The sequence below is a fragment of the Malurus melanocephalus genome, unplaced genomic scaffold (genome assembly GCF_030028575.1).
Source record: "Malurus melanocephalus ecotype Western Australia unplaced genomic scaffold, MMel_1.1 scaffold_62, whole genome shotgun sequence".
In the NCBI taxonomy this organism is placed as follows: domain Eukaryota; kingdom Metazoa; phylum Chordata; class Aves; order Passeriformes; family Maluridae; genus Malurus; species Malurus melanocephalus.
In genome coordinates, this window is record NW_026623294.1 from 2,125,201 (window position 1) to 2,195,374 (window position 70,174).

At 39.6% G+C, this 70,174-nt stretch overlaps 1 protein-coding gene and 1 long non-coding RNA gene across 4 annotated transcripts in view; one reads left to right on the plus strand and one right to left on the minus strand.

The window, feature by feature from the left end:
• Positions 1 to 4,982, plus strand: part of LOC130573683 (uncharacterized) — a 12,403-nt gene extending 7,421 nt beyond the window's left edge. The window contains exon 3 of the long non-coding RNA XR_008965341.1: positions 3,984 to 4,982. This is a non-coding gene — a long non-coding RNA (uncharacterized LOC130573683). The remainder of the gene's footprint in view (positions 1 to 3,983) is intronic.
• Positions 4,983 to 24,067: 19,085 nt separating this feature from the next.
• ANKRD46 (ankyrin repeat domain 46) lies at positions 24,068 to 44,835 on the minus strand. Of its 3 annotated transcripts, XM_057366279.1 has the most exons (5): positions 44,771 to 44,793; positions 40,222 to 40,501; positions 31,723 to 32,065; positions 30,285 to 30,443; positions 24,068 to 26,265 (listed from the first exon to the last, which is right to left on the minus strand). In XM_057366279.1, exons 2-5 carry the CDS (start codon positions 40,235 to 40,237, stop codon positions 26,049 to 26,051), a joined length of 735 nt encoding a protein of 244 aa, XP_057222262.1. In that variant the 5' UTR covers positions 40,238 to 40,501; positions 44,771 to 44,793; the 3' UTR covers positions 24,068 to 26,048. The 3 variants fall into 3 exon arrangements, with proteins under 3 accessions (XP_057222262.1, XP_057222264.1, XP_057222265.1); XM_057366281.1 differs by lacking the exon at positions 40,222 to 40,501 and having other exon boundaries at positions 44,771 to 44,835; XM_057366282.1 differs by lacking the exons at positions 40,222 to 40,501; positions 44,771 to 44,793 and adding an exon at positions 44,495 to 44,662.
• Positions 44,836 to 70,174: the final 25,339 nt, after the last annotated feature.

Here is a 70,174-nt window from a genome sequence, read left to right on the forward strand (position 1 = left end):
TTTTTTTTTTTTTTTTAATCTCACTTGGATTAACCTCTCTCGAAAATGAATATCCATATACTGAATATGTTTGGGTTGTTCTCTCCTGCAACACTGCCCTGACTGAACTGTGATTACTGACACAGAATTGCTCACCCAGTAATATCTGAAGTAAGTTCTGTGTGCCACCCAACACCAACTCCAATRTAACATCTTTTTGTGGGTTCTMTGGKTAGGTTTGGTTTTGGTTTTTTTAAACAATCTTTTATCTGCGTCTCTGCATCTCATGTTAATAAAAATACAAACGTGGATCATCCTATAACCTGCCTTAAACATATGTCTTTAATATCACTTAACATTTCACAGAATCAGAGAATAGTTGAGGCTCATCARAGGAGGATCAGGCATAGCAGGTTGCTCTGGACTGTGTTCAGCTGCCTTTTGGGTATCTCCAAGGATGAAGGCTTCACAGCCTCTTCAGCAAACTGTTCCAGTGTTAGACCACATGCACAGTGAGACATTTTTTTCTTATATTTWAATGGAATTTCCTGTATTTYAGTTTGTGTCCCTTATCTCTCATCCTTTCTTTAAATATCTTKGAGTAACCCCCTTTAAGTAATTGCAGTGACAGAGTTCTGAGAGAGCTCAGCACATCCTGGCCAGGGTTTTAATTCATGACACTCTTTTGACTTGTAAAGATCCTCTTTTTAGTACTCACAAGACTTCATTTGGACTACTGAGTCCAGTTTGGGGCTCCTAGTAAAACATGGCCAAACTGCAGAGAATCCTGTAGAGGGACCCCAAAATGGTTGTGGTGATGCAGCACTCGCTGTGGGAGCAGGGCCTGAGTAAACTGGATTTGTTTAATGTGGAGAAGAGAAGGTTGAGGGAAGGTCTTCATGCTGCACACAACTTCCTTATAGGGAGTTCTAGGAAAGACTGAGTTACAGGCATCAGGGATGTGCACAGCAAAGGGAGAGAAATTCCAGCTGCACACATGGAAAAAAAAWTCACCAGAGTATTTAACCACRGGAACAGGTTGCTCAGARAAGTGGTGGGATCTGCACACTTAGAGACACTCAACGCCTGGCTGAACTGGGCCCTGAGAAACATGAAGTAACTTAGTAATTAGTTATGCTTTGAGCAGTAATTCTTCCTCCAYCCTTGCTTTTGGCATACCTTTTCCTGAAAGCTCACCTATAACTTATGGCAAGATAATTGCCTTCTCTGGGCATAAGCATTTGTGAATGCCAAGCTTAATTCCCAGTCAGAGCAGAGAGCACATTTAATGACRCAGCTCTCTGGTAACAGAACACGTTTGGCATCTCCCATGGCCTCACAGTGCCTGGAAGCAAAAAGCTCAGTGCCCTCCAGGGCAGTGAGAGCAAGTCCAAGATGAGTAACTCTTCCACAACAGGCAAGATGGAAAAGACTCACAACAGTCATGAAAACATTGCTCCTTTGCAGGCAGACTTATCCCTTCTTTTCCATGCTTTCATGTAATCCACCCACCACAGAAAGTTGCTAACGAGGACTTGGAAAGTRAAATGTGCATTAAATGAATGGGTTTGGCAGAGGGAACATCTGTTTATGAGTAACTTCTTGTTCTCTACATATGATAATGGTTATGGATTAGTGTGCAGAATACTGAACTTGTTTACAGCTCCTAGGAATTGTATGTTTTGAATCATTAATAAGGAGTGTTTTCAAATGCAGAATTTCTCATCAACACAAGTGTTGCTGCTTTTCCCCTCCCTCAGTAGGTGCAGTTCAATTTGCAAATTAAATATCAGTGAGATTCACTTAATGTCACTCTTTCAGCAGCCACAGAGATCAACACTTTTATTGTCACAATCTGTTCTATTTAGTATACTGATATTCATGACAGTTACCCAGCAAAAAATAGAACCATTTTCACATGATCTCAAAAAGATATTCCAGTTTTAATCTGACATGACACCAAGGAAAGTATAGGAAATATTTACTGGGATGGAGTGGGTCTTGTTCAAAATTAACCTGGGAAACAAAGAATCTAATATGAAATTATATCGAGTTCAGAATATATCYATTGTCACTTCTTTCTCCTTACAGAAGGGTAGTCACTTCTAAGGGAGATGGGTTAACCACAAGTTTAATGAGGAGGACTTTGCCTCTAATGCTCTTCCTTAAAGAGTTTTCCATGACCTGATTCTCACCTTTTKAGCTCAGATGCTTTCATCTCCTCTTGCTTTTCACTCTACTCTTTAGGCAGCTCTTTCTCTTGTGGAGATGATACCGCCTTTAAAAGCAATAAAATAACTTTTTAGTACAAGTATGTGTGTGTAAATCCCAGCTAGGTGTTACACTGACTTAAGCTCCAGCCAGTGTTAAACGSAGGTTTACAGAGCTGTGGATTTGCCGAACTCCCTACAGACAGCACATGGCTTTTGCTTGCTTCTCCCTGTCATTTTCATGTGGTATTGCCTCTGCCTCGATGCTTATTTTCTCTAGATTGCAACGTGAGCCTCGCGAATGCCACCACTAGAGTGTGACTGGGAGGTCTGCATTCCAGTTCCCCATCTGAGCCSGGGGCAGAGAATAGTCCATGACATATTCCAGTAGGAATGCCTTTTTTAAAAGAGCTTTTTGGCAGCACTCCAAACACAGCAAGTGCGGGATCAGGATCTGATTTCACCTCTAATGCAAGAAATGTTAATGTGAAAACTTCTCTTCCACAGAAGAGATTGCAACAACAGTTAAAACTTGTAATTAGTTTCCCTGCGTTATCTGATTTTGATGAACTTGCACCACACCCTCCCTAACCACTCTCATGCTCTCGCATAGCTAAACTAATTTGAAGGGAATTGGCTGTGTGGTTTTTCCTGCATTGGAAAAGATACTCAAAATTACTTGGGGATGGCTGGACAAGTTTATCAGATGAGATGACAAGAAAAAAATATTAAATCATAAGAAAATGCACGACTCTATTTTCAACTCCTTATTACTGCTTTGCCCAGTGCAGAATCTGAGGGAGKAAGTCTCTAGCTGTGATGTGCAGTGGCCTCTGAGCAAGCAAGCCCAGGAYCAATGCCCAGACAATCTTTAAATCAGCTACTCATGATGGAACATTTTCATAAAACAATTAGCCCATTCTCCACTCAACAGTCTTCAAGAAAGACCTGCTAAAAATAAGCCTAGGGAATAGTATTCACCTCTACCAGCTACYAAAAATCAGCAGATCAGCAGAGACATTTGCTTCATGTCACGCTGCAATGTTTCACACACCCTTCACCTGATGTTTCACAGTCCTCAGTGCTTCCTACCTTGCTGTGTACCACCTCTCCCCTTACCACACCCTCTGTGGTCCATGGGTGTTTTACCTCAGTCTGTTAAAATTATTGCTTGAAAAATAAACTGATCTCAAAGTGATTGTTCCTAACCAGTACCATGAAAATTGCAGCTTGTCTCACACCTATAGTATAAGCTTGGCTGCTCAAAGACTTATGTACAGTTTTTGAGTGCATAGACTAGTTGGTCTCATGAAAATTAGACCTACAGTCCTGTCCTTGCTTGTGTTCTTAGACYTTCAGAGCTATTATCATGATATGTAGTGTCAGGGACTGGACATAGACACTTCCCATTATTACAGGAAGGCTTAGGCTCCCTTCTGGAACCAAATCACTCAAACAACAAAGATTTTGACTCACAACAAAGGCAGAGTGGCTCCTTTGCTATCTCTGGTGGTTTGTGTGAATGTTAAAGAAATGCAGACACAGCAGAGAAAAAAAAGTCAGTGACTATATGCAGACAAACATAGACGTCTTCATAGCTGAAGAAATGGGAAAAATCCCCCACCCTTGTACAGACTTTTGGCTGAAAGATAATGCTTTTGTTCCCAGCTCCAAGATGCTGTCACTCCTATTTGATTTCTTCTGCTCTAAAAGAAACAGACTTCCGCTCATGCTTTGTAAATGAAAGGGATTGCATTGAACAAATGTTTATTGTTATCTTTTTCTTCTTAACAGAAAGTGCCTGTGGGGTCCCTCCTTTCAGTCAATGGCTTGTCAGAAAGCATCAATAGTAAGACTGAAGGAGTTTGATGTTTTACCTTCATTCTTATGAGCCATTATTGAACCAGAGGAGGGAAAAGCAAGTTACACTGGATGGATGCTGGAGTCCCTGAGCACAGACTGTCTATATTGGAACTGAGCAGATATTTGAGCTTTGATAACTTTGTTCATAAATGTTCCAACACACTGTTAAAGAGAGGATACAGCCTGCAGCAGATATGAGCCTGACAGTTCCTCTTGAAAAGATTAAATCTACCATATCTTCTATGGAGATTTGCACAGTCAGGAAAATTACAAACTTAAAAACATTCCAACTCATCTTCCAAAAACAAGACCACATATCATGATGTTAGAATCTACTSATTTCTATATTTAAAACCAAAGTGTTTCTAAAAGCTCATGATTATTTCTCTCTGAAAGCTTGAGAAGAATAAACCATCCGTCTGGGTCTTCAATCRTTCTATAGTATATCTACTTACAGGTACAAAATGTGTAAGAATATAAAAGGGTATTTTGCAAGTCTGAAACTTCAAAAGTTAAAYACCTTTAATAAACCATCTTCTCCAATGCTCAACCCTGGATAATCTAAAAATACCCAGATATCTTGAGTTCAGAAACCCAGATATYTTGAACTCTGCCTTACTCCTCATTGTATCACATTGACTGTTTTCTCTTGTGAAGACCCAAGGATAACAGAGATGTGGAAAAAGGCAATGGGGAACAACTGTGTGGGACATCAGCTCCTGATGACAATTACCACAGTGGCAGAGATGACTGGAAATGTAAGGTGCTGTGGCAGCTGGGTGCCTGACCCTGTCCCCTGGCTCTGAGCTGTAAAAAACTCCTTAACTCTGGGGATCAGACTTCTTAGGTCTGCTGTCAAAGCTATCAGAAGTACTGGTCTTATTACCATGACATAAAACTATTTATTAAAGCTAATAGTTTAAAAACACACCCCCTGCTAAATTGTGCACAGTCTCTCACACACAATGTCTTTCTAAACCTGAAGAAATTTATTAAAAAAACCCCTGAAAATATCAGAGTGATGGAAAAAAGTGAAACCCCTTTAACCCTCAGAATGCATCAGGCAGCACATTTTCTATCACCAGCCATAGCAGGCAGRTCTGGGCAGGCTTCCTTTGTGACCATGTACCGTACTGAGAGTATAAACACCAGATAAGACCCTCTCCAAACCCAGAGGGCTGCAGTACTGCCTGCTGCAGCATCTTTCACTTCCAGCAAGCAGCAGAGAGCAGAGGGGTAAAGGATGGGAACTGCTGGGAAGCGGGACAGTGCRGCTGGGACAGGGGCCTGTGTTGAACTCTTGAAGACAAAAGGCTTTCCTGTACATGAAGAGCATTTTAAAAGCTTCCTCTCGTGGCCTGAGAGTTCACAGGCTTGGTAGACAGACTCTAATAAAGCTTTTAGAARACTTTTTTTGCCTGATTTGAACATAGTGGCCCTGCAGAGGAAAGTGTTTCTCTGGAGATACATCCTGGCTTGGATGTGGTAGAGCATTTTTTGAGAAAAACTTTGTTAGCAGTCTGGAAGAGACATCCCTTTCACATCTGMAAAAAAGGGGAGTGGGAGTGGCACTGGGCTTGTGCAAATGGCTGGGGCATGAAATTAAGAGCCAGGAAGGGGAGGGGGATAGAGGGATCAAACTAAGGATCCAGGATTTGTGCAGAACCAGAATCAAGACAGCAAATACGTTGAAGCAAAAGACTCTCTGGGATTCCCAGGGTGTCTGTGGGAAGCCATGTACTCTTAGGTTCCCAGGGAACTCCCCAAGGTGCCTGTGGTGGCTAGAGGCATCTCTAAGTGTCCTTAAGCCTCACCGGAGTACAAACCARTTACAAGTCAGGATGGTGAATTTTTGGCCATCAAATCCATGAAGCATAACCTTGCCTGTATTCACTAAGCAATTTGGGAACTGGATAAAGTGCCTWGTAACATTCAAGGCAACCTAGCATAACAGTGATAGCAAACACACAGATGGCAGCATCACTTTTGCTGCTTCACATGCTCTCCCCAAATGTCCTGTAGCTACCAACGGCATAACAATAACTTCCTCCTAGTTCTCATTTTGCTATCACTGTTATCCACAGTACAAGTGTGCCCACATCTGGATGGCTGGGGACAASTATCACTCTATTGCAGTAGTGAGCAGGGGCCAGGAACTTGCTGTGGTAGGCACTGGTTACCCAGGCAGAGAAGAACTGCAAGACTGCAATGGARGATGAAAATGGAAATATGAAATATTGAATGTTCATATGAATGGAGCCTGGCTGAAAGGAAATGATCAGGGCCAGTTTTTCCCCATGCTCACCTCTTCAGACATGGCTGACAGGATGATGTCTAGGACACTGTCTGGCACATGAGAGCATTTTCCATCCGTAATTAMCCATCTGTGTCCAAAGAAGTAATGAAGAAACAGGCAACAAAGATTTTATGTGATACTTAGGATGCATTTACATCTCTTTGTACTGTCTGGATGATGCAAAGAAGAYAAAGGCCCTATCTTTATCACTGAAAGCATTTTAATCTCGTAGTTGATCATGAAGTCTGTTCCAAAACTGGTTACCACCGCCCATCTTGACACATACAAAAGCACCACAGTCACAACACACTGGCAACCACATGAGCTCAAAGTCTGAAGTCTCATTCTTGCTTTTTTTTTCCTGTGGGAAGTCCCTGTTTACATCAAATACATCATTGCTGTGGGAGACAAAAGCAGAGCTCTATCATTTATGATTATAATCTGTCTTGGGACATACTTTGCATTTCAGAAGTGTTAATCTCAAAATACTGGCCAACTTCTTTGTCCTCACAATTTCCTTCTATTTCAGAAATTACAATAGTTGCAGTGTGAGGAAGTTTCTTTTTGTTTTAAAGTTGCTGTGTGGTCCTGCACTGAGTACCATGTAGACCTGGTCAGAAATTTCAAACKGAATTATTTTCCCTGTAAAAATGCCTCACTTACCCCTTTCAGAGTTACTTTTTTCAGATAGAGTATATGCTGTKCCAGCAGAAGAGGGAGGCTAACGCTTTCTGACCTGAAGGTCAGGGTACCCTTTCTGGATGAAAGAGCTCAAAGGCTTAGTTACTATTTGATTACCAGAAAACATCTAATCTTTTCTCATGTCCTTCTAGAGAAACAAAAAAATGAAACAAAACTTTAAAAAGCCTTGGTGTTGACCTACTGAAATAATTTGAAAATTCTAAAGTCCAAATTGTTTTCATGGGATGCCATGAGCTTTTCATTTCACATCCCCCTCAACCAGTAAGTTTTATAATGGAAGTGACAGCTTTTAGTGGGACTGAACTTCCCCTTAGAACTGGGGTCATTTACATTGGAAGAGACCTTAGAAGTCACTTTGTCCTTCCTCCCKTTAAATATTGCTCCAGCAAGATCAGATGGCTCAATACCTTATAAGTCAAGTTTTGAATGTCCGGAAATGACACAGCTTCTCTGGGCAGCCTGTTCTGGAAGGAGCCCCCTTCATGGTGAAAACGATCCTCCTAACATCTGAATGAATTTCCCATGCTGCAGCTGGCACCCATTGCCTTTCATCCTATCAGTGTGCACCACACAGAAGAGTCTGACTCACGTTACTGAGCTGGGGAGAGCAAAACCATCTCCCTTGGCCTTCTCTTCATGGGACTGGACAAAACCAGCTCTGGCTCTCTCCAAACACCACRTGCTCCTGTCCCCTCACTGTCCTGGTGACTCTCTGCTGGTCTTGCTCCAATTTGTCAGTGAACTTCTTCAACAGGGAAAGAACTCCAGAGCAGACACAGTACCCCAGCTGTGGAATTCACAAGTRTGGAATACCAGAGAGGAAATGACTACTCTCGACCTGCTGGCTATATTCCTGCTAACACAGCCCAACATAYGTTGCTCTTTGCCAACATATTACAGATCACAGAATATCCTGAGTTGGAAGGGAACAGAAGGATCATCAAGTCCAACTCTTAAATGAATAGCTCATAAGGGATTGAACCCACAACCTTAGTGCTGTTGGCACCATGCTCTGACCAGCTGAGATAATCTCACATCCAGCTTGAGGCACACCAGGACATCCAGGCCCCTTTCTATAAAGCTGCTCCCTAGACAATTGGCCAAGCTGAGATGTTGCACAAAGTTWTTCCGAACCATATACAGSACTTGKCATTTGCMWTTTCTGATTGTCATGAGGCTCCTGKCAGTCCATTCCTCCCMCTGTCAGGGTCCCTGTAAATAGCATCCTTGGCCTCCAGAATATTGACCACATCCCTGCAATTTGGCATTATCCACACATTAAAAAGAGYTGGCCACAGTTCCAGTCCCAGGGGGACATCATCAGTTGTAACCTGTAATCCACCAGATGGATTTTGTACTGCTGATCYCAACCTTTTGAGTCAGGCAGTCCACTCAATTTTCTATCCACCTTAGAGGATTTTCTATCCACCTTGAGTCGCTTATACAGTCCATATCTGACCTTCTTCCAGAGACATAGTGAAGATGTCTGTAAGATGTTTTGAGAGCTGCAGYCCTTGTGTGAAAAGAAAACCACAATAAATTCTGATTTTCGTGTATTTGGTACATTTTCTGAGTGCTTGACTTTGCAAATTAACTGAGTTTTTGTTTATACAATTTTATTTATATTTATACCAAATGGGAAGTGTYAATATGGGGCTCAAACCCTTTTGAATATTGGGGAATGTGCACGTGGGTATGTTAGTGTGTTGCTTTTTGTTTTGCATTTGTTTTTTGTGGTTTTTTCCTGGTAGATGCTCTGAAATCCTGTGGGTGAAAGATGCTGTAGGAACAAGTGTGAGTGATTCTTCTTGATGAATCTCACTCACTGCAACTATAGTGACCAATACTAGAAATGCTCTACTTTTCCACAAATCTCCCGCCTACAGTAATGCATGATGTGGGTGTTCAGGTTTCTCTGTTTGCTGGTTGTCCCTCTGTGAACCTGTGRTTCATGAAGACAGTCCACCCCACTGCAGCAGTCACTGCCTTCCCATAACACTGGCAATAGCAAAAGTACATCTGACTTCAGGACCACMCCAGTCTTTCCCTCTGCCCCTTCCCTTCTCACATTAGACCAGGCCATCCTTGCAACAGCAAAAAATTAGTTTAACTTACAGTGCTGAGAAAATTTGAACTCTGTCTAAACAGATAGCAAATTTACTTCCTGATCAATGCTGAATGTGACTGCAGCAGGGGGAAGTAAAGATATTATTTGAGAATGGAAGGTTTTTTGCAAAGAAACAGAAGAAAACTTATTGAGAAAGCTCAGGACTCTTTACTGTACCAAAAGGCAGACAGGACKTTTGGCAACAATGTTAGTTAGCTGTCTTCCATAGATGAAACATCCACTTCTGAAGAAGAGGTTTTTGTGCTAGAGGACTGGCTGCAGGCACTTTTGGCAGGTTTGGATGGTGGAAAGCCCTGCATGTCACAACAGACACACATTAAAAAGTTCACCTGCWGAATGGGTCACACAGTGGAGTGGGTGCAGCTTGAGCACTGTCCCTGCCCTCCAGGACCGAGTCTCACCGTCAGAGAAGCCATCCCCAAAATGTGTGCTTATGGAAGACACTGGCTGTGAGATGGTCATGCATACTGAAATTTCTGGTTTGCCTCTGCTTAGAYAACAAGAAGAGCTTAGTGACAGCTTTCCAACAACCAAAATTAGGGAACTATTCAAGGTCTTAGAAAGCAGACTACCTTCTTATTTAAGAAAATAAAATAATGCACAAGTTCACAAAAAAGCTGTTTTGAGAAAAAACGTCTTTGTTTGCCCACAGCAACTGCAACTGCTGAAACTATCCAATACCCTGTTAAGTTGCTTTGGGTATCTGGATGAAGATTGGTGTTACCTGAGGGAGGGAAGCTTGACCGAAAATATGAAGCAGACCCTAGAGAAACTGATGCTTTCTTGTTGAAAAGTTCAGTTGGAAAGCATGAACACAAGGCAACAGTGAGAGAACAAACCCCACTGGACACACGCTGGGCACAGTGCTTAAGGCAGGACTGGAACGCACTCAGAGATGATGGGGATGTGGCTAGTCATAAGAGCCGGTATAGAATGAAAGCTTTGTAAAATTTGGCTTTGCTGTAAGTTCAGATGGGTGTATCTCAGGGTGGGAAATTGKTTCTTGCTTTTGTCATTGAGTTTTCAGCATTCATTGGGACACAGATCCAGGAGAGCAATGGCGTACCATGTTCTTACTGTGTGAGAATATCCTCACAGCAAGCCATTTACCTGATGGCTGGACAGTATCAGAGATGGTTATTATCTAATGCTAATGCACATATTTTGGTGATATTTTAAATATATAAATTAAAAAGTAATGGTATGCTTTAGAAGAAATCCCAGAGTTGATTGTAGATTAATGCTGTAGACATTAAAYARAATGAAGCTTTGGGGGAGGAAAATKACAATTGTMCATGTAATGTAATGATGTATGCTCAAACYTGTCACAGAATGAGAAATACTAAGGTCAGCTCAAATGTCTATGTTTTTCATTGTTTAGCATGAAAAGTGACAACTCTGCTCAGGAACATTGCTGTCTACAGAAAATGCCTTGCTGACTTCTGCCAACTATGGCTCAAACTCTTGTAATACCAGCTGGTATTTCCCCAGAAGTAATTTATTTCTTGMTGTGCCCTTGAAGATAGAAAAACCCCATTATTATTAACAAGCTTTTCCATCAGCAGTCTCAGCTTAAGGGTACTGTGGTGATTAATACTTGGGGAATGTCTGAACAGGGTTTGCATGCTGTGGAGGAACAGAATGCTTGTGCCATGCCTAGCACAAACTGGTCTGGCTTTTAGTGGCAGAACACAAGGTTAGACACGATAAAGAACATGGGTACTCTTGGAAAATGGTGAATCATGTTGTACTTACAGAAAGAGGTTGTTTCAGGGCAAGAACTAGAAGACTGCAGAGATGCACAAAGTCAGTGCTTAAGGGCAGATACAGCTTACAGGTAAACAGGTATTTATCTGAGTAACTCCATCAAGTCAGAATTGACTTACATCATATTTGCCTAATTAGTTTGGTAAATTGGTCCCTGATTTTCCATACTGTACTTTCTTTTTCTTTTTTTCACTGCTTTCTTTTTTGCTTCCTTTCTCAGCACCAACTACCAGRCTTGCACTGGTTTAGTCTATTCCATTCACACCCATGTTTACACTCTTTCTCTACTTGCCCTGTTTTACTTGTACATAACACAGTTATGAACATTATAAAGCTTCATGTACACCTGTGACATCCCAAAGTAACTATGATGGCCAAAAAAAAAAAAAAAGAGAGTGGTGTCATTTCAAACAAAGGACACAAAGAACCGGTGTGGTTTCTGACACCACTCATAGACAGTGGGGAATTTATTGCCCTTCAAGTCATCAATAGACTTTCTGATAAATGCCAGTTCCTCTCAAGGATGCAGTACCTGCAAAGTCTATGGAAATATTTCATCTGGTAATCTTATGMACATCAGCCTTTTTAGAACTACACTGCCTATGACTTACAAAGGCTGTGCTGTGCTGGACTCTGTCCTTCCTCTTTGGCACGAGGAAAAAAAATACTGCGTACACAATTTTTAAAAAAACAATAGACATTTTTAATACCCATGAAGCAATCATGGCAAKATAATATTGCTTTCTCACAAGAAGGCTTTCATTGTAATATAAATTATGAGGAAACATGGAAAGTAAAGACAAAGCCACTGAAAACTCACAAGRCAGGGTGCCATTTCAATGCAGTGAGCAAACGACAGATTTGAATCCTAATTTTATTTTAAAAAGAATTACACCTCATCATTYCCAGGGAGAGAATAGTTTCCTTGCCTGAATCGCATACCCTTTTATTTGGTGTAAGTCACTCTCTACATAGAAAGACAATTCTAGTCTCATTCATTTAGTCTTTCTGTTTTCTACTTGGCTGAGATGTCCAACCAACTCTCCCTTTCCTACGGAGAGCCACCCTTACCTTTCTTTGCTTTCCAATATGTTATTCAGAGTAATTTTCCTGCTTTCAGGACTCGGTCTTCATTATTAAAACTCCAAGTTATATATTTTTATTATTATTATTTTTCCCAATRCAAAGAAAATGCATTCAAGATTTAAAGCTAAAGATCATGCAAGCAGAACCTAAGCATCATAATCAATATTTAATTTAGCTAGATTTGCTACTTAATACTGAGTAGCCAAGTTCCATGCATTAATAATTGCACCTCTTGATTTTACAAGTCTTTACCAATACAAGCATCTGCAAGGATTGAGAGAACAAGCTAGAGACTCACACTTTGCAATTATTATAGCTATTTATCTTAATATTGCTTAGGAAAGGATTAAGATAACTTAGCTGTAAAACTTCCACTTCCAAGCCTTTAGCTTATTTTGGTGTCACAGAGAGCTGGATGGACCTAATCTGAGAGAGCTTTCAGAAAGCCTCAGCTTTTTGCACTGTTCAACCRAAGGACTGACTCTCATCTACACTCACAAAAGCAGGCACACACCTCATCTTAGAGTTCATTTAAAAAAYGCAATGAAGCAACAACCCAGCTTTGGCAGAATGAAAGGAGTGTGTCCTCACCTGGCAAGTACAGCAGGGTGATGGGGCGATGCTCAGACTAAAATCTGCCCAACCTAGTGATTTGTAATAGCTAAGGTATTTGTTTGTTTACAAATTGTAACAACTCCTTGAAGATTATTTGGCAATAGAAAACATTTTATCTGGTCTTTACAAGTTAATCTTGTCTTTAGAAGAGGAATCTGCACTTTGCACAGGGTTTTAACGATGCTTAGACTCTGCCAGTTGCAGCATTCAAGCAATGTCACTTGGCTTACCCATCTCTTCCCCCATTCCCAGGGTAACTGCCAATCAATATTCCCACCCTTTTGTGTTTCTATCATAAATTATTAAYACACATTTAAATATCAGTGAACTGATATGACAAAGTCCACTACTTGTCCTAAGTAAGATGCCCAGTTTAGGCATACCCATATCTCTGGTGAATGGATGAACTGCCCATATCCAAAAACATTTTTCTGGGCTTTGAATGGTTGGRAATTTGCCTGCAATTCACACAGCTGGAAAGAGACATTATGTTTTTTTACTTTGTCACTCTCTACTGGATATCTCTATGTACAATGAGCTTCAAGACAATAAGATGAGCAATTCCACAGTGGAAAGCTGAAAAAATACCATTGCTTCAGTGGAGTTACTCTGGATTTGCATTGTGGAATCTGGACAACTAATAATGGGTCAGTAGATCTTTTTCCCATCTTTTTTCCCCTCCTCAAGAAAGGCAACAAAGCTACTGAAACTGGACCAAAAATAAAGTGAAGTGTCTGTTGCACCGAGTTAATGCTGCACCCAGTGTTCTCATWAAGAACAGGGAGTTTCCACTTGGGAAATTCCCTTAAACACTGTGTTTATCCTCATGGGAGATGAGCAAGCAGCCAAGTAAGACAATGCAAAGGATTCAACTGCTCCAAAGGAAGATGGACCTTAGATTGCAGAGGGAGAATCAGAACTGCTATTTTAAATTTAACAATCACTGCAAGCACGGATCTCTTATTGGTCAGTGTGGCCAGTACAGGCTTCAACATGAACATCTAATGAGAGATGTTTACACTTGATCTTGCCTCAGCCTAGTGCAATAAAATATGTGGTAAAGGACACTTTTTCAAGTACAACACAACAGAAAATAGAAACAACGCAGCTTACACAAGAGGGTCTAAGACTGCTTAACTCATACATCTTGCAGAACTAAGAATATTTTTTATTCTGGCTGTTTTCATACCAGACAAGTGTCTCTTATGTTAGCTATGTTGCACCAAGAGCCTCACCAAAATTAGGGTGACACTTCAATGCAGCAAGGGTGACTTTTCACAATGCAGCATCCTGAACACTGGAGTTTTGTTCCCACAGTCCAGCACTGTGCACAGTAGTGGTGAAAGCAATGAGTCAAAATAAAGCCTCACRAGCCTGCTATTAGTACCTTGAGCTCCATTTACTCTTCCTCCCTTGCCTCAATGGATTCTTGATTGCATTTACTTTTCTCTTTTCCTTTGAAATTTCCCAGARGTATCGGGATACCAGAAGGCAAGTTGGACCCCAGCTCTGAGAACAGACTGCTTGCTTCCTCTAATGCTGTGAGGAATTTTGGCCCTGACCTCTACTGCACAGGCCCAGGTGCTGGCAAGGACTGTACAAGAACAGAGAAACACTTTTAAGATATGATCATGTGTGCCTGGACTGCAAACCCAGTGAGCAGAACGGATGAGATTTGGAAATACTGTGGGTTATAAAGCAGCTCCTTTTTAACAAACTCATCTTCACCCTGTGGGACTGGAGCAGTCTGAGCAAAGTAGCTCCACAGCTAGTCCAAGACACAGCTGGAGAGCACTCCTCAGCTTCCTGCATTCACACACGCAGTGTCTGGCCTGACTTCTGAGACTGGATGCTAGATTTAGGACCTGGCCATCAAGTGCTGTCATTAAATGATGTGCTAAGAATGGAGAAATGTCACTGAAGATCTTCCAAAGCTCGGATTCCATAGCTCATGCATCCTTTTGCTGCCAAACTTGTTTCCAGRATGAAAACTGATCCCTGCTCAACAGGGAAATGTGAGACCCCCTACATCCACCAGAATGAAAAAAGGGAAATGTCTTGTTCACAATCCTTCCTACYCTGCTTACACTGAACCTCAGCAAGAGGCAGTGACACAGGGAATGAATTTCTTAGAAACTGTAGGAAATGGCAAACACCTGTCTCAGCTTCTCTGTTTTAGTCTTCTTTCATTTCCATTACGTCTAACTGAAAATAGGCAGGTCTTCCGTGCTTGGCCATGATTCTGGATCTAAATCTTCTCTGGACACCAATTACTTTTGCCCACAGCCACTGAAATCAATGGAACTTGACACACTAGAGCAGAAGTCTCAGCTGGAGAGKGATGATATAAGATCAGAGCTTTTGTCTGCAATTCATGCATGCCTAAGAGTGCTAAAGRAATAACAGTTAACAACGAGACTATTAATTGACATATCAAGGAATTTATATTCCTTTGTCATGAATGTATTGGGTAAAGTAAATATAATTACATTGAGTAAAAAAAACCCTACAGGCTATCAGTACCAGTAGTTAATTTTGAAGACTTTTAATGCATATTAATGACAATATCATTCAAAGATTGTAAGTTATGCTGATTTCACTGGCAGGGAAGCAGAGGTTAAGTAAGTTTTTAAAGGCCACACAGCAAGTAAGTCCTTGGATTTATAACTCCCAATTCTTCCTTCTGCTCAGTCCAGCAGGTCATGCTGACTAACTGTGGAATGCAGATTTCCAACGAACTCTTAAGGGACAAGAGGAATCAGAAGGAACAAAAGGTACAGATAAAGTAAGCATTAATTCTAAAAAATAAAATGTTTTCCACKATTCAAAAAACACAAGTCAACTTTTGTTTAAGTTGTCATACCTCACCAGAGTGTTAGCCAGGAACAGGAGCACTAGAAGAGCATGAGGGAAATCGTCCTGATGGCGTTTTTAACAAAACTGCAAGGAGACACAACAGCTTTATGAGATTTCCAATACAAAGGAAATCTAATASGTGTCTGAGATTTCAAAAGAAGTTTATGGAGGTTTATCCCAATGTAGTTGTAAAGTTCAGAGAAGCCAGAATGGTTCCCTTCCATGCAGATCTTGGCAGGCATGAGACTGTAAGAAACAAGCAGTGATACTGTTATTTTAGCTTCTTGAAGAATCTATGCTACTGCTCTTCTATGCTACTGCTCTATATTATATAAGTTTGCTCCTCAGAGTTGGACCTATCTGTACGTACCGGAATACTTATAAAAACCAAACCTGTTTTARGCAAATTAGGAATTTAAATACTAATTTACTCATCTTAAAAAATGAAATATTGTCAGAAAAACTAAGAAAATTAAATGGAACTGACCTTGCAATTTCAAAGACCTTTTGTCAGACATTAACCAAGACAAGTGTGAAAGGAAGTGCTGATTGCTTGACAATACTATAACCAGACCATCTGGAATCTAACTCTGGAGCAGGAATAAAGAATTCATTTCCATTCCATCAAGAGCTTTCTTCCATAAAAAGTTAATTTCATTTCATAGGTAAACAAAAGGGAGTTTCTCAACCTGACACMGCTCCCTGGATAATCTGAGAGTACTTGCAGAGGCCTTAATGCAGTTCTGCAGCTGCAAACTGCCTTCTCTGTGTACCCTCTTCTGACTGCACCTCACTTATGCTTGCACACCTTATGACATAAGAAAAATGCCAACCTTTTGCTGGCAGATTAAAATAAAATACCTGCAACAATCTTTCTCATGTACTGAAAGACAGGTAGGTACTGAGAGTCAAGTGACAAAGTATCAACAAAAAAATCCGCAGAGATTACAAAACTGAATGGCCCTGTTTGAACTTGGCTTTGATTAAAGTCAAGCAGCTGGAAATACCTCTCATCCCATACTCACATTTAAAAAATAGATGGAGAAATTATGTATTCTGATACTTCATTTAGAACTTGACATTCTAAACTTACTGTGCAGGTGGTTAAATCAGAACCAGATATTACTCCTACTATGCATTACTGTTTCAGAAACAGACTTCTGAGACCTTGCATAATGGAAACATCTCAAATAATGTTATAAATAAAAATTTCACATTAAGAATCTTATTAGCTTTACTCAAGAGGAGAAACTCCAATTCTACTAATATTTCTTGTTACAAAACTAGGAATATTTTGCTCACCTTGAGAGCTCTGGTAAAATTACATGTAGATTTCTGTAACTAGAAGAATGAAAATATTTCCCTCAAACTCTTCTTCTTTTTTTTTTTGCCAGGAGCATGCCTGCGTCTGCCCAGTTTTCCTCGGAAACATCTGCAGTTTCTAAGGAAGTTGCTATCTCTCTCTGAATCTTTCTACTTACTCTTTTTGATCCATTACTTTTAACATTCCTCCTCCATGTGCCAAAAAGTCACACTGAAATTCAGATCCTWATACTTGCCTATCCAGGGGAAGTTACTGAAATGAAACATTTTTATGAAGAAACTATGACCTGTCCTTTGCACCAGCGGCTCTCACACATGGTTTGCGGCCTCCAAGCTGGCCATGCAGAGAGACAGACTTCGCAGCACCGACTCCACCTGCTCTCCTTCCTCTCCGCGTGCCACTGGGTGCACATCCTTGTCTCATATGTGAAGTGACAGGGCACAGCCAAAAATGCCATGGTATGTTCATAAAGCATGCTAGGTGTGCAGCTGGTTCAGAGAGCTCATGGACACTGGGTGGGTGGGTGACTGGCAACCACAGCGGTCTCAGCTCTTAACATCTGGTTTGGCCTCAACAGACTGTGTCCTATGCCACTTGCAGCAGAAGGGGAGTATCTGCAGCGTTGTGTCCACTCCAGAGGCTGTTTCAGCATCCTCCATATTGTCTGTTACCAAGCAATAGCCAAAAAGTRGTAAACCTGGGCCATCCCTGTATGCTGATCTGTGCTCCTGCTGCACACTGCAAATGTCCAGAGTCTACAAGATCCTGTTCCATAGAGCAGAGAGTGGTCTCCATCCAGTCCCAATATCCAGTCTTAGAAACAGTGCAAAGACTCCTTATATCYACTCTGACCTAAACCAAGTTCAGCTTGTTCCCAGGTCACATTTTGGACATTTTCTGATGACAGCTGAAGTAATCCACACACTCAGCCTGATTTAATAAAAGTAACGAAAGAATTAACTACAGCATTAAAGACAGGAAGTAAAACTGAAAACAAGGCTCACACAACAAGGTTAGCTTCTTGTATCACTATTACAGGAAAGTCTAAATTAAAAAGATGATTACTACTGACAGCAGTGAACTAGTGAACTGGAGCCAACTGATAACCCTCTCTTCAAATATATTCTCTTCCATCCCATAAAGGTCTTTCAGTCTAGATGAAGCTAGGCAAATAAAAATACCTTGGAAAGGACAATGGCTCAAGTAAAATGGGGGATAGTGTGCTGTAAACAGCAAAGATGAAAAAATGGAATTACAGGGAAGCTTTATGAGCAGAATCCTCAGTGCCTATGAAATGGTGTAAATCTCAAGCCTACATGAAGCATAACAGAGGCATGGAGCCTCTGAAGGGCAGAAGATGAACAAAGAGGGGCAGAGTTAGGAAGAATGCAGTGGGAGTGAGAGTAAATTTCTGTTAGGACTACCTGACTCAGCTTCCCAGCTCAGATGAAGCCAGATGCATGCAAGCACTAGTGCCAGGGCAARGGCAAGGAAGCAAACTGGGAATAAAGTAGCCAAGTGCCTGGGTGCCAGCAGGAGGGGAAGTCTGTAGCCTTGTACCCTTATGTTAGTAAAGATTTAAAAACTGGCTTACAGTTTAGATTGTTTTCTTGGCTTAAAAATATGCATAAAGTATTCCTAATCGTTCTACTGGAACATAGCTTGTTTCTTGGAGGAAGACACAAGTTTTCAAACTACACCTTTGCATTTCAGAACATACATAATGGCGTAAAGTTTCTACAGAACAACTGTAGTTTGGGTAGAGTGACTCTGAATGCCCACCATTAAATCCCCAGGGTCCTGGAAAGCCTGAAAATGCCATGAATAGACAACTTTCCAGCTTTATTGCTAGACTATCTTTTAATTCTCCCAAGCTGTTTGCTCCATCTCCAGAAGCTTTCTGGAGGACCAAGTTAAGCCAAGGACAGTAGTTCCTCTAATCAGTGTTGAATTTCACATGAAAAATGGGACAAAATGATCAAGTTTTTAACTAAACAAACTGTACTATGCTAGCAAATGAGTTTCTACTTTGTGAAACAGACAGCATAACTCTAAAAACCAAAGAGAACTGATATTTTAAACTGAAGAATTCACCTACTATCAAAGTAATGATAGTGGGGAGCTTGGTGGGGGAAGCACACCTCTGAGAGGTAAGTAATGGGATCTACCCTTCYATCACCAGGACCAAGAAAACGTGTCACTAAGTGCAACAAATAAAAACAGAGCTGGTGGTATATTAAATACCAATCTGAGAACAAATGACAAACACCAGGATTCCTTAAATCAAACTTATTTCAAACTGATCTCAATGGAGGCCCTGTTTGCTATTCCTAAACCTCTTTTTGGCATAGGAGTGCACMGAGTAAGGACACCCACATGCTCATTATGTGTGCACATTTGCAGGCTGTAGTTCTAGTAAACATTAGATTAAAGAAAAAAGTTCGTTGAACTTTGAAATAAAGAAACAACGCTTTGAATTCTATTATAATCACAAACTTTGAGAATGGCCTTCCGTTCAAGCCCTCTGTTCACCACTGGTGTTCACTGACTGACATAAAGGTTCAAACCAGTACCATAAATGGGAAAATGACCAGTTCTGTACRGAACACATCTGGCAGGACTGTGCAGTCCACATACAAGCTGTCATGACTTTCAGTGGGATACTCCATTATTCTTCATGTCATCTMCAGAAACTGGCCTTGCCAGCTTAAACCTATCAATATCTACACACTTCATTTTTGTCAGAAAATATCTGTAGCCCAAACAAACCAAGCCAGATGTTCAGCCTGCAATGAGACAATCATATGAGGATGAACATATGGCATTTCAATTCTTACATCCTAGCAAAAATCCATTTGCTTACCTAGTTTTGTTTCAGTATGCACACTTCATTAAGCCAGACAGCCTTTAAGCGTTACTACCTTCACAACACTGCAAGGCTATGCCAGCTTTTCTTTTAGAAAACTTAACTGCCAGAGGTTTTTTTCTTTGACAAATCCCTTGTACTATGGAATTTGGCTCATTAGGGAATTCATATTCTGCAGATYAAAACAAATTTACTGTGATTTTCTTGTTGCTTTGCACTGAGAATGTTATCTGTTCTTTTTTCTTTGGCAAAAGAAAATGAGATATTATTGTATATACTTGATCCTTCATCTGGATTCCTGCCTTCTGATGTTTAGATAAACACAACTTAATTCRTCAGAAATATTTAATGTTTTACAAAGAGCTTCTGTTCACATTTGGTARAACTTCTTTTGCTAACCTATCTGCAGAGGGATCCTTGTATAAGAGGAATCAGTTCAGCTTCCACATGAGCAGCTGTTAATGTAGGCACACATTCAAACATGCAGTTGTCTGAAATAGCAGCRCTCTAGACGTTGAAAGTCAAGAAGGGGCAGCTCAGGTTGCAGGGCTGCATGGCCACCCCTGTGAGATGGTGTAATCACAAGMCAGTGAAATCCTTCTCCTGCTAGGAAGGTATTACTGGTCACTCCTCACACTGCTTACAAGCACGGGGACTGGCCTTTAAGCAGTGATTCATGAAGGTATCACACTGCTCTGCCTGCTGTGCTGCTATATTAGCTCACTGCAGTCACTTCCCTCTTGGTTTCTGCAACCCATACATAGCACACAACAAATTATGTTCCAAATGTCTCTCCCCCCATTTTTTCCTTTATCCAGAAGGTAGTTTAAAATCATAAATGAAAGCATGTGTCACTTGAAGCCATGGTTGTGAGTTGTTCACTCTTTGACTTCGTAAGATATTCCAATTTGTTGCTTCTTAGTTAGGCAATTTCCAATAGATTCCCGGTTCCCTTGGCATTAATGAAGAACAACAGTTTTGTCTCATCACAGTTATTAGGAAATACTGGTTGCTCAATGCTTAGTTATAGCACTGAATTACAAACTATAAATGCCTACAGCAAAGACACATTTTTCAGGGTTCTGCACACGCAGACTGCTCAGCTGAAACACCAGAGCACTMGTCCTGCTTTGCGTAAGAGCACAGACACAGCAGATCACTGTCAGTCGGGGATTTCTAGTGCTCATCTCAGATTTCTCTGGCAGCATGACCCTGGGAACACTTCCCTTCCCAGCAATAAATAGCAAAGAACTACCAATTAGTTGCATGTTTCCTAATACTGTATGTTTTTAAAGCGTTCTCCCCTTGAATTTGTTAGAGCAGTACAAAAAATGCCAGACGACATAAAATTCAGTGAASTACTTAGATATGATTAAGATAACAAGCACATCATACTACTCTGTGAGTGCGTGTCCAGAATTACCTCTATTGTCACCAGAAATTAATTTAATAGTATTAATACAGATTCAAGATTCATGATTCAACAGTATTTCAGCACTTAGAGAATTYACCGAGAACTGCAGGTTATGAAACTGTGCAATGACAATTCTTCTTGAAACCTCCAACACCACTGATGCAATGTTCATGAACAATTGGCAACATTTTTTGTAACACTTTGGATGACTRAGGAAATTTTACCAAGTGTATCACAAGTAACCCTGCAATGATTAATGCTGAAATGTAAAAAAAAAGAACAAGTAATGAAGGAAAAGCATTCTGACYTAATTTTCACCTAATTTTTGAAGATTATTTTTACCCACCAATTCCAATACGACTTTAACAAAGAGCGGATTTCAGAAACAGGAACAACTTCAGAAACAAGTTAGTTTGTGTCTTGGGGATGTCTTTTTATCCCATCCCATTTTGTTCCCTTTTATTTTTTGTTTTGTTTTTGTGTCCAGGATGGTCACTGYCCCCACAACCCAGYTTGGGGGATATTGCGATAGTTGACAGCCAGCCCGACATTTCCTGCAAGAGTTGAGGGGTGGGAAGCGAGGTTGTCTCTCTGTTCTGGTGGAGGATTGGATTCCGGGAGGCACCCAGTGCGATCACTCTCACAAGAGATACAGTTGCCGCTTGGGTTTTGCCTGTTTTTTCCTCCTTTTTCCCTTCAGCACCATGACTGGARTTTACTAGCTCCTTTCCCTGCTTTTTGGGAGCCCGGAGCCAGTGCCTGCCACACTGAGACCCGGGAACACCCAGTTCCCCGCTGGGGGAGCCACCCTATCTGCACAGCCCAGACCCAGGATCACCGGTGAGCTACSCAGGGAGCAATCTCTTGCCACAGCTGCGGTGTTTCTGCCACCTCTTGCTCRCTACCMCAGGTGAGCCAGCCCCTGCCTCCCCAGCCAGTCCGAGGTTCCTGCTGCAGGCCGTTCCACTGTCCGGCCCGCCCGCCATCACCGCGTGAGGGAGAGAAGTGACTGAACCCGCGCCACAGCGCCCCCAGCAGGCGCGGAGGAATCATCGCCCCCACCCTGCCAGGAGCCACCAGCGCCCCTGCCGGCTGTGACCGGAACTGCGCCACAGGGGAGGGCAAGACAGCCCAGAGAAGGTTGTCTCTGGGTTTCTGGTTTTGTTTGTCGTTGCTATTGTTGTTGTTGTTTGTTTGCCTTATTATGGATAAAAAACTGTTATTCCTTTTCCCATATTTTTGCCTGAAAGCCCTTTGATTTCAAAGTTATAACAATTTGGAGGGAAGGAGGTCACATTCTCTACTCCAAGGGAGCTCCCTGCCTTCCTTGGCATACACCTGTCCTTCAAGACAATTTTTTTGTCAGCTGAGAAAGCTATCTGTTCTCTTAAACATCAGTTTTAGGTAACATTTAAATATATACTAGACTTGAAAATCCTGAATATAACAATAGAAAATATTAGCCTTTTTTTCATTTTCTGATAAGTTATCACTTGCAATTCTGAATAAATTACTAAATTCATATTTCTGTAAGGAATTATAACCAAACATATTTTGACTAGAAAAAGAGCTACCTAGCTAACTAGCCATAGTTGATAATTTTTACTTATTTATTAAAAACAGTCTTAGAGATTAGCTGACTCATGGTAAAATCAAACTTGCAATCAGCTGCAGACCCAGGAACTACCTAGATCTTTTGTTTCAACATTTCAAAGTGAAACCATATTCTTCTCTCATAGGAGCTTTTCATGATGAAAAGTCTCACAATGCCAGATCATGTCTGGTAATTAAAAACCTGTTGTATTATGGCAGCCAGAAACAGTATCTACTCATGTCAGTCACCCAACAGAACATCCCCGGGTACAAAGCAAATTACCAATATGAGTGAAAACAGAGCCCTAGAAGATAAAGAGAKATGGTACATTAACAAGCTACTGTGAGGTAAGATAGGTGTAATCTTGCCACRGGATAAATATGAGCACCAGGACAGCCCACCGCAGAGGAGCCTATGTCTCTTCTTTTTACWCTCCACCTTGCAATATCTTGTCCACCAAGTTGTTTCATGTCACTGGAAAAAGAATCACTTCATACCTCCATGTTTGTTTTCCCTCTCACCTCCTTATTCCATTTTGGCTCATAAGTCTAAGAACAGCTTGAGACAACAATCTGTCTTGGATTTGAAGAGTGACTAATCTTGAATCTGTATTAACATGAAATTAATTTCTGGTGACAGCAGGGATAATTCTGTACCTACACTAGAAGGATAGTATGATGCACCTATTATCTTAATCATATTTAAGCACTTCAGCTGAATTTTGTTGCCAGGCACAAAAGTGAGTAGCTGGATCAAGGTACCAAGACATCACTGCAATAATAAATGAAAGAAMTCTTATTTACCTACAGATAATCCAGGATCTATAAAAGTCTTTATACTGAAATAGCAAAACCCCCTATGACAAGTAAGCTAAAGTTAGGAGGTAAATTCATTCTTTGGAAGCAACCTTTGAAAAGGAAGACATTAGCGTTTGTAGATACACTGAAAGGCACRGCAGTACTTTTTCAATAACAGAAGTATATACAGGACAAACTTCACTTTTATCAGACATTTATCAYGTCCTTATTCCAAGGTGCAGCAGTCATTGCACAGGGAAGTTCAAACAGTGCTTTGGATTTCTTTCAGGCTTAAAACTGAAATGTCTTAATTTGAAACACACAATTTTTCCAACCTTTTCAATGTGCAGCTCCTGCATGTGTGCTTATGTATGCAGTGATATAGGAAAGGCTACTTAAGGCTCAAGATTGGTTTTCTTGGTTATGTTTTGTACCCCCTCGTAGGTAATCTTAAATTGTGAGGGGCCTCCAGATCACATGTTCAATACCTGAAGGCTCAAGGAAGAGAGACAACCAGACAGCAATTTTAATTCAGCAACAATACTGAAAATAAACCAGGCAAATTTAATGAAACTGTGCTCTAAAACCTCATTTATAGCAACTGCATGGTTGCCATTTCTCGTGTAGGGAACCTCCCCATTTCTGAAATACTCAGGATCAATGCACAACAAACTCAGTAAAATGGGGTAGCATTGTTACTGCTGCACTAATGTAATAATAAACCAAAACATATTTACTACATGTATTTATTTGCGGCATTCATCCATTCTGAGAACACAACTACAAATTATGCAGATAATACATACTGAAAGACAACGTCATCAGTCATAATGCATTGTATTAACAGAAATTTACATTTAGTTGTCTAAATAAGTACTTCAGGTATATAATGAGTTTACATTTATCTGTTCATGAACAATGGTACCATAATTGAAATATTCAGAAGAGGACTATGCTCTCATTTGGGTTTTTTTTTTTTTGATGTTTTCTTTTCTGCAGCATTGTGCAGCTAAAAAAGTACTTTGTCATTTAACTTAGGAACTGAGACCAAGATTTATTCAGATGCAATTTAAAATGGTGCAGAGCTCCAGCGAAAACCCATGTCRCACATCAAAACAAAGACAACAATCCCCTTCATTCAAACTAATAAACAAAAAGGAAAAATATATACAATACCAGAACAGAACAATGTAGATTACTTCTAGCAGTACTTATTACATGTAAAGTAAATGTTTTATGTTATTTAGCAACAACTTAGAAATGGCTAATTAAAAAAAAATAAAAATTGATTCCTTAGTCTCACAGAATGCATTTTGTTKGGGATTTTCAAGGCAATGGCAACAAAGAGACTTAGATGTCTAATCAGCATGGGGAGAGAGAATCCACTTTCTTTGAAAACCTCCAACTTACTATGCAATACTTTTCTAGCCTTCATAAAGGAATAGCTAATGGATTCATATACCTAGGTTATTTACAACAAAGGGTTTCACAGCAAAGTACAGAATGGATCTAATTTCATACAATGTTCCTATATATTAGTATTTTAAATACCTTTATTCTGTATACTCAGAAAATAATTCATAAGCATSTAGGTTTTGTCTGAAAACAACTGAAATGGAAAACAATTGTAGAAAGGAATTCTATTCAATCAAGTTGTCTCCACAAACATTAAAACAACACAATTATATGGTTTAGTCTGATCCATACAGGAGGGAGAAAAAGTTATCCTTCATGACACATTTCAGAATGGCTTCACAGAATTATTATATACATGGCAGAACACCTAAATCACTTTGTAATTACCCTTAAAAAGACAGGTTTGTTTAGCAACATTTCAACAAAAATGCAACATTTTCATCCCAAGGCTTCTTCCAAAGCACAACAGTTTTGTTCTACAAAATTTACTTCAGGCAGGTATTAACACATTAAATTCATCTGGGAAGGACATACTACATTAACCTAATAAATAAAGGAGTGATCTATACATCAGAGACACAGCCAAACTTAAACTATTTCTCATTCTTTTTTAAACTAGCAGATACAAAACTATGGAGAGGCATTAAAATAACTATGGAGACGCAGCTTATTACTGTCTGTATATCAGAATGTGTCATTACTTTATTTAGATTTCTTGAGGAGAACTTTTAAAAGAGTATTTTTCTTGCAATTGAAGCACATACAAAAAAATCCAACAACAGATTTACCTCTCTTCATAGGAAAAATAAACCAAATTTGCTCCTGTACTAGAATATATTTTTCATATGTAGGAATTTGATTCATAATGAAAGGCCTTTTCTAATCACAATATTTTATCAGAGAGGATTAYCTTCACATCTTGCTTGCAAGTCAAAGTAAGTCAGAGGTAGCTTAGGAATGCTTTAGAATTTAGTGTTTTACTTGAAATTAATTAATCCCTCTCTCAAAGGGGTTAGTAGTAAGTAMAAAAGGCAAACAGTATATACATCTGCCACTGTCTGCACCAAGAGAATAATTTGAAGAAGCTCCAAATAAGATTAGAACAGGGAAAAGGACAGTGTACTTTGCATTTGCTTCAGTGCACCAGTTCAGGCTGGTTTTCTACAAAAGGAAGCACCCCACTAACATAATACGCTATTCCAAGGGACAGAAGAGCGATGACAATGATGAGGAGCAGCACCCTCCAGAAGCCCAGGTCTTCCACAAACTCTTGCCATGTCGTGCGGAAACTGGAAAGAACTCCTTCACCTTGCTGTAGGTTTGGATTAAGAAGGGAATGGCTTTCCATTGCACTACAAAGGATTAAAGTTAAAAATACATCAGAGCAAAAGAATGCACCTTTAAGTATGACAGTAATCCTACTACGGGCAACTGAAACATTCTAAATTAAAAATTAAACCTACATACTGATTTATAGCATTGATTCTSCTAAATCAAGACAAATCAGATCAGGAAAACATTTATTTTAGCAGAAAAGATTTTTTTAACCTGTGCAAAGAGAATTATATTTGTATATGTACAACTGCACTGAATTTTCAGGCCTGCCACCTAGAAGCCTTCAAAGGTCAGTCCCCATAATTCCTACTAAATATGGCTTAGCAAAATATAATGAAGCATAAGTTAAGACTGCAAGTGGCACACATTATTTGTTAATAAAAYAAATTATGACTAAAAAGAAACTCCGATGAATAAAATGAAACCTTTAACCAAAATATTGATTTAGATGCTGAATGCTGCAGTAAACTTTACTACTCTCCTGGATGTCTTTGTTACATACYTCTTCTTTAGCAYTTAAAAAAAATCACAGAAAACAGTAAATTTGGATAACAAGAAGTTCRGAAACTTTTTGAATAAGTTGACATTGCTGGGTTTTCTACCATATGTTGTTCAGCAACTGCTTTGATGCTTTAACATTCCACTACCAATCTATCAGGCCCCTTTAAATTTTCAGACTATAAATTAGGGACTGGAATTGTTCTCACTTTTAAATGAAAAACAAATACAAAATCAGAGTGAGGCAGTCTTCTTGACAATGGATCACCTTCAGAAAAGATGTAAGTTGTCTCAAAACACTGCATGGCTTCTCRTGTAATTCTCCCAATTTTGCTAGTTTCACAATTGTAACAGGAAGCTCTGTTGCTTATGAAAAACCTCACGAAGAATAGGAAAGCTTTCTCACAGTTTGATTTTACTTAAAATTTTGGCCMTCTGCAGAGTCTCACTACTTCCTACTTGAGTGAAATTACATACCTGGGTATTTACAGGATCAGGCCTTGACAACCACAGAAAAGAAATGGTAGAATCAACCATATACACAATGATGTTAATAGCAGAATGTACRTAGGGAGAAAAAAATCTTTTTTCCTCCCTTTTAACTGCTTTCAATTACCATATTCCTAGATATTTCTGATAGGACTAATAATAACAACAAAAAAAATCAGGGGAAAGTAATTTCCAAGTCAAAACTAACTGCAGAAATGCTGTAGTTCTTTGTGACAGAAATAAATGGACAAATGATGGTTACCAGAAAAAAGTMTCATTCATGAATCTCTCTTCTAAGATTACACCATGGGAAAACTTCACACTATTTATACAGTATTTTTCTCAGGAAGTACAACCATTGAAGAACAATTAGCCTAAACTCCCACAGATTGCTCAAGTATTGCAGCATCATGCGCACAAGATTTCAGGAATTGCCTATTAAACAGCCTGTATTTTTGTTAAATATTCACCATGCTGTAAAACTATTTTAGCTTGCCCATAACTGCAGGATTTAGTCATCTTTCTTGCTTATTATGATTTCCCAAGCAAAACAAAAGGTTTAATAAAAAACAGCCCTTTGTGTAGAATAGAACTTCTTATTCAGTAAGTACTAACTAGTTAATACCTAACCACAGAGAGGTTAAATAAAGGTGCAAYGCAATTTAAGTGAAAAGATCACATGCTTGCTCATTAAAAAGGGTACATAGAAACATTTTTCTATTCTATATTATGACCCAATTAATAACAATGTTATTCAAGATATTTTTTCTAAATTAATTTCTGTTACAGATGTATAAGGACTGATAATGCAGCAACATATCCTCAGAAGAATTTGTGCCAYACAGCTCACACAGATGTTCTCCTGTGTCCAAGAGAAGGTGGGAGTTCACATTTGGACATGCTTGTGGCACAGCCACAGGTCCTGCTGGGCTGTGCAGATGGACAGATGTCTGTGTGAGAGAGGGACAGAACGAGCTCTGCTCCTGGCAGCAGGGCTGCCCCTCACCAGGAAGAAGGCAAAGCAAGCAAAAATAAATTTGACTTGGGAACAGAGCTCTGGCCTCTGCTTCCAGTGCAACAGCAAMTGCATGTAAAAAGGAGCAGAAAACTGAAGTCAGAGACTGTTTTYAGAGACTGTTTCTAGAACGAGCATTATTTCTCCACAGGTTCATATATAATGTAAGAGTTCAGAGGGCAGAGGACAGAGGACATAAATCTAAGTGTCTCTAAAACGTGAAAATAATACTAAGAGGGAGAAGTGAAACTGTGGAGGTCTGAAAAGCCAACTGGTAAAAAGACATTATTTATTTACAAAGCAAACAGCACACAAACTCATTTGMTTTGGCTCCTGTAGGCATCTGCTATTTGTTACTTTAAAAATAATGTATTTCAGACATTTTAAACACATTCCCAAAGAAGCTGGGTAGTGCACTGTTTATGTCTCTGTGCCTGTCCCCAAGGAGAGTTGCTGACTTCCTGGCCAAAGCAAACAATATAACATTTATGAAGGTCAAATAACAGAAAGGAAGCTATGTTCGTTAAAGSGACACCATCAAATCAAAAACCAGAATTTAAATGGGGATGAGCTGTTGGTCCATATGTTTAAACAAAATCAGCCTAAGTGCATTTCTGTGTGTCTGAAACTTTCAAAAAACATTAGTAAAGTCAGAAAGGTAATATGCACTAATTCCTATAATTTATAACCACATAATTTAGAAAATAAAATTAATTTTCTGTTTCAGGGCTTAAAACAGTCTCTCTGTCAGGTAGGATCACCTGATGTATAAGAAAGAACTTCATGCTTGCTCCTTGGGAGTATTGGGCATTATTTCTGCAGTTTAGTTGGTTTCACCTYTTCTGTTTACTCAGCTTAAATCTAACTCCATTTATACAGCTGCTTTTCTGYTTAGAGTACAAAATGTCTACATTTTGACACAAACTGAACAGCAGTTACATGACAAAAGTCCCTGTGTTTTGTGATATAATGTTCCAGTAGTCATAGTTCATGGTCATCATTAGACAATATTAAAAAAGCCACAAGTCTTTGGAATGGGGGTAAACAGCATACTAAGACATTCTTGAAAACAGGAGTAGCCATTGCTTTACACAACAGGGCTGACACTTTTCTTTATGTAGTGAAAATACCTTGTTTCGTGCTTTGTAGGACTTCACTACATTTTTCAGGGTAKCATTAACTCCTCTAACTGACTAATGCACGAAGCCTGTTCTCCTATACCTGTTTTCCATGGAGAAGCTTTTATTTTATGGCATACAGCTTTCAGTAATTAAAACTACATTTTGGGCTATGGAATCACAATTTACTCCTACTGATTTCTTCTCCCTTGTAACCCCAGATTTTTGTCTATRCCATCCCAATTTTCCTCAAGATTGCCTGTATCTCACTAACATGCTTATACTTTTCATGCTTATACTTTTTTATTTACGAAAATTCTAAGTAAGCACAGTCCCAGAACCATTCCTTTAGGAATTCATTAGTAACTTCCCTCCAACCTAGTAGTTTCCCTGAAATGGTCAGCAACTTTCTTAAAATCTTCACTTCTCCTTTAACTATCTCTTYAGACACCATGAAATTCTTATTCTCCATCTTTTCCAGGACCAATAATGATAGAAATTTCATATACAGCACCATATAAAATCCTTTATTCAAGTTCAGGCRGATGAAAAGTCTGCTACCTCTTCTTTGCACAGAAAATCAGCTTATCAAAAGGACGTCAGGTTAGCCTGTGATTCTGGCATTTTACATTTCACACTATTTTCTACTTGGCTATGTGATAAGGGGTAAAATATTTATTTTTGTGACTCTGCAATGGAAAATTAAAATCTCAATACCAGAAGTTCTTTTTTTTTTTCCTCACATTTCATCTGTTTAAAGAGGTTTTTATAAAATTTAACACTCAATTTTGATTTTATCTGATACTACCAGGCCAAATTTTGTATTATCTGTTTTAAGGAATAAAAAAGTCAATCACAAAAATCTAACAGCCATAAACATTATTTCTCCTAGTAATTATTTTTGTTTGGTAAATACCTTTCACTTTCAGCCGTTTGCATTGTCTCCAGCTTTGAGTGAGCTCCTCTGTTAAATCCTTTCACTTCTTGCTCCTCTAAAGATTCCAGCAGTCTAATCACATCTTTATTCACACCCCTTCGTTTGGCAAGAACAAGTGGTGTTGCACCTTGGTGGTTGCTAAAACAAGCCCACAAAAACACAAAAGGAAATTTTAATACTGACATTTTGTAACAAGTCAACTCAGCATAAAATATTACAGTTTAGTAAATCCTCAGAACTATTTTCTGTTTTATCAGACAGTAAGTTAGATCTATCCAATCTATCCAAGTTAGAGCACAATTGGCTACAGAAGAAAATCAGTATATTTACACATTACATTGCACAGCTCTTTTTTCCCCCGGAAATAAAATCAAAATTCCTAGGACGCAAATCTAACTGGAATATCTGGGTGTTACAGCAAAAAAAACAAACAGTACATTTATGGCAATGTTCAAGTTTAAGCTTAATTTCGAGAAAGAATTTTGCAATCTGGCTCCTCATAGTTCCTTTTCCATGAGRGTATTAGGACATCAGGCAAAAATGAAATAAAATACAGATGGTCCCTCTGCTGCTATTAAAATAATACTGAATAGGACCAGAGCTGCCTTTGGACCAGGAATTTCCACCAGAGCTGTTTGAAATGAGGGGGAAAAAAATCCCAACMCATAACCCATAAATAATCTGGTCTACCAATAACTAGTTTTGCTGACTTGAAAACATTAATGAGGGACAGGTGAAAAAGGGACAGGATTAAAAAAACTCGAAAGGTTTTGACATTACTCCTGGTTTTTGCACACATTGTGAATATGCAGGAAAGTTCCACAAACAAAGTAATTTAGTACAGGAATGAAACAGCTAGTTATTTTGCAGCTTGAGAGCTTCCATCTGAGCACTGGCATCTGACAGCTGCTGGAAGCCAGAAGGAAAGAATATACAATATTCTGAGTCACAGACTTTGAGGGAGGGCAAAAACACTGAAAGGAAGCATTGTTACCAGACRAGTATGGGAATGAACTGATACACACATATACTGTATTTTCTTTGTCTTCTAAAGTACAACAATAGAAACTGGGGAAGAGAAAATTCTTTTAAAGTAGTCAATGTGATTTTTTCTTTGGTGCCAACCACCCACACCTGGTTGTCTGGCCAAACCGAGGCAGYAATGTCATCAATGAGGCAGAATTAGATACAGCAGCCCACACCAGCAGCAGCTATTTTCATTTGTTTTACTTGTTGCACAGACTAGCAGAAGTGGCCTCTTACTGTTTTCCTGCCTTTTTTTTTTTAATTAAGTGATATCTTTGTAAAGTGGAATTGAACCAAATACAACATTTCACCACCAGCAGATTTATATGAAAGGCTCTGGTAACAGAAGACTAATGCATTATTAAATTATGTACTGTAAAAAGTGACTTACCAAATATCAATTTTAAGTCCATTAGAAACTAGGAACTGGATGGTATCAACATGCCCACACAGGTGAAGGGCTGTGTTACCCTGGTAATCCGTGGCCAGTAGGTCAGCACCAAATTTATGCAAGAGCTGACAGATGTCTACATTTCCTCTGGCTGCTGCCAGGTGAAGGCCAGTTCGGCCTCGGCTGTCACGAATATTCGGGTCGAAACCACTCTCTAACAGTCGTTTGGAATAGTTAAAATCYCCATCAATACAAGCCTGCAGCAGCGGCACATTTGTCTGGGAGGAGTCGTTTACAAAAACGTAGGACATTGCTCTGATTCTCTCAGGAGGAGGTGACCAATCTGCAAGTAAAAGAGTGAAGAAATGATGGTGAAACCAGGCAAATAACACAATGCAAATAATCATAGACTGCTAGGGTTCCCAAACAAGAATGCAAACTAGCTTACAGGTCAAATCTGAAATCTTACTGTCATACACATTAATTTTGTGCACTGCATTCCCTTCTGCTAATATGGAAAAAACTCACACATCTTAAAAGAGCAGCAAAGCTTTTTTGTCATGACAGAAAACTGGTAAGATCTCTGCCACAAATGCAAGATAGGCGATYAGTTTTCAACCTAGTAGGGAATCACATGTAGTAGTATTGACATTCAAGGGTAAAACAGTATAGATTGGGACAGAAAGGAAGAACCTTTCATAAATGGGGAAACTCTAAACAATTCAGTCCACTGGCACAGTGGATACCAACTGCAGTTTTTACCAGCTATAAGCAAAGCTGCTCCAATGGGATTTTCATCATCTGAATTTGAACCTCAATGCACTAAGTACAATACAGCTAAAAATGCCTGATCAATAAAAATACTAATTTCTTCATTCTGCAAGAAATCTATTTTTCAATAACCTTTGCAGAAGATTATTTTTACAGTGCCAGAGATATACAAACTACAGAACAAACAAGAACAGTAACACAGACCACAGAAAATTAAATATATTAGGTGAAATTGAATTCCAAAAACTGGAAGTGGGTACAAGGAAGACAATGGCAAAATCAAGTACAAAGCTACTGTGGGTTTGACTAAAACCTCAACATGGAGAAACACAAATGTAGTTTCTCTGGTTTAATATGAAATAAAGGATTAAGTCCTTTTCTGTATCAGGATGTAAAAGAGGAAGATAAATGTTTCACCATGGATTACTTGATTYAGAATATTTTATGAWCTATGATTTCAGTTTTGCAGAAGARTATTTTAAGGATGAGTCAAATAATGAAGATATGACAACACTGTGTGCTTACAGGACACTGAAAAGATTACTTGAAAACAATAAGGAAAAAGAGAATAAATTTACCAAGAGAATGGTAATACGGTCATGAGGCWATTGCAAGGAGCAATGAAAACATCTAGAGGACTAGACAACAATCCTCTCTTTGCACTGCCTCAGAGAGGAGGCAACAAGGAAAAAAGAAACATATAAACAAGTAAAAACCCTTAGTAGCAATCTCAATAGAGACATGACAAAGTTCAAGTGACAGGAGRGAAAAGCGATTTTACTAGATAAGCTTTGAATAGAGAGTGAACTGAAACTTCACTTGAAGCAGTATTTTTCAGTTGCCCAGGGTTTCTATTCTGGGCTTATGGTATAGCAGTGCTCTGATTAACTATCTGAACCTCTTATTAAAACTGCTATACACAGCTTAAAATTTTCTCATCTATATAAGGTAWCCTTCCACACCAGTGCACTCATTCAGCCAGGAGAATGGAAACATGGCCAGTAGCCAAAGAATTCAATTTAAAACCTCTCCTTTTTAGAGAGGTCGTAATGTCTATATTTTATAGCTCTTCCCCTATATTTTAGATCAAATTCAAGATCAAAGTACCGACAGAAGTAATTTCAAAATGTTTACACACTGGTCTGAATAACAGCTGTAGCACTGGGGGCTAATGAGATTAGTAAATTATATTTAAACTTCACTAGGTTGTGTTTCCTATCTGGACAAATTCTGCTACATGCATYAACASTGTCWAGCTCCCCAGTGCAGGAATGCACAACCTTTTCTTTATTGGATGCTGAAGAGAAAGAGATGGAAATAAATTCTAYGTCCTGCTATCTGTATAAGGAATGATTTTAAGCAGAGTACATTCCTCTAGGCTGCAAGTATGTTTTAAAGCACATGATAGCACATCACTGGCTCAGGAACCCTTTTCCACAATCACCTCCAATAGCAAGTGGCCAGTTCACACTATCAAGCTGCACAACTGGTGTCATTTAGGGCACTAACAGCTTCCTTATAACCCTACACAACAAGAAAGGACAACATAATTACTTGCATTTTCAATTAATATGTTACAACCCCCCGGCTGSTACAAAGCTAGAAATCCAAGCTGACAGCAATTTCAATTTTCTTGCTGATTTTCCATCCAAATCATGAATGACACCAGAATTCTTCCACTCTGCTCGTCCAATCTTCGCTGAGAAAAATAATGGGCCCAGTTGCTCTGCGATGTGATTGTGACCTTTATATTCTGCACTAAATCTTCCCTAAAGCAAGACCATAAATCATTTTAAAACCTCCAATTATCAGCCATAGTAGCAGCATATCAATAGCACAAACCACAAACAGTACTTGACAAAAAGATTGTGATTTGCTTGTAAAATGATTCTTGAGTGTTTAAACCTGCTTAATAAAACAAGACCTAACATAAATCAACACAAGAATATTATACTGGAAGAGATTTCAGCTATTTGAGAAACAGCATGGCATGCTCTGTTAAATGTAAGCTCAGGTTTGTATTTTCATACCAGACGTGTATGTCTGGTAAAGCCTTACAGAAYTCCCCAACTGTGACGAAACATTAGCTAATATACCAAGAAAAAAAAGTCACCTCCTTATCTTCTCAGAAAAGGAACCACTAAGTCTAGCAGTTAACAAAAAGTGTAACTGGAAGTAATTCTGATTCAGAATTTATTAACACTACAGTTCTCTAGAATTGATCACTGGTGTGTGGAGGACTAAAGTAAAAGGTTAGTATTTCACAGTAAGAAAGACAAAGACGAAGCAAATCCTTATTCCCAATAGTTGAAGATTGTGCACTAAGCAAATGCATTCACAAAAAAAAAAAAATCTGGACCATCTGGTTTGATTTATCTTYGTGATTAAAAATATTTTTTCTACAAACACAATTCTATTTCACATATGGCCACCTAACCTATGCCAAATACAAGCTGCATACAAAGCTGAACTATGCACCATCTTTAAAATGTCAGTCCCCAAACAACATGTTCTTGCCTCAAATTTAACCTAATTTAGCAAAATTTCCTAACAAAACTCATAAAAAAATTGCAAATCAACTTAGGTATTTTTGATTAATGGTGGTTACATTTCTGTCCACAGTAACAAAAAGCTTATTGCTGCAACACCTATCTAATACAACAGATTTAGGAAAAAAAATTAGAAACGAAGTCGCATTGACCACTCTCGTTAAATTGCTTCTGAAAGGTGAATCAGCCAACAGCTCTGAACCTATAAGCTRGTTCACTACCAGTAAGGGCTGATTTCATAGGCACCAATTAGGACAAACGGATGTGCAATAGCAAGAAGAAGCCAAATACTGAAAAATGACCATTCTGAACATCCCTAAGAATTACTACTACTTCTAGTTAAATAAATCTAATTTTTTAAGACTGAAGTAAACAACTGCTTGTAAAAATGCATCACTGTTTACTGAAAATGTATCTGTTAAATAATATTTTTGTTTCAAAAAAAGTTTTGCATTTAATAACTTGGTACTTTAACAGAAAGTAAGTTTTGTGAAAACAAGTAAATTCAAAGACATCCTCCCAAGTTAGAAAATTCCCATTAGAAAGGCATAATATAAGAATACATTCTCCCTAAATTTATACATTTATATAGCCTCAACACAATATACTTTTTAATTAATAGTTTTCAGAAATCATGCTGTAAGCCTCTTCAATGACACGTGGGCTAGTACAGGATAGGAAAATTTTAGCAAGCTATTTTGTTTTCAAAATGAATACTCAAACTAAGTGATTCTGTTAAAGTGATTTACTATATTTAATAGGAATCAGTTGTTTCTTACTATRCCATGTACAATGGTAACTCAGTGTCACACACTGATCTGTTTAAGGATGTGCTCTTGCCTGCAGAAGCCAGGAGTGATCTTGAAAAATTCAAACTACAGAGGTAAATGTCACTTCTTCTTCTGTCACTTCTTAAACTAGTCCTCAAATTTATGTTAACTTTGCACAGTTTCATTTTACAGAAATATGTGCTTCTGTCTCTGCTTTCTCATTAAGTTCAACAGCTACCAAACAGCCCCAAGAACAGGACAGAATGGCTCCACATGAGACACACTCATGGGACTCATCTCTCCACTACAAAAGTATTAATGAACCTGCCAAACTGTGATTAATCCCTCAATCACTGCTCCTTAGGATAGACCAGTTCTGCAAAACTACAGTAGTTCCCAGTACATTCAGGAAAACTGAAGTAGTTGTCCCTATTTTAAAACAACATGTCAGGACAACAGAACAGTATCAGATTGCTCAATCCCTGAGATTTCTCAAYATTAATACACACTTTGACATCTAGAACCTAGGCATCAGTAAGATTACCACTAGGGAAACTGCCACCACCAAGAAACGGAAACTAAAACAAAACCAAGAAAAAGCAACCTCCTGTGCCAGCAACACATGACATGCATTATTTGCAAAATTTGCATTTGTCAACTCCCTTGTGGTAAAYGGCATCCTCTTTCTGTAATGCACTTCGAAAGCACTTCATTGGCAGTGGCTTGCAGAGTTCCTCCTCTTCATTATTTAAGTGAATGAAAAACATTCCAGTAATGCGCTTAAAATGCTGAGGGAGAAATTCCTTGCTAAATTTTCATGCACACACGTACTTATGTGTAAGTTACCAAGAAGTCATTTAACTGAATAAATATTATATTTAGTAAAAAAAATGATGTGAARTTACTTCCATTTAGAAGAGAACCCCATTATGTACATCAAAATCCATTTAGAGTCCTGTATTTTCTATTAGAAACCCTTATCTTTTCAGTACAACTGGAACATAGTTTTATGGCTCCACTAATATGTAACTGCTGGTAAAAGCAGCACCTCAGATTAATTACAGCATGATGCCTGTTTTATATACCACTATATTTTACAGCATTGCCCTTTCTAATTTTAGTAATTTTTTCAACAGCTCCTGGATTTGAGGTATCACAGCAGGTTTGTAACACCTACATCCCCTCTCATGTCCTTAGTCAGCCATATGGGTAGGTGATAGAGTAACATTATTTATGCCATTTGTTTTCACATTCCCATTCCCTTATGCAGACATACAGGTGGGTTCTCCTAATGTCCAGATCATCCCATAAGTAGAAACTCTGGGGTGCTGCATATACAAAATGCTTTACAGAAAGGTTTTAACAACTATTGCTGCTCTTATGGATSAGCAGATGACGGCATTGGGAAACGGGGAGCTTTGCTCATCACAGCCAGTATGTCAGCATTTCAAGATTAAAAATATAAAAGGCTTCAAATGCCAATCATGGGTTGCAGAATGCTTCCCCAGCTAAAACAGTGCAAGTACTTAAGTACACAAAACAAGCGAACAATAAGAAAGACATAATTCTTTTAAAACATCTTTATCAACAACCAGATTCACAAACATTTTATCCCTGCTAAACTTAACTGGCAGCTCAGTTGCATTACGTTTCAGTCCATTAAACTGCTATCAAAAATACAGCTAGATATTTTTGAACATTGCTTATTTTTCATCTTCTGCACAAGAATTATTTGGGAAAAAAAGGCAATTTACAGATTTCTTCAAATCATCTGTAACTTCAATTCCCCAGAAATGGCTCAGTTAAACCAGTATATAACTGCAGTACTTCTCAAATCATTGTGGCCAGTTTGAACACATCTGATTTTACAGAAAGTTATTGAATCACATTGGTCATAATTACCAACCTCTTCACAAACCTTTATTCAAAATCCTTTTTTTGTCTCTGTTGGGAACATGTACGGTGTATGCTGGTCAAGAAAATATAAAAGGTTACTACATATTGTTTAGTTGTTGGTTTATTTATCTGGCTTTTAACAGAGTAGAGAGAATTTTTCCCACTCTTAATTGTTTGTGTTTCAACTTGGTGCAGACTCGGAGCAGTCTTCTGGAAAGGAAGACAMCAGTGACAGAGGAACAAGGCACGGTTCCGGCTGGCCACAGGCTGCCAAGGCAGGAAGAGCACTGGCGCCTGGATGGACACTGCCACCACGTGGACAGATAAATTCCTGGCGACGCACAGAAGGGAGGGACGCACAGAACAGTGTTTGAGCTGGGAAGGACCTTAAAAGGTCATCTGGTCCAATCCCCCCTGCCATGAGCAGGGACATCTTAGACAACATTAGACCACGYTGCTCAAAGCCCCATCCAGCCTGGCTTTGAACACTTCCAGCGATGGGGCATCCACGGCTTCTCCAGGCAATCTGCTCCAGTTTTTCTTCACCCTCACAGGAATTTCACCCTTATATCCAACCTAAATCTGCCCTCTGTCAGCTTAAAGCCATTCCCCTTGTCCTATCATTTCATACCCTTGTAAAAAACCCCCTTCCAGCTTTCTTGTAAGTTCCCTTTAAGTACTGGTGTTGTGTGTAAGCCTGGATCACACAGACCACTTTTTCTGCATTTGTGGAGTTCTCTATTTTCMTGGGAAGGAAATCATGAAAGGTCTGAAAATAAGATTTTATAAAACTTGATTAAAGTATTCTGAAATACAAACTGCTGTTTCTTTGCATATAAACAGCATTCTCATTTAAGCTCCAATCCTCTATTAGTGAAATGAGGACTTTGGTATGTTGCTTGAGTTCTGAAGACAAAGGTATTTAATTTTAAAATGTATGTATTTATGCCTGTTTCTTAAAAACACCCAAAATTAAATCCAAAACACACTCCCCCCCCAAAAAAGCCCAGTCCTTACCTAGAAGAATAGTAGTCTGAGATGACACATTTACTACAACAGGGTAAAACTTTTTGTGACCAGCAGGAATCACCAGAAATCAGAACTTAGTAAGAGCAATAAAGCAAAGAACCTGTCACCAAATGACTCACTATTATATAGTTCATATTTTCTCACTTTTTTTCCTTATAATGTATGTAATAGCTTATATGGTCTTAGTCATATATAACCTTAATGACATGGCCTTAGTGTACAACATCAAATCCAGTTTAGTGCCTAGTGAACAGATGCAGATCACTTTTAAAAGCAGATGTCTTCTAAATTTGTAAATCATTTATATGACTTGTATAATTGTATGCTTSAATTTACCTTTGAAAAAATATAGTGTTCTGCTTGTTCATTGAAGTCATTATTTTATACCAACAATGTATTTATATCAATATACTGATCATGATAAGACTATTAACACTGTCAAATATGCAACCCTCAGTATAATTGCTGGATACACATATTTCTGCTCAGAATTCTCATGTTCACACAGTCAATCATTAACCCAGTTTATCAAAGACAAATAGTAAATTGATATATTTACTCCATCAAAGATTCTAAATATCTATCAACACAGCATGACTTTAAAAACAGAATTGTATCATGGTGGATCATGTTATGTGACACAGTAAGATGACATGGTAAGACTATTAAGGCTGTATTTCTAATTAATATATACATATGATACTGCTTTTGCATAAATAGTTACTTCATCAYGAAAAAAGTTTTCCATGTAGGCAAACATGTAGTTCACAGTCTGCCCAACTGTGTCTTAAGGGACTGAAGAGAGTAAACCAGCAGCCTAAGTGTTCCCAGGAYAACAGGCAAATCTGAGGAATATCAGGGAGACCAGCCTCAAGATCCTGATCTGCACAGAGGCTGGAACTGACCAAAAATGCAATGAAAGATGATTGAAAAGAACCTGAGAGCAAAGTAGCTCAACTGATTTTTACCAATTGCATCAATATATCCTGCTGAGCCTAGAAACAAAAGGCATCATATATACAGAGGAAACTTCTACCTTTAGGTAATTTAGTAAGTACCAGTAACTCATCTGTAAAAGACTCAATATCCAACATGAAACCTGGTGTATAGTCAATGAACAGCAATACCAGTGTTTCTTTAAAGAGGTTTGACAAGTTCTATTTGAGGAAGGATGAAAAGAAACTGTAAAAAAAGTCTAYGTCAATTATTACTTTGTGAATAAGAAACCAAGGTAACAGCATCCAYAGCAGATGACAGCAAAGGTCCATTTAGGCCTAGTATAATTTTTCAAATGGTGGCCAAAAGCAAAGGCCAGAAAGAACACAAAATAGGGCAAATATACATAATACTGCTTTTTCTATTCAAAATGGATGTGTTTCTGCATATTTGGCTCTGCCTCCACCTCTGAATCTGCTCTTTGTCCTCTTAAACACAAATGCTTCTAATACCCACAACATACTCTGCAAGTTCCGCAATTCAGTTACCTATGAAGAACAACATCTTTTCTCTTGCTGAATCAGGGGCTTGGTAAATTCCCTTGTGGACTCCTAGCTCTCCTGTGGAAAGAACAGTGCATCTCTGCCCTTTCTSTTACTGTCACCCATGATTCTACAGGCCTTCATCACAGCGTCCTCAGACATCACTTTCCAGGATGAATTCTSAAGTCCAGCTTTCTTGGTCATTCCTCATTTGGAAGGGGTAAAGTGTCTATGACCATTCCTGTTTTGCTTCTCCGAATCTCACTCATTTCTACTGTTTGCTGAGCTGGGAGACAGAGCAGGGGTGAATCAATCAGGGTGTTTGGGATGAACCATGGATTAACAYAGTGGCATGACAAAATTCTTTGCTTTGCTCTTTACTTGTTTCTCAGTGGTATTCACTGTTTTTTTTTTACCTTTTTCACTGCTGCTTGACACTATTGTTACATTTTCATGGAACCATTCATTATAACTACAAAATACTGCTCATTGCTGAGAGCCCGGTATTTCTTATGGGAATTTAGCATTCCATTCTCCTTACACTATCTGAAGCCCTCTACCTACAAGGAACTCATGCCAGTATGTTGCAATAATCCAGTTACTCAGTTTTACAGGGTTCTTCTGCAGCATTTCATAGCTGACTCTGTCTTGCCATATCCTGGCAAACACTATCACCATGTTGCTCACTGCTTTTTCTAGGCTGTTCAYGCAAATTCCAGCAGTTCAGAACCCAGAACTGAACCATGCAGAACTAAAATTATTCCAAATTGTTCCACATAAATTCACTAAAACTGCWGTCTTGGATCAGACTGATCCCACCGACCCGGCGCTCTGCTTTCAGCAGTGGCTATCAGCGATCCTTCTTTGGGAGAGCACACGAGCCTGGCTGCTTTCTGCAGTCCGTTCTACACACAAACACTCCAGCAGTCACTACACATGGACCTCCCTGAGCAGCCCTTTTAGCAGCCCCTCAACAGATCACTTTCTAATTTCTTCCTGAACCTGCACACACTGCCACCACAGCCGCCCCTGTCATCCTTCCCTATATCCATTTGAAACCACACTCCCAACAGCCYCAGCAAACAACTCCCATTTCAGCGCCTCAAGATTGGATGAATAATTCTTATTTTATTCACCACTTTCATTTCATGAGTCTTAGTCATGCCCCAGCAATCTTCTCTATGAATACCCTAACTTTCTAGTCTCTCCTCTTAAGGAAGCTGATCCCCTTGCACCTTTCAGTTGCTCTTCCTTATCCCACTGTACCCATCTTCTGATGCAGAGACCAGAAGCACACACACTACCCCAGATGTGGGTGCACCAGCTGCAGCAGCACAATGGTACCCTCTGTCTTCTCACGGCCTCTCTGAGGACAGTCACGGTTTTCCTGCCTCTCTGGCTGCCATGGTACACTGAGCTTAAGTTTCCAGGGAACATTGAATGGTAACTACAAGCACTTTTTCTTGAGTGGTAGCTGCCAGTTGTTCAGCTCAGGACCATATGAACATGGTTTATCCTGCCCAAGATACCATCTTACTGAAGCTCATGTGCCATATTTTTGCCTATTTTTTTTGCCAATTTCTTTTTGCCTTCTTTAAAATTTTTCAAGCCGAACACTTCTTCATGTAAGAAACTTCTTTGATGCTCTAATTATCCAGTCTCCTCAAAAGCCTCTGGCACAGTACCTTGTTTTAATGCTCCCCGAAAATCTACACCACCTGTATCTACAACCCTACTCAGTAATGCTGAGTAAAAGCTGATGAGCCTTGCATGTAGCAAACCTCTGAAGTTGTACGCAATCTCAGGCAGAACCAGTCCCCTAAGATACTAACACATAACACAAACAGGCATTTGCTTCTCTGGATAACAAACACTGAGGTGCAGACAGACAAGCATTTTACACCATCCATGGGAAGCCCATACACCAGAAGCCTTTCCTGAAATGTGCTGCTGCCTTTTTTCTGTCACCAGTTACTGTTGCTGATGAGAGCCTCTAAGAGGTCTTGAGCATGCTGAACAATATGACCCCATTGATGAGGGTTACAGGATTTATGCCTTTGAGTTTATGTTATAAAATTCAGCTGATGTAGCTGCACTGCTCAGATGTGAGAAATTTGCTGAGTGACAACACTGGTGTTTAAGCAGCTCAGTTCCACTCAGCCAACTGAATTTTTTTTTAATAAAGTAAAAGAAACAATGTCACTTGGAAAAGTGGCCTTGATATATGAATGAAAGCCAGAATCTGAGTACAGACACTGGTGCAGTGGAGGACTGCACAAGATAAAATATTTTTTTTCACATATTTCGTAAGTATCATCTTTAAATAGTGAAGCACACCCCAACAAAACTGACCATCTCAGTATTCGTGCTCTTGACTTAAAAATACAATAAACATTCACAGTGAAAATTTGATGGAACAAGCTCATGCACTAAAGACAGGCCTGTCACCTATTCTAACAACATTCTAGGAATGATCTCTGCAGAAAGCTCAATGCATCAGGGATCATGCATTTCACATAATATGTATAAACCAGAATCTTCTAAAATATCTTATGTGCTTATTAAYTGATTGGTCTGGAAATGGAACATCCACAAATTGAGATCATGTTGGAAGATATTAACTGACAGACTGATCAAAAGGAAACAGTGGCAGCCCTCAAAATTCCAGCATACYCAAATCCCTAGAAGAGCCTCTAGTAGTAGTTTTTCACTCCTTGGACAACCAGGTATTTCAGGTCCTGAGCTGCAGAGGAGGACTTCAAGACCATGTGTGTTCAAACATTAAGTTCAAAACAATGTRATGTAATGCAGTTAAAGCACTGCTTCAAATCCCTCACTCTTGCTGGTAAGACAACTCTGACTTAGGAATACCAAAATCTACTGAGGGGAAATGTGTCACTGCTTATAGAACAGAAATGATTTTAAGTTCCCTCTTGCAGAGGCAAACTCACACTGCTCTGGTAAGAAGACAGAAGATGCACATACTGCACTTCAGCCTTCAATGCCTCTTGGCTCACTCTTCACACCTTCTCTTAAACTCAAAAGAGAGCTATTAGCCAGTATTATTTTCTGATTATCACCAACCCCACTATTCAGACTGCAAACATCACTATAAATATTTTTCTTCTAAAAAACAATTTAACAAGTTCTTGCTAATAATCTATTTCACAAATGAACAAAAAAGAAAAACTGATCTGTAGTCTACAGGTAACACTAAGCTTAAGCCTCTGCTGCAGCAAACAAAAGCATTACTTTTACAAACCAGTCACATTCCATCTAAAAAGTGTTCAGCTTTTGCTCTTCCTTGACCTTTTGGAAGGCAGGTACTCCAATATCAGTGCTCTCCAATGGCTAGAAATTCTCATATATTATTAATCTTAAATCTGTGTTAAATTATTCATGTATTAACATCATCTTTTAGCTCAATTTATTCCCTTCATGGTGTTTACCTTGATGGTTCAATAGAAAGCAAAGATAAAATTATTGCACAAAATTTTAAAAAGCCAAATGCCTCTCCAACAGACTTTTGATTTCTCTACTTGACCTGAGCAGATCTTCCTCTTTCTGTTCCACTTTCTATTGAGAATGAATACAGTTATACAAAGAATTCCAGAGTTCTGTTCATGGATAACAGTAATTCCTTTMACTGGATCACTGTAGTCAGCAATTACCTCTTCCACAATTCAGTATCTTGTAACTACCAACATTCTTGGGTTTTGTGTTGCTTTCAAGTGGTAGGAATTTCTTCTACAAATTTTTTTTTGCAAGGCTACAACTGTAAACCCTCTTTCTTTAAACTATTATTGCATTTATTTCATACTCTAGTTCTTATGATCACCCAATTCTTTCTGTGTAGTATTATAACCCTTTTCCATATTACCAATGCCTCCCAACCCTTCATCACTACCAAATTAAGACGGTAAAGTCTTAATTGCTACATCAAGAGCTCTATTAAATATTTAATAAGATTGGTCTCAAGTCTAATCTTCAAAGAACTAATTTTATACCCTTTGATACCCARATTTGACGGATTTTCGATTCAATATTATCCACCATATTTTGTCTCTAGTTACTTCCCTATCCTGTCCACAATTCACAYGTTATCCCTACCTTTTCACCACAATAACAACGTGCAGCAGCTTTAGTGTGGTCTAGTAAACAAAAAATAGAACTACTCAATTTCCCTTAAAAACAGTAATCAAAGACAGGTTAAAATAGGTATTTCAGTTTCAGTTATGGCGTTTTCTCCTAAAAAGCACATTCACAGCCGCGCACTTACCAACGCCCTGTCAGCAGGGCGGCCGCGTTCCCGTGCCCGTTTCCCTCCCCTCCCTGAAGGCTGGCACTGCTCCCGCTGCTCTCCCACCGAACAGCATCGCAGCGCTCCACCTCTCCTGATCCCGGGCCGGGCTCTGCCCAGGGCCCGTCCCCGGGTCCCTACTCGGGCCCGGCACAGCCCTGGCGACGGTGAAAGCACCCGACCCTGCCCCGCCCTGCCGTGCCCCGCAAGGCCTCCCCCCGTCCCCGCGGGGTCTCGGCCCCGCTCCCGCCGTACCTGCGCGGGGCTCTCAGGGGGCGCGGGGCCGGGCGGAGCGAGCGGCCGAGCGGCGGCTGAGCGCGGGCGCCCCCTCCTGGGCGGAGGCCGCCGCCGCCGGGCGCTCCGTGACCATCCCCCCTCACAGCCGCCCTGGGCCGGCGCACAGGAACGGGACAGAGGCGCTGTGCGGTGCCGGCCCGCCGGGAGGCAGGAATCGGGAATAGTGTGGCCAGGAGGGCCAAGGCAGCGATTGTCGCTCCGTACTCGGCTCTGGTGAGGCCATACTCGCGTTCTGGGCTCAATTCTGGACCCCTCAATACGAGAMGGACGTTGAGGTGCTGGGGCGTGTCCAGARAAGGGCAGTGGAGCTGCTGAAGAGTCTGGAGCACAAGTCCTAGACAAGTCCTATCAGGAGCAGTTSCTGGAGCTGGGGGCGAAGGACCCTCAGGGGTGACCTTATCGCTCTTTATGGCTGCCTGAGAAGAGCTTGTAGCCAGGTGGGGGTCCGGCTCTTTTTTCCAGGCAACAAGCGACAGGACTAGAAACATGGCCCCAGGCTGTGCCAGGGGTGGTTGGGATTGGACATCAGGAGGAATTTCTTCACAGAATGGGGTGATTAGACATTGGAATGAGCTGTCCGGGGAGGCAGGGAGGCCCTGGAGGTGTTTAAGCAAAGACTGGACCACAGTGTAATTGATGGTGTTCAGGCAGAGGTTGGACTCGATCTCTGCCGTCTTTTCCAACCTAAYTGAYTCTGTGATTCTGCAATTTTGACCCTGCTGTGTGTGCTACCCTTACAACACCACAAAAACATCGAGCTAAAAAATCAGACAAAAGCACAGTTCTCATATCTTTTTAGCACCRAGGTTCTCTGAGTAAAAGTGAATGGGGGTGAGAGGGGAGAATGGTGGGGCTTGAAATTATTTGMCTTCCCCCAAAATATTAGTATAGGTTCTTTTTTGGATGGATGACACTTCAGCAGGTCAATAAGCAAACCTCAACAKTCTGGTCTGATTGGAAGGAGCAGAGGAAATGTGTGCCTTTCCCAGAAAATGCCTAGGTGTCAATAGCCTGCTCAACTATCACACTAATTACAGGCACTCACAGAACATTGGAACTGATATGTAAATACTTCTTCCATGCTTATAGAGCAGCACCTTTATCCATTAATCCTCCCCCTTTCTTTTTTCYGGACAGTGTCTAGGAAAAGCCAAACAAAACAAAACAATAAAGCCGAGTCTCAGCACCCATTCACACTGGTAACTAGAGTTGTAAAAACTCTAAAGAGCAATGCACAGGCAAGGAATTACAATGAAATTTTTTTTAGAATTTAATATATAATTTAAGATTTCATATAATTTCATAAATTTAATACAATTTTATATAATTGAAGATTTCAGCAATGGGTTTGCTATTTTCATACAATTCATTTTCAAAGACAATATCAAAAATAAATTATCAAGATTCTCTTATTTTCTCAAATACATTCTACAGACCTAACCAAAAATCTTTTCCTTGATACAAAACCCARATTAACTACCTGCAGTTGAACAAATAAATGGAAAGGCATATGCATTTCAATAATTAGAGGAAGATACAAACATAAGCAAGMAAATCTCACGTAATACTGTTCAGGTTGATAATTTTGAGATATTTCAGAAAGAACAGATTTTTTTTCTGCTGGGAGAGAACACAGGAACAGTTGTTTTGGCTCCGAGGTTTATTACAATGTACTACGTGTGGATTGAACAGCAGTTCCAAATGTGCCAACATCAATGTTATCTGGCATTAATGTGACCACAAGCACACATATGCAGTACTTTGACTGCCTAATAGGCCTTCTGAATTGGATTGACTGCTGYTAATCATGCATTCTTTAACCGTAACAACTGCAGAAATGTTTATGTTTCCATCTTTCAACTCTACTTTTCCTAAAGGGTACCGAGTCCTGTCTGAAGCTTCTGAATAGCGTATCATCTGSCAGGTATAAGCAGGCAAATTATACTATTCTGATAATGATTCCTGCAAATGAACTTGGAATTGCATCTTTTATGGGATGGATGAATGCCTATGTATGGACATGTAACATGTCAAAATTTCCAAATCYGTATGATTCCCAACTAGAGGGAAAAACAAATGCATAAACAATCCTAGTGCAGAATATAAGTACACGTCTATAAAATACATCAGCAGCTGCATGTGGATATATACACTTGATCTCTATATATATTCTGTATTTCTGTAAATTTCAAATGTGTCATTCAGAAACAATTGCAAAAAGCAAATCAAATGGAGCAAGTTGTGGAATCCTTCAAACTAAAAGAATTTTTTTGTATTCAGATATACATTTTTTCCCTCTTCTTCCTCCCAAAATTCAAGTTTTCCTTCTTTTCCTACCCAAAAACATTCTCATTCCATTTTTTAGAAGTTTACCTAACCAGAAAAACAGATGTTGGGCTAAACAACAMGCAAGATCACAGTGTATTTACATTTTGGAGACAATTTCTCACTCACTAACCTGTTTTTGTTAGATGCTGGATGTCTTACTATTTTTCATCTATTCAGGCATCTTGATCACCAGAACAGATTGACAAATGTAAATGTAGAATTAGCTAAAATGCTCTCCTAAGTACTGTAACAAAATATGCTGAGCAAATCAGCTTTCAGTTACAYGCAGCAGCAACAGTATAGGAAATGAACTGGCATAGTGGCCCTTCTCTCATCATTTTCTGTTTTATTACAAGCTACTATCAGCAGCTGATTAGTTACGTAATGAATGCTAATCTTCATAATTTAAAGTWCACTTCCATTACAAATAAACTTAGAAATAATGAGATCAAATCTTTCTCAAGATTAAAATTTGTCTTATCTTCTGAATCAGTTACAGATTAAAGCTATGAAAAAAGATGCTCTTCATTGCCTCGCTGCTCACTCTAATCAGCATTGGCCTAGAAGATCACACATGGTCCTTTCTTTTTTCCTTGTCAGACATTTTCTGTTGGCAAAGTCTTTAGATATATCACAAGGTTAAACAAAGACATTACTAATGCTGGAAATTATTTTTATAAATACCAAATATCTAAACATCCTGACAGGCCCACACAAAAGACTGAAGTATTTTAGCTAAAAATGAGACTTTTAGTTTATTAACACTTCTAAAATTTTCTCAGTGTGAATGTCACAGATCTCAATTTGGCCTAACATTGCAGCAGATGGAACAAGCAAGTGAAGTGGGGAAAAGTTGAAAGCCAAAAATGGCTACAACAGGATAGTGCCGAACATACAAAAAATTATAGCATCTAAATGCTTTATCATATTCAGAAAAAGTTGACGTCAAGGAGAGAGAATGTAAAACATATTATTAAAACTGTGATGGTAAACCACTTCTAACATTCAGAATATGATTTCAGTAAACTTAGCAAAGATGTGCTTTTTAGTCAATTAATTCTGCACTGAAATTTTGGAATGTGCAAGATACTTTTCCTCAGTGATACTTCTTCAGCATGGTTGTAAGATTGATGGAGTAGCAGGTTTGTCTCATATTACATACAAATTCCTATGCCAACACACATGCTCACCATTTCTTGCCTTTGGCTGCCTTCATCATCTTTTCCGATATAATTTTCTTCAAGCAGCTTCTGAACACAAATGTCTAAAGAGGATAAACCAGATAACTTTCTGATTCCTTCTATTTAAAGACATAGTTGATTCTTCCATTCTTTCTCTAGGAGAAAATTAGTCCCTAACTACTGAACTTTCATTTTCCTGACTCAGTTAATTTTACCCTGTTCTTTACATCTTTAGAGTACACCAAATGAGCTGCAATTCCTTATGGMCCAGCCTCAGCATGACTAACTTTGTAAGGTTAAATTTAACTCTGATCCTTTCCTAAAAGGATTGAGAAATAACCTGTTTTTGTGTACAAAATCATCCACTGTCATGTGCCTGAGTCATTGTACTCAAATCGGAGTGTCAATGTATCTTCTTTGCCATCCTTTGTAGCACACTGGAAAACAAACAAACAAGAAAAACCAAATAAAAAAACCCCAGCCAATGAACAGAAGGAGCAGCTAAAAATAGCATTAATGTGTTTAGCCTTAAATCAGAATCAGTCAATTAGGTTCATTTTATACAGTATACAAATAAAAYAGCTGAAATCTCTACAAGACCACTTTCCCTGTGGGAGGGAGCAAGTGGGAGGTAGGAAGGGGGAGTCTTTGCAAGCATAAAGCTGGCTAAAGCACCTATTTTGCTCCCACACAAAACTCTGACAACTCTACCTCCCAAAGGAAAGGAAAGGGGCAGGTAAAGTATGACATGGAATGCTAGTAAAGGAAGGAAATGGCAGAGTAAAGCTAGATTTACTGCTGTAAAGGCTGCCAAGAGAATATGTTTTAGACTAGGTTTGGAGGGGAATATGGGTAAGTGGGAGAGGTTTAAAACACATCATCCACTTCTCCCCTGACCTTCCAACCTTATTTTTCATGAATAGGAAGTGAATTTAAATACAAAGTCAGTGAARTACTTAGAAGAGAAGTAACCTGCCAAATGTTTAACCTGTTGGTTTTATAGCTGACCTCTTTGATTTGATTAGTAGGCAGTGTTATGCAGCAGCTAATCTCATCATTGCCAACATGGATGTCTGCTGAGCAGCTTTTTTCTGGAGAGTCACAAATAAAAGGATCAAACATTAAGCTGTATGTACATTGGAATTACATTTCTTGAGTCTGCATCAGGGTCTGAACCAAAAAGAGAGAACTAATGCGATTTGCTGTGAAGACAAGTAACTCTAGTGATTTGGAGGAAAAAAAAAAGAACAAAAAAAGATTAAAAAAGGCTATAAGACAAATGTTTAAAATTCCTAATACTCTCTCCTCTGGAAGGACACAGATTCATCACAATAGTGCTTGATTCAGAGAATAGTGCTCATAGTCCAGAGTTACAAATTTTATTTGTTTTTCTTTTTAACAGCATATAATGAGCTGGGTCTTCTCAACGATTATCAGATATTATGAGCAAGAGATAGAACTAACAAGTAAGTAATACTGTGAAGAGCAGTCCTAGCAGTCTGAATTTTCATCTGGTTGCCTAAGCTGGATCACAAACTTTTGCACCTGAGTTTTTCAGAGAAGAAAAGCATTCAGTCAAAAACTTCTTGCCAGTCCTTAGGATCCAATTCATTCTGTTGGGATTTTTAAAAAATATTAACAGATATGAGAATATTCTTTTCTGTTTGGTGGTTCAGTGTCTGACCAGGAGATGGGACACCTATATCTCTAGTTCAAACCACTCCACAAAACCATGCTGTTTTTGAAGTCACAGCCTCTATTATTTCTTAAAAGAAACCACTCCTTTGATCTGTTTAAATTGGTTTTTTAATACTGTTTTACCTTTGCTTTGTTTACATTTTTTTGTAGAAATTGAAGTTCCTGCATCTGCTTTTCTTAACTTCCTGGATTGCCTTAAAAGAATTTTTAAAAATAGCAGAAAAGTCAGCAAAAACATATTTCCTTTCTCACAAACATTCAGAAACACACATAGAATTAGAAAGCTTGTAGTTTGTTGTGTTATTTTAAACAAAGCCTTTGATTTTAGGACAAGTTCACTCTACACTGTTCTTTCCTCATGAATTAATAGTTTCCAAAACTGAGCATAGGTGTAGAACTCAATACACCTACAGTTCACCTACATGTTCTCATGCAGGGGCAGAGTGCCTACATATCAGGAACAAACAGATACATATATCACCCTGAAAAATACAATGGATCGATACCCGAGTATGTCCTTTTTGTATAACATTTTTCCATGCACAAAACATAGATAGGTTAGAATCTTTAATGCAAGGTTTTGAAGGAGAAAAAAAAATAAAAACAAAACACCAACAAGCCCACTATTAACAACAGCACTTAGAAAAGTGCCAGCACTTAGAAAAGTACCACAAAGCAGTGTCAACAACAACCATTTGTAAGTATGTCAAGAATTTGTATAAAAGGTTCAATTAATGTGGGAAAGGTAATTTTTGAAATTACAGAAGTTCTTTCARTTTTACCTGTGTATGTAGCAAGTTCCGTGAAATCAAGAGAAGGATCCATACAACTTTGCCAAGCCAAGGGGAGAAAAATAATAAAACATGAGGAAATGCTTCTATTGAATGGTGGTTTGAATTTTTCAGCTAAATAAAATAGGAGCATAATCCAGAAAGACTTCATTACTTACCTGATTAGAAAACACCAAACCAAACAACAGATGTAATCTTGACGTGTACTGTATTCATTCTTTATACATTGCAGCAGAATAGAAATAAACTACAGTCAGGTTATCCAGTCTCTCCACTTTGATTTTGGTGCTACTGAACACAAAAGTTCAGTACAGAACTAACRTTTTTTTCCTTCTTTGCTCAAACAGCTCTGGGTTTCTCTGCACAGCAGTTGGTAAGAGTCCTAGAGCAGGCACTGCCATGCTGCAATGCTGGCATACAAGACCTAGCCTGAAGCCAGCTAGCTGCAGCATCAACCGCTGTGGARCTGCAGCAGGCAGAGGTCAGTGCAGCAGCAAAGCAAATTGAACACTCAGTTATCCACATTCCAGGGGGCACAGCTGGCCTGAGCCCTTTGGTTTAATGCAGCCTGGGTAAATCTCCATAGCCGWACAACTGGAGCAGCACAGGCTCCACGGCCAGCATGGACATGTCACTTGCACTGCGCTGGGACACGGGTTCTGCAGAYGGCCCCATTTCCTACCTCTGGGTTTGAAGACGTGTTAGACGGAGAAGTATCTACTCAGACAGTTTGTCATAGCTGAGAACCATGCAGTTCTTTCACTGGACTGCTAATTCTGCAGTTCATGAGGGCACATACAGGAAAACAGAGAAAGCTTTGTAGAGGTCAAGCTCTACCACAGTACATTAAACCAGACAAGTTACCAGCAGGTTTCTGTATACCTTCAAGCCAAGCAACTTTCCTTGCAGCCACCAAAAACATGTTCTGTTGTTCCTCTTCTGCTCCTATCATTCGTCTGCTGCTATCCACACAATTCACTAAGCAAGAAAATTAGATTTCTTTTTCTTCCTTTTTGTTGTAGGGAGAAGTAGACCAGAGCACAACTGCAGCAGGGAGCTATTAGACTGGCCCTGCTATACTGTCTAACTGCCCCTTCAGGACAAATGGGACCTTGACACCAGGCTCCCAATCCCCATGGTCTATGCTCACCCACAAGCCAGCATTAGCATTTGCTGCACAGTAAACAAAGCCATGGGACTGACTCAGGCCAAAAATAGGCCATCAAAACCAATAAAAAATTAAAGAGCCAGTATTTTTAGACCAGGTTAGCTTGCCAGTCCAGTTCACCACTGTGCCCACACAATTTCACCAGCATAACTGAAGAGTAGCCCAAGGAACAAGCAAATGAAAGGGATGAGTGCTCTGCTGTTTAAGCCAGGCCACTTACCAAAAGAAATGCTCAAGCTATGGCCTCAGGTATTATGTATATTTGTTTGTATAGAAATGAGCACTTCAGATAGTGCTCAAATAATTCCTCTCTGCCCAGAAGGGCAACTTGCAGCTCAGAATTCATAGTTCTCTTCTATATTGTTTACAGGTATATTCTTATTCGTGGTCACTGCATTAATGTGCAGGTGTTAGGAGGCAAGGAGATGCAAAACACCTCTCTATAGATTCTGAAAGGGAGAGGGAATAAATAGCTAGCTACAGTAAAGGACCTCTCAGGAATGCTACAGTGCTAAAATTTAAAGCATGCAATGCCACAGAAACCAGTCAATTCCAATTAAAAACTGGTCTTAGAAAAAAAACAAACAGTCAAACTGCTGAAGCTTGAAGGCTTTGTAGATAAGTTATTCAGAGTTATTCAAGGGATTTCTTTCTCTGCTCCTAGTAGTTGTCATGCCTCTTAGTCGTTTCACTTAAGCTTCTTGCTCCCTGCTTTCTGATCCCAAGCTTACAGTGCAACTCCTTCATGCTCTGAAGACTCACATAAGGAAATTCAAGTTCTGCCACTCTTTTCACCACTAGGCAAAGAAGAAAAACCACAGAGACATTTGGTGAAATCTAGTGAAATAGCTCAACTACTTTTGTGTATCAGTTACTGCTGGTTAGGAATGTGCTTTTAGAAAGGAAAAACAAGAAATACAGACTCTGGGGTAAAGTGAGGTGACAGGCTAGTTATCTTCCTCACCTCTCTGAGTTACACAGCTCTATTACTTACAGAACATCTCTACCCCCTGAGACAATGGTCTTATAGAATAGCCTTCACTCAAAACATAGCTAAACATGATAGATGCTTCAGGACACATGGATGCAAACTTCCAGGACTGGTGCTATTCTGAAACAGAACACCTGACAAGATGTATGCTCTGTCAATGTACAGCAAGAAAAGCATGCCACTCTTCAGGGATCACTATTTTTCTGCTTGCTTTTTAAAAAAAATGTAAGTCTAAAGGCCCAAACCTGTGAACATTTAAATTCTAAGCTGATAGCATGAATCAGCAGAACACTTAAACATTCCTTTTTAAACCTGTGACCACCTAAACATTTTTTGCCTGTGGCATGTGGGTTACATTTGGACTTGATGTATTTGTGAGGATTTTCAAAGATGCTTAGAAATGTAATCAACTGAAAAACTTTTCTATTCTCATATGTATCTGATCATATTGCAATATAAGGCAAAAATAAATCCATTTGGAACTGCAGTGGAAGATGCATTTGAGATGCAGTAACTGCCAACTCAGAGATACTCAGAGTTATCTTTCACAGCCAGAATGAAGAGGGGAAGGGAATAATTATTTTATTATTCCCTTCCCCTCTTCATAATCACAGATTATGTAAAATAATCACAGACTGTAAAGTTCCTGCCTCACTAAGTAAGCCTGAATTGCTTACAAAGTCCACTAGTAACTGGACCTTCATTTAAAAATATTCAGATGGGCACTAATATCTCTATGCCAATGAAAAGAGTGCAAAAAGCTAAATGACTGTAATGCCTAACTTAACTCCAGTCAACAGCAAAGACTGTTCACCGTCCTGATGTGGCCTGAGCCTATCCCAACCACAGGCCAGGATCCCACCTCATGCATGTATCCACATGGGAAACAGAGCACCAGCAGACCAACGAGGATGCAAAAGCTTCTCCACATTTTAAGATCATAAAGAGACTCACAATCCTGATTTACAGCTTGCTTAATAACACTGTGGTCAAACTTCAGTTGCTGGCAGTTAAGAAAAGAAACATGTAATGATATAAAGGAAAGTAAGCTAGAGACATTGTTTATAAATATAACAAGAGAGCTTCCTGTCCCATTGTTAAACTCAACATGTGATCTGTAAATTAAGAACTGTTTTATATATGTATGGCCATCTGATTAAATGCCTATCCAGAATACACACCCAATAGCTCCCATGTGGTAGAGTTGCTATGTGACTTGTAAACTCAAAGGGATGATATTCATTAAAGTCTTACCCTTACACCCCACTCTCTCTTGCCATGCTTTGTTCCCCACTATCAGACTTTCCAAGATGTAGGGGGAGAGAGCTTGAGGGAATTTATCAGACCAGATGGGTCTTTTAACCTGAGCAGGCTCATGCAAGCCTTGTTTAGATTTCAGGTTCAGCCACTGCAGTCAATGACAGCAACAACAAAATCCAAGGAAGGGCTAAGTTAAGCACCTTGTAGAACTTACCAGAGAGCTTCATCATCAATATCTTGAAAGAAAAATAAAGTATTTTATAAATTCTCTTGACAAACCTGCCTCACACATTGTAACTTTTAAAAACAAAGATCTGAAGCTTTGCTATATGTTAGCATGAATAGGGAAGAAGTGTCCAATACCTATTAATGTAACTTAACTGGTTTTAAATATTCCCTTATATCCCATGCTCATTTAAAATCAAATATAACTACTCCCATATTCCAGCATGTGAATTTGTGATGAGTTTTGTAAGTTTCAAAGCAATGTAGAAATCTAATAAAATAGACTATGTTTACTATGCATTTAATTGTTCTCTATATCAAAGCATCTGCCATGTTATTCCAGATCTTTACTACTAAATCCTCAAGTCCTGTCATACAGTGAGCACTGCATGCTCTGAGTTAAAAACATTACTCATGATTATCACAAATACATATTTTTTTAGGATTTGTGTATTTTCCCAGCTGATAGAGTTCCCTTGTTTATCTAGGAAATACCTACATGTCCTGCCCCTTCGCTGAAAACACCAGCTTTGTAGGTTTCTGTGTGACGACTTCTTACAAGAGCAGACTTGTGCTCTGTTGAGCTTTCATTATCAATAGGACATAAGGAGGAAAAACCCTATCTGGCCTGATTGCTTTTTGTTGCTTTTTGCTGTGGTGTCTCTACATCTTCTCTGAAAGAGGGCAGAAGTAGCACCAACAGAAAATGCAGAAAGTATTTGCAGGTTCAGCTGCACAATGAGATAGTGGGGACAGAAAAATCAGGCAGAGGTGACCCCAGTAATCACTGAATCTGTCTGGGCAGTTGTCTTGTTCTGGTTTAGGTTCTGAAAAATCAAAGCTTAAGTTAAAACAGCCATCACCTAAAAGAATACAGTGCCATTGAAGCATTCCTAAGTTCCAGAATGACCGTAATCTCCTGCGTTTACTCAGGGAAGTGATGTGGCAACCTCTCTTCAGCCCTGAGAATACTGCAGTCATAGCTCATCTGGCAGATTGTTCTACCTCGTGCTTTGGTCAGAGCATGGACTTTATTTGTGTGGGCATAAGGTGGAAGGGGTGGGTTTCAGTCTTCTTCCAAAGGTGCCAATCCCAAAACATTTCAAGATCTGTATCACAGTGACAGAATTGTGAATTCATCTTCACAATTCAGCAGGGTTTCCTCCAGCTGTATCAGTTGGTTTAAAAATCAGACATGTTTTTGTGCATGAAAAAAAGTAGAAATCAAGCTAAATATAGGTTGGAAAGAATTTGCTCCCAGTTAAAATTAAAAAAAAAAAACACATTAGCAAGGGTTTTTTATCACTCTAATATCAGGGCTGTTACCGGTGAGGTCAGCAGACCATAAAAATCACTTGTCTCACAGTCAATTCAGATGCCAGGTATGATGGGAAGAAAGTTTCATAAGTCCAAACACAGAAGACAAAAAAAGTGAATATCACCTTTTTTTTCTGTCTGCCACTGTGCTGTCCTCACAAATTACTTCAAGAAACTAGCCACAGACTAATGTGTTATCCCTTGGTAGTGTAATACTAAGCATACCAGATGGCATTTCAAAGGAATGGCAAACACAGATCTCAGATTTAGTAGGATTTTGACTGGTTTTATTTCTTGGATCAAAGCACAAACTGATATATGCTACCTGAGCACCAGAACATTAGGGAGTGACAGTTGTAAAACCTACTTCCACCACAAAATAAAAGTGAATGTAGTAGCAATTTACAGTGACAAAAGCTAAATAATTCCCAAAAGTCCTATTTCATCTTTGAGGCCGCATGAAAAGAAACTGTGTCTGCAGCATTTTAAATGTCACTGTTTCTTCACAATGTTACATAAACATTAAGCATATACAACACCACTATCTGGCTTGGAAATAACTTTACCCACTGCAAACTGGCAAGTTTATCAAGCCTAAATTATTAATTTTCTTAAAGTATATTAGAAAATCCTTTCCTTACTCAAGGCCTCTATACAAGTTTCTTGTCAAAAAATCTCTCCTTATATCTTCTACCCTATTAGCACTGACTTCTCTCTCCCCAAATCAGAATTCCTATCTCCCCACCACCCTCAAGGTTTTTGACTTCTGCATCTCCCACTTCACAAGTCTCCTGTTGCAGGGTCTAAAGCCAGCTCTGGTACTTACATTTCCCTGGAAGAACCAGTCGTGGCATTGCCTCAGGTGGTGCAAACCCCATGGCAGCAAGAGGTCACCCTGTGTTATCCAGTTTGTGGTTCCTGTGCACAGATAGYGTAAGTTCCGAGGCCAGACTAAGACACATCAGCTCAAGGGAGCACAGCAAACACGTATTCAGCTCCCTTGTACCTATGGCCAGTTGAGAATTACCTTCACAAATTCAGATTGAAAGGCACAGCAGAACCACAGTGCACACATTTCTGTATGGTGAGAGGAAATTTCAGAATCCCATGACAAAGAGCAGTACCCATCTGACAGACGTATGCTTTGTTATTGCTGTTAATATTAAGAAAGATGGGCAACCGAGGAAGCCGCCCTCATGCACGCATACATGTGCAAGTACACAAAATAGGCAGAGATGTTGCTGCTCCTCCTCTCCTGGCATAAGAAAGGAACTCCAGCTGAAAGTTTCAAACACAAAGTGGCCAGTTGAGTATACAATATTTGGTTGCTACTGGTTTCAAATTGTAACTAGCAATTGTTTACTCTGTGTGTGGCAGCAGCTGTTACAGACATCCCAGAGCCAATGCTAGAATTGCACCAACACTGCAAACACACAGTTCCCCAGAAAGTACCAAAGGACACAAAACAAGAGAAACATGCAGAAAAAAAAATGCATCAGTTGTGCACTCAGTTTTAACAGCAGCTGCCAGCCAAGACGTAAATGAAGACTAGGTAATTTCTGACTTCAGTGTTCGAGTACTTTCACCCACACTGTGCCAAACCAAAGGCAGCTTAATTAAGAATCTATCTCCCTATATTTTCTGATTCTGTCACATGTGAAGGAAACCTGGACTTGACAGCTAAATCCCATAGAAGCAGAAGACATGTAACATTAAGAAGTTAATTGTAGACAAATCTAAGAACCAAAAAATTTCATCTGCAAAACCAGCAGAACTGTGCAAGGTATCAATTTGAGGATCAGGCAGATTAATTTGAGGATCTTCAAGAAAGGATGTGTTAGAAGATATAAAATTTCAGTCCCATCTAAAGTCACACTATCACTGTTTAATACTGAAACCAGAGATATCCACAGCTGCTTTTTTAAAATGGCTTTATGTTATCTTATTTAACTCTACTGAACTACAAGCATAGCTTCACTTCATGGAATTGGGGACAAATTCACTACTTATCTCCAAATTTTGATTACTTTTGTTTTTAAAAGAACATGTAGTAATAGAACAAGGGAGAATGGATTTAACTGAGGGTGGGTTTAGATTAGGAAGAAAATCTTCACTGTGAAGGTGTTGAGACACTGGAACAGATTGCCCAGAGAAGCTGTGCATGCCATATTCCTGGACATGTTTAAGGACAGGCTGGGCAAGGCTCTGAGCAACCTGGTCTAGTGGAAGGTGTACCACCCATGGCAGGGGAATTGGAACTAGATTATCTCTAAGGTCCCTTCCAACCCAAACCATTCTATGATTCTGTGATTCTCTTAGTAAGGTTATGACACAGCAAACCAAAAATTAAGAATCATCTTAAACTGTTGTGGTTTAGAATTTTTCCCCTCCTCTTCCTTTTAGCACCTGCTTTTAACCCAGAAGGCAGAACAGTTCATGCAAGAAACTCCACACATTGTTCCATGTTATAAATATTTGTTTAGCCTCTTATCAGTGAAGTATTGTTATGACCAAAGAAAATTACTTTCGTAAAACAAAAGGAGGAAACAGTGCCGTTTGTAAGGCAGCAGAAGACAGTGTTAAGTGAAGAAATAGAAATACAGACATGTCCCTAAAATAACACAATAGAATCCAGCATAAGTCTAATACAAATAAAATGGAAAAAACCACACATTACTAACATTACAGTGTTAGTAATGATCCATTCAGTAAGTGCACATGGCAACTTAACCACTTCCAAAATGGACGGAAAGTTCTTTTGAAGTAAATTTGCAGCAAAAGCTCAGATTTTGTCCCAAGCAACTATTGCAGTTTTGTAAAGAGCAGTAGAGTCTTATCTACTCAACAATAGGCACCAACATAAAATCCCTTCTGTTTTGGCAACAGAAGCTGTTCAGTAGAACTATTCGTGTTTACCACACTTTTGCTCCTGCAATTCAAGAAACATGCCATGTAACTTGAAGTGGGCACTTTCTTGTATCCCTTAATATTGTTTGAATATTCCTTTAACAGTGTTACTATTACCTATAGTAAAATCTCCTGAAACATCTAGAACTGCTCCCTCCTACCCACTATTCTATCCCAATATCTTGAAGCACAGCTCAATCATTAGCATAAGAATACAGAATAATGCAGAGCTGGTAAGGCATTTTCTTTGGGTTTTGGTTTTGATTAAAAAAAAAGAAAATTCATAAAAAAGAAAACCAGAAACTTACAATGAACTAACAAAAATGGAAACAGACTGCAAAAATACATATGTTCTATAGCACAAAAGATATCTAGATATCTTTCGATTCCTCCCATTTTTTCCTTAAGAGTACTTAAAGTTAAGTGATTTTGTTTTAACAGAAGTCAACCAAACCTGAATCCTCAGATGCATTCTCTCAGTGGATCTGTTGCTTAAGTTAAGAAGCATGGACCATAAAAGGAGAAAGTATGAGAATGAAGTCCTTATTACACATTTGTAAAGAACAACAGGTCAGGACACTGAACTGTATCTTAACATTGGGAAAAAAACCCAGGCAGCATTGAATTAAAATTTTTCTGAACTTTCTATGCCAGAAATCTTCCCCCTTGGCCAGCACACAATACAAATCTGAAATCATAGGAACTTACCACATGAAATTCCGATGAAATTCAGTTCTGTGTCCAGCTGCACTTTTGAAATAGAATAAATAAAAAACACAACCTAGTTTGATACAAAGAAATAACATTTTTAGAGCAGTGATCAAATCTTACTCAGTCTGACTTCTGTTTGTGTACGTACACATCCAAACACATTTGTGACTTACTTAGTGAGAACAGAGGAATGTTCCAAGAGTGCATTCCTCCATTGCTTACACAAATGGTATATTACAAGGTCAGGGGAGCAGAGATCGCATGGTCAGAGACAGGGTCTCTAGCCGAGAAAGTGCAGCCCATGATCAGACCAGCTTTGATTTCTGGTGATGCTTGAGATTTCTGGGTCACATTTTACCTACATTTTGAATACCATACACACCACAACTGTCCTATGGTATTCAATCCTTGCTTCATGCTTGCTTTTCAAAAAGAAAATCACCTTACATCAGAGTGCTTTGGTGAAGAACCATGTGAGAATGCTACTTTTTGCCTGTTATCAGGCTCTGCTCTGTTCTATTTGCTCAAGTACTCAAACTTTTCATCTATTCTTTCATCAATATTTTTCTCATGTTAGAGGCCGCTGTTCAAAAGACTGGAAAAGATCGGCCTCCTAGATCGCAAACTCGAAACCTCTGCTGCTTCAAGGAAACATATCTCAATTCTTTCTCTTCATAAGTGCTTAAAGACTGGCTGTCCTTGCAGCTGCATCCTGAATATGCCACATAATTCCATGGATGCCCAACACAAGCAGACCATAATCACAGGTCACATTCAAGGACATAGATGAGTTGCATTCACATGAGACTGATAGAGATATACATACCTGTTCATACTGTCTTTCTTCTGATGGTAAAGAAGGCACAACACAGTCAAAAGGTCTTCTTTTGTTAGTGGCTTCTCGTAAGAACYACAGAATTTGTCTTTAGGACCTGGAGGTAGTAAGGAATTTACTGAATCAGTCTCTCCAGCTCAGTCATTGTCCAAGTTTGCAGAGTTTGAAAGAGTGGAAGGCCAGGGGTGTCATAGGTTAGGTCATTCAACCCTATGTTCAACTCTACTATATGATAGTGTTGGCAAATATTTTAGCAATGATTGTTTTGAGCAAAACATCCATTCTGCCAAGCTGTGTCCTGTTGTGTTGGGTATCCTACTGTCCCCTGACAAATCCTCCCATGATATAAGCTACTGGGGCAACAGTATGCCTGCTGTAATCTATGGAAAAGGAGGTGCCAGGCAAAATGAGGCACCTGGAAAGCAGGGTTAGGCTGCACAAGCTTGTTCCAGACTTGGAAAGTTGGCTGTGTTGCATATGTTTGGGTGATACAGCTGGTTGGTATGATACTGAGTACAGACACAGTTGAGTCATGTTCAATATTGTGAAACARCTGCAGAAAAGCCGTGGTCTTTGCACAGCGCTCCCACTCCAACACACACTTCACAACCCATTCAGAAGAAATACAGGACAAGGACCAAAAAAATGTTAAATTCAGTTTGATTTTACCCTTTGCATATTGTATTTTAGTCAGTGACATATACAAATCCCTTCAGGTAGAAGCTTAAATACTGCTACTTAAGACAAACCAAGAAAATGAAGTAAGTGCTGACAGATTTTCTGAGAGAACAGCCCTTTTCTGTCTCATAACAGAAGACAGAACTGAGGGTGAAAAAATGTCAGCAATAGAATTTTTTGGGAAAAAGTATCTTTACCCTAGCAAGCTCATTCACCTCTGGTTTCCCATCTTCTCGTTCTATTAAAAATTAAGGTTTCTATTGTAAAAGCTGCACTGGTTTCACCTGTAGACATATCTGTGCTCAATAAATTGCTGTGGTGGCAGAAAAGTGACTGCTTCCTGTTCATCATCACCTGCAATGCAGTCCCTCTGCCACTTCTCCCACATCAGCTGCCAGGTTGCTTGCACTGGTGTGTGCTAACTTGTTTCAGGTAGCCAAGATTGACTATTCAAGGCCAGTCCATGCCATTGCAAGAAAAGGAACATACTTTTTCATATTTTTAATGATTTTTTTTCTCCACTAATCATCCCTCTTGCAATATGACATGACATCAAGTTTGGGGTAATGCCTGGTTTTAACACTAAGTGTGAGTAACACAGAAACACTTGCTATGTTTTCCCTCCAGAGAAAAAATGTAGGACACTAAGTGCAGCCTACACATTTTCAACAGTGGGGGAGAAAAGAACAGTACAGAGGTGCTTTAAGAATGAACTTCACTCTGTCTTTCAGTGTTTTTACAGAAATTTTGCCACTCTGCCATAAAACATCTCTCAAGTCACAGTATGCTAATAAATACTAGAACATGCACAACAAGGCCAGTTTGTTGGGTGAAATTCTTTAATATCCAAAATGAATACCTATTCAACTGTCAGTCACACCAGTTAAAGGCACTGTGCCCAGGTAATGACAATGAATGCACTCTTTCGCAGACTTATTTGATCTCTATTTGGAGATTGTTCTTTACCATAATGAAAGAACACAAAAAGCACTACTGCTGTTTGTATTATGAAGCAGCATTTATATAAGCACATCCATTTAAATTTTTAATTGTAAGCAAATAAAGGTGTAGAACTACTGTCTTTGCCAACCAGGAAGCCTAAACATAATTTATTAAAATCCATTGTATTACGTAACAGGAATTTGTATTCATTTTATATCTTGAGATATAAAGTGATCTTGCACTAACGTTTAAGGAATAATTCCATGCCCGCCTTGACCTTTTGGCAACACAGTCATCACATGCCTTTATAAGCATACATGCATGTGCACATAACCTGTAAAATTAGTGCTATATATGTACTTATCAAGTCACCCCTCCTCACCAAAAGGGACTGGTGTAGACCAAAAAATTAATATACGTTGTTTCTGCTGGTACACTAAGAGAAATCCACAATGTTGGCATGTCAAAAGATGCCTTCAAATCCTGCAAACTGATATTTGGAAGAATTATTTTGTGCCAGAACTTCATAGAAGCAAGTCAGTTGGCAGTGTTTGACAACATATTGCAGGCATTCCTGATGGATTTAACTTTCTTTAGCAGCCCTGTTATCAGTCTCATCAAAACTAATTAAGACTCAGCAGTAATTACTGGGAGTCATCTGTAGGGCTATAGCAGGCATTGGATCAGAGCTAGAGAGGCTGCTTCTCACAACAGAAATCAGGTATCGGTAATCACTCCTTACTGTCTTCAGCACTTATGTAAGTCTGAATTTAAGAGACTGTAGATAAACAGCATCTTTTTATTTACAAAGCATGTAGGAAAAATCTTTCTAGATTTGTTAGGAATATTTGTTCGATAGCCTTCCTCAGCTCCCCTTACACACCTTAGTCACACATAACAAGTGAAGAGCTGTTGAGTGAGTCACAAACCTCATACTTGGTCCTTCAAAACATGCCCACTTCCCGGAACAATTCACCTCAAGCAAGGTTATCACAACACAGGAAGCACTTCCCAGAAAACCAAAACAGCATCCCCTCCCTAAAAATGCTGTGGAGGCATATTGCACCCACCTTCTCCAAAACCCTACTATTCTCATTAGAACCACAGCAGCAGGAAAGGAGGAATGGAAAGGAACATAAGGCAACTTGTGATAGTCAGACACAAGCAAAAGTTATCACAGCTCCAAGCCTGCCAAAGAAAGATCACACATGCTGTGGACCACATTAAAATGGATTTGAAAAGTCATCTACAACCCAAATATATGCCAGATTCTGCCCATCACTACAACTGTAAGATAAGAGAACACGACATTTTCCCAGCAGTCATCAATATACTCATCAGTGCAAACCACTGACACTATCAAAATGCATTTACAATTGCAAAATCCAAGAATGTGTGTAATCCTTCTATTGAGCTCTCACAAAGACTTTCCTGTGAACTGTTTAGAGGCAAAAGATTCATCAGATATGCCACAGAATATAAAAACAAAGCATGCAGGTCTTTCCATGTGAGAAACAAGTTTGTACATGGAGAAAAAAAASAATAGCAATACTATTATTATTGCCACTCAGGCTTCACAGAGAGCACTCTGTCATTGGAACTGGCTGGTTTACAAGGCAGACTGATACACTAAGAACACAAGGAAAGGAAGATAGGCAAGGAATTCTTGAACTTGGGAGGTAGGAAAATATTTAAACTCTTTCACATAACCGACTATTTGGCTGAAAAATTCAAAACTTACCTGTTGTAGCTTACAAGAAAAATCTATGAAGACATCATTTTTCATAACATTTGAATCCAAAGCAACTTAAAAAAAGGAGAAAATGGGGAGGGAGGAAACCAAATGTAGCCAATGGATTAAGAATGTGGCCAGTGTCTCAAAGTATGATTGTTGGTTAAACATTCAGTGTTACTTTACTCATCCTTTGGTTTCTCACAACTACCTTTATCAGTCTGTTAAATCACTGAAGCTATGATCAGGGCAAAATACATGGAATGCTGCTCTTCTCCCAAAGCAAGACCTCAGTAAGGTTCTTGGCTATGTAACTCCATGGTCACTCATGCCCAGTAACTTTAAAAGAATTGGATACTCAAGTGAAAAAAGATGGAATAATCACTAAGTAAAACTTCAAAGACTAGCTCTGAGTTTCCATTCTGTAAGTCTTTGCAAAAATATCTGAGGCCAGAAGCTACAAAACCTCTTTAAGCGCATCCCCGCACACCCTTCTTCTCAGATAATTGACATGGGTTTTTCTTTTCTCTTTGCTTACATGAAACTCACAAGACACATTCTAAGGGTCCTGCAGATCACTGTAACACAGCACACTGTGCTGAGATTTAATTTTTCTGCAAACTCTTCCTATAATTCTCACAAGTCTTCTGGAAACCCTTGAAGGAAGGAGGTTCATTTTACATTTCTGCCTGTCCAAGTGCTTGTCTTTTTTTGCCTCTGTCTTTTACCCACTAGGTCCCACACCAGCTTCTCTGGCAGCTGTGGAGGAGCGGGGGGGGGGGGGGTTGCTCCATTTACTGATCCAGAGGGACAGAGAATGCATGGACCATAGGCTGTTCAGTGTGAAACTTCACTCCTATGTTTTAGGAAACCTGCAGAAAGGCAGCTTCTTCAGAAATAAGAGAAATATGATGCMCAGTGAACTAACAGCCAGGACAGTGCTGCCATGTTTAGCCCCAGCCTTTTAGATGCACCCTTACTCAGCTCAGTATAGAAGGCAGAGCACCAGCTGTCACAACTGTAGATCACAATTGCAGACACAACCTTGAAGGTTTAAGCCCAACATATGAAAATTAACCAGGTTGTTACAGGCAAGCTTACCATTCTGAAGATATTGCTCCAGCTGCAACTGCCTCTCATCTGCCATTGGTTTGGTCATTGTCAGGTAAAACTTTGGAGAGAAAGCAGGCACAACTCTCACAAAAGCTGCCTCAACTACAAAACAAAGGAAAGCTCCACAACAGTGAGGACAAATCCATAGTTTCAAAGGAGCTTTTTGTGCTCTCTCTGTGTCAGAAAGACATGATGTCCTGCAAAAGGCACAGGGTACCCACCCAGAACTTCCCTGATGGACCTCAGGGCCATTACAAGGGCAGAGCCTTTGTCATGGCAGACACCAGAAGATAGTCCAAGTGAGCAACCTTTTTTGGTGCGGGGTCCTCATTTTTACAATCTTACAACTTCTGAGCTCCTGCTCTGAGCCCAAAAAGTTAGTATTATATTAACCTTATCAGCTAAGTCTTATGCACAAACAAGGTCTGGTTACAGATGTCTTCCCTTTCCAGTATGTCCATACAGGATTTCTTTGTTCTGTACCCACAGAATTATTTTCTGTGAGCTGGTAACTTCTGTCCTTGACTTGTGCTACTTTAGAGACTTACTATTTTGTCTATGAAAGGTGATAAAAGTTATTAGATCATCTAATATTGATAAAGGAAAAAAAAAGGACACAAAACCCAACCAAACAAAAAAAAAAAAAAACAAACAAACAAAAGAAACCCAAAAAAATATCTTTAATGAACACAAATTATCTGAAAATTCGATTCTTTCTCCAGCTATTATAGCTGTCTAATGTGGGCACAATGTCTCTCTACAAACTGTACATCATCTATACACAGACAAGGAAGTACTAGAAGACCAATTAYATTACCTTACAATTGACATAAGATGGCTTGGACAGTATTTGGCCACTTGAAAGTATAAAAAATTCTCTACYATAGACACTCTCAAGAGAAGGATAAGCTATATTTACTTTCTTAAAATGCACTTTACTAAACACAACTAAATACAGCAAGTTTGCTTGGAAACATTTAACCAAAATCAAAACWAAGTGTCATCTGATCAGTAAAATGAGACTCACTACAGTATGCTGAGGTAATATTACTAATTAAATTTATGCAACACGATTCAACTCAGCAATTGGTGTCATTAAATCATATGAAAGATGACATTTTCCCCTCTGGCCCTTGCTTACTAAGTCTTTCACATGACCCCAGCAACTGAAGTATGATGGAAAAAAATGTTTATTACTGCAAGAATTAGCAATATTTTTCCTTTTTGTTGGCTAAAACCAGGAGTGGAGCATATTCTCACAATTCCACCTTCCCTACACTGGCAAAACACCAGCATTTCCAAGTTCTTGATTTTTAGATATGATGTGTGAATCGCTCAGAGATAGATGGCATAAAAGAGTTAGATAACACTACATGCTTTGGTTTAATGTAAAGCTAGCTGCAATAGCTGGTGTAGAGTGGTTTTATCTTCAAAGMCTTTCACATTCATGATTTTCCTCCRGGGAAAACTTATCTCTGCTCTACAGGCAGGCAAACTGAGGAGACAGAGCAGGAAAATTTGCTGGGAGTCTGACAACAAGGTTGGTCCTCTCCCTTTCCTCTGTGTTCATGCCATGCCTCACCTACACAAAGTGGTGCTGTCTGTTATCATCACTTCACACAAACTGAGATTCTGGCCTACTTAAAAAAATTATTAATTCATCTCAGTGATGGCTGCTGGGTAAGTTTCCTGAAATGCAATTGTGTGCCCTCAGGATCTGGGCAACAGAGGAGAGAAACTTCTTTCAACCAATTACATTTTCTTCACATCCCAAAAAAATTAAAGGAAAATGCCCATATACTTTAAGCGTGTATTTGTGTATGGTGCTGAAACCCCACACAGGATGTTCCAATCTGGTGGGAGAGGTATTTAGTCTTCATCCAAGATTTCCACCTAAAACAGATAGAGTTGCTTCCCTAAATATGACAGTTTTAGCTCTACGAGCTGTTATCTTCAAAGCGAGAAGTAAGAACACAGGCCATAGTTGGTGATGTTTCTTTTCCATCTTTTGGCAATAAATATTTTCCTCCTCAGYAGGAGGTGTCATCAATTTCAAAGTGTAGTTGACCAAAATTAATTATCACTTACTTAGTCTAGTCCTATAGGTTTGGCCTTTGGTGTCAGTCCTGCCTATGCTGTCTAGATCAGCTGTTTCACCCAGGGCCATGCTGGAGGTGTGCAGATCTCAAAGTCAGACAGAATTACAGGAACAGAAGCACTAAACTGGAAAAGCAGAGCAGCATTAAAACTATCCAGCTATTATGTATGGATTATATACAGAAGGAACATSCCTATGGGCGTCTCCTTCTCACACATCTGATTAAATATTAAAAAAAGGAGGAGACACCATTCTAAGATAAAAATGCCTAAACATGTTTCATGTGAAAATAAAAATTTATGCATGCAGAAACTGTCAAACAATCAAAGGTGTGAAGCCATTCTGGTACATGACTGACTAAATGAAACTTAAAAAGACGTTTTCTATATTTAATTACTTTTTTACCAATTGCTTTACCATGACTAACATATTTTTTTAGAACAATTTACCCAACAGTCATTTATAGAAATCACAGATGCTAAATGACTCAGTCAAGGCTGGCATCATGACCAGAATCCACCAATGCTGCATTTTGCTCTTAACCCTACAGAAGACACTCCCTATTTACTCCCTACCTGCATGAAATAATATGTGCCTTTCAGTCTTACAATAGAAGTATCATAATGATTGTATTTCTTTAGTAGGTTAATAATGATGGAATTTCTTTAGAGAAGGACCCATTCAGTAGCTGCCAAACTGAAAAGCCAAATGCAAACACCACATCACAAAGGCAGAAACCAGGAAGTGCCTGGATCTTCAGCAACTGTTTGATTTCAGAGAAATCTGGTGATATTTTTAAAGCACAAACCATTGTTCAGACAACCTCTATCCCCACTCCAGAAGCTTCTGTAACTTAGTCTTGMCAGAGATCCTTACCTTTCTAAGCAGAATAAAGCCCAGGAGCTCTGTTAGAGGTGCTGTGGTCAGACTGAAACCCCAGAGAACTCCACCCCAGACAATGCCTCTGAACAGTTGCTCCCTTCAGACTGCCCTTTCTAAGAGAACAACTGCTCTGGAACACAGCAAGAATACAGAGTTGGGAAGTGTGAAACAACAGAAGCACTCTCAGGTTATAAAGTGATGGGAAAGTGATGAGAAGCAGGAAAATGCAGAAAAGGGGCAGGTAAGGCACAGCATCACAAACAAGAATTATGCGTCCTTTGCATCACAAGTTAGGAGAGGAGCACAGAAGTAGAAAAGAAGAATTTGAAAATTGCTACCCTGAAATGGGCACAATTAGTTCAGCACCTCATCCAACAGATGCCACAGACTCTCCAGATTAGTATTCAAGAAACACCCTCAAGTATAGCAAGGCAGAAATCTTTCCATGAGGGAAGTTTATTTCTAATTTACATCCTGTACATCACAGAACTGTTGCACCTGTGAGACCTTGTGGTCATGACATGTGATCTAGTTGCATGTGGTGAAAATTACTGTATCCTGGAGTTTAAGACTTGTCATAAATAGGCATTTTTCTACATTAACAGAGTATCTCAAGCAAAATAAGCAGAACAGATATAATAATTATAGACAAGCAACCTCACAGAAGAATAGAAAAGGCAAATAAGAGACAGTAGTGAGGTTGTAAGCTTCAAGAACAAGTGTGGGAGCTATCAACAGCAGGAATGAAAGAGTTGAAAATAAAAGTCTGCTAATAAGTTGTAAAGCCCAGCAGGAGCAAACTCTCAGTTACTGGGGATACAGAGAAGGGAACAATTTTGCTGAAAGCACTAATGATGTTAAAACCTGTTGAGCAAGAAACAGTAGCCTCTTAAAAAAGGAAGCAAAAGCATAAAATGATTTATTAATTCAGATAGGTTATCCAAAATGTTCCATTAATAAGTGGAACATTGGTACTGCGAGAGATCCCACAGGGAGCAGAATTGTCAAGCTGCAATTCCAGGGGCACACCTCAGCAAACATTGCTTCTCATGTCAGCCCTGCTGTGACCTTTCAGCTGTGCTGCTCCAACTGCTTGTGCAGTCACATAGAGYTGGGAGAGATGGATTGATACCCATCCAGGTTTACTGGCTTAAAACCTGCTTCAGAGTGGTCTTATCACTGCAACTGAGAGCATAGCAAGGGTGTCGCCAAGAGAAGAAGCACACACCTAACCCACCATCATGAGAAGTGTTCACCAAAAAGGGTCCGGAAATAGGGTTGTGGAGGTATAATTATGCTGATGAGAAAGCAGGACAGTGTGCACCCAGATTTATGGAAAAGCTTGGAGAGATTTTGCTTGGAGCCAAGGACTTGTAAAGGCCAGCCAGGGAGCAAAGAGGTGGCTGACAGCCACTCTGCTTTCTCAGAAAAGTTCAGCATCACATGTTCCRCTTTACTTCCCTAAGTAATCCAGAGGAAGGATAGAGGGGAAAAGGACAGAGGTAACTCAACGAGAAACAAAGCAAAAATCGAGATAAACTAGCAGATTCACCCTGAAATCATCCACTTCTGTTGCCTGGGGCAATACATTATTGTCTGAGAATTGCTATTCCTTGAAATACTTCAAACCTGTGTTCCAATTGTTTTGTAACTATCTCTGTGGAAAGGGTCACTCCTGAGGTATAAACTTAGGCAATTCGAGACCCAACACTAGGTTAACCTCCGGTTTGTAAAAAAAGAAAAATCCTACAGTTGACTGTGCAATTTTCCTGGACTGACCTTTGTACATTTTCTAGAGTTGTTAATGGGATTAACGACCCAAATAAAGCAGCTGCACCCGTCTCCCAGAGGCCAAGGAAAAGAAGTACTTGGAGCCAACAGTGGCTGCTGCTTGGCCAATGTTTCCCATTAAACCCACTTACCATACCCCTCTGCCGCAATCCTTGCCCTTTTTTTTTGGATTTGCCTCTCACTGGATTTCACGCTGCAAATACGTGCTCCACAAGCAGCACTCTGCCCCTCCAACAGGGCGGCATCAGGAGAACCAGGAGGATGTGAGGGCCAGGTGGGAGAGCCGGGCTGGGGTGGCACCAGGAGCACCCTCACCTGCGCGAAGCTGGGGCTGTGCCATGCCCGGCGGAGCAGGAGCCCTTGTGGGCACAGCGGGCACAGAGGGGACCCAGCAGCAGCACCGCTCCCGCAGGCTGCTCCCTCAGACCGCGCCCTCACACTGCTCCCTCAGACCGCTCCCTCAGACCGCTCCCTCACACTGAGCCCTCAGACCGCTCCCTCACACTGAGCCCTCAGACCGCGCCCTCACACTGCTCCCTCAGACCGCTCCCTCACACTGCGCCCTCAGACCGCGCCCTCACACTGCTCCCTCAGACCGCTCCCTCAGATCGCGTCCTCACACTGCGCCCTCAGACTGCACCCTCACACCGTGCCTTCAGAACACTCCCTCAGACCACTCCCTCACACTGTGCTCTCAGACCGCTCCCTCAGACC